At 40.8% G+C, this 72,089-nt stretch overlaps 1 protein-coding gene across 1 annotated transcript; it reads left to right on the forward strand.

Annotated features, from left to right (window-relative positions):
* Nucleotides 1–3,993: 3,993 nt before the first annotated feature.
* Nucleotides 3,994–31,005, forward strand: tbc1d13 (TBC1 domain family, member 13). The gene is made up of 12 exons (XM_080742697.1): nucleotides 3,994–4,089; nucleotides 13,066–13,139; nucleotides 13,840–13,880; nucleotides 14,935–14,996; nucleotides 15,159–15,258; nucleotides 15,946–16,028; nucleotides 16,820–16,979; nucleotides 18,239–18,449; nucleotides 20,906–21,069; nucleotides 25,707–25,867; nucleotides 28,180–28,237; nucleotides 29,071–31,005. The coding sequence occupies exons 1-12, from the start codon at nucleotides 4,067–4,069 to the stop codon at nucleotides 29,134–29,136; spliced, it is 1,203 nt and encodes a 400-aa protein (XP_080598823.1). The 5' UTR covers nucleotides 3,994–4,066; the 3' UTR covers nucleotides 29,137–31,005.
* The last annotated feature ends 41,084 nt before the right edge of the window (nucleotides 31,006–72,089 follow it).

A 72,089-nucleotide genomic window follows, 5' to 3' on the forward strand; every position in this document is an offset into this window, starting at 1 on the left:
CTGTGTCACAATTAACAATAATGCATTGCACCTGTGCAGCTGACTTGCGGAACCTGGCAATATTATACCATTGTGTCAAGATGGGGAGAATAAAAGTGTAGAGAATATATTTATAATTCCTTGTTAAAGTGACCATTTTGTTACATTTTGCATTTGTAGTTATTTTACTGTAATTTAACAACATAATAACCAGCACAGATAGACAAAGAGACATTCATGGATTTATATTTAAAAGTAACTTTTATTCTCCTCCTGGACCCGGGGTATGACAGCTACATACCCCTGCCATACCCAATTGACGCCCCTGACCTGATGGTCAAGATATTTATCCCCTGAACAAGCAGGCAGGCTCTATTAGCTCAAATGTCCTCACTCGCGCAGGTTCAAATCCGGGGTAGAAGAGGAAAGTTGCACACATTGTGAGCTTGTAGATCTGCTATTTTTTATTTTAACAACTTTTGATGTTCTGCATAATGTGTAGTTTTGCTTGTGGTACTTCATACCTGTTAATGCCAATACCTTTGTACCTATACTCGAGTAAAGTTTTAAATATGGCCCTACATTTACTTGTAACAGTAGTACATTGTGGTGTTGCTACTTTTACCCAAGTAAAGAAAAAGGTGGCGTACTTTGTCCGCCACTGGTACCCTGTGTTTCATTTAATGCTGTTCCTGCTACTGTATTTGTTGTGCAATGCTGTACTGTGCTGTGCGGTCCTTCTTGCTCCCTGGAGGATGATCCCTAGTGACTTTGGGATTCTAGCACAGGGGTGGGCAACTTTGATGATGGTGGGGGCCACTATATTTTCACCTTCACTCCAGAGGGCCACATTACATATTGCTACGTCCTACTTTGTCATTCTAGTATCTCATTCAAAAGAAGCAAAAATAGCAGATCAAAACGCATCGTGCTGCGATGCGTTTTGAGCTTGTAGATCGTCTATTTTTGCTTCTTTTGAATTGGAATCCTGAATATTTTTTTGTTATTTCTTAATTGAAATCCTGAAATGTAACATTTTGATTTAATTTCAAACGCATTTAGTTATATACAGTACTCAAAAAAATAAGTCTTAAATGTTTAATACTACTATACTAGTCATTAAGCTACTAATATAGACTGACAGAATTAAAGCAGGTCATGTTTGGAATTCTAACAGCTGAAATCAGTAATATATTCAGTATTCCGGTATTAACCAGTGGGCCGCATTAAGTGAAGGTAAGGGCCGCATGTGGCCCCCGGGCCGCCAGTTGCCCATGTATGGTCTAGCACCACAATGAGCTGATGTAACAATAAAGATCCTTAACCTTAAGATATTGTGGCAGTTCAGGTGCTTCAGGAGTATGGGGGTGAACGCTAACCTGGCTTGGCCAGACTATATACTAATGCAGCTAACTAATTGCCTCCTTGTTTTAACATGGGTGGATTGTCTAGCTGCACTAGAACGCAGCCCTACTGAGGGAAATCCAATCTCTCCTCAGGTCTTCTGCTGTAGTGTAAATCAGACTTGTTCTCTCTCTACACAGTGCACATCGACATTTGTGATGACCATGGATAGGGTCTCGGGTCAGGAGAGGGTACACACTTTGGTGAGCTATAGGAATTGCATCAATGCTTATCGCAGACAATGTGGTCCTGATGGAATCATTGGTCTGTGAAATCCAGCACTCACTGGCTCCGTTCTCAGCTGAGTGAAACGGGTGGGATGAGGATATGTATCTTTGAATCTAAGGCCATGGTTCTCAACAGGAAACTGGCGGAATGCCCACTCCGGGTAGGGAATCAGACCTTAGTGAAGGATCTCTGGGTCTTGTTCACGAGGTAGGGCAGGATGGAGCTAGTCTGGGATCACTTCACTTGTCGGGGTTGTATTCGGTCGGGGGCGGAAATCACAATATGTCATGTTGTAGAACTCAAAGACTACAATTTGGCCGGAACTATCCAACTGGAAACAGTTTTAACCCAAAATAATTCCCCTGCGCTCAAGGACATACTTTTAGGGCCTATAAACTCCTTGATGCGGAGTAGTTTTGCTTTCTAGGGATTGGGGAAACAAACGGGGGGGAACCGAATCAAAGCAACGCTGCTTCTTCTAGTGGTTTCCGCGCTGGGCGGAAACCAAGCGGCCTCTTGTGAACGAACACTGGTGACTCTTGTGAACGAACACTGGTGACGCGATGTTAGGACGGAGCTGGTTAAGAGAAGAATCAGAGCTGCAGGAGTGGTACTACATTCCCTGTACCACACTGGCCGAAGCTCTCAACATAACAGTCAATATGTATGCTATTCCTTCCTAGTCTCACCTACGGTCATGACTGAAAGTATACGATGACGGGTGGCTAGCATCTCCTTTAGTATGGCAGGGGTATGCAGCTGCCATACCCTGGGTCCAGGGGGGAACATAAAAGTTACTTTTAAATATAAATCCATGAATGTCTATCTGTGCTGGTTATTATGTTGTTAAATTACAGTAAAATAACTACAAATGCCAAATGTAACAAAATGGTCACTTTAACACGGTGTTATAATTGGATTCTCCACACTTGTATTCTCCCCATCTTGACAGAATGGTATATTCCCAGGTTCCGCAGGTCAGCTGCACAGGTGCAATGCATTATTGTTAATTGTGGCATGTTTACTAACATGCCAAGTTTAGCTGCACTTGAACAACCGTTCCAGGCTGCCATATCCAGCCCAAGAAACCGTAGAAACGGAGGAAAAAATAAAATGTACTTTTAAAATAAATGTATCATGCCTGTCGCGCGAAGGCGCGTGTGCAAGACACCAGCCACGTTGCGGCCATACCTTAGCTTTTTCTGAGCTGACACCACTGCTCGTCTAGCTGGGAGGAGGCCACAACAAGGCAGACCGAGGACCAGGTGGGGGGATTGGTATGAGTCAGGAGGCCACAGCAGTGGCTCAGGAGGTAGAGTGGCGGCTTGGGATGTTCGATCCAGAGCTTTGTGCAAGCCCCTTAACCCCTAATTCCTCCCGATGAACCATCCTCTGCCATCGGTGTATGAATAGGTGAATGTAATGTGCAATCATTGTAAAGCATCTTGGATAAAGGTGCTAATAAATGCACCATTTACCATTGTACCATTCAATCATTTAGTTTTTTGACAATGTAGGCCTACTTGTATATGAAAGGGTAGTAAATGAAACATTACATTGCCGCCTGTGACCCGACTAGATAAGTGGATGAAGATGATGGATGGATGGATCATATAAATTGGTTAAAATAACATTTTTATAAATGTTTTGATTGAAGTTATTCCTGGATCGAAGCAAGCTTTCACATTATTATCACCCATAGTATCAACACATGTCTAAATGTATTGCATATTATTTCAAAAATCTTTTTAAAAAGTTAATTATCAAAAAGAAAACAATTCTGGACATTTTCTGTGTGGGACCATATTGGCACATAGGGTATTTTATTTGTCCTCAACTGTATCTTATTGAAGATGTGCCTTAATTTGGGTCCCTAGCAACCATTCCACATTCCATGCAGGTAATATGTTGTTTGTCAGGAAGTAATTCATTAGAAACTTTAGTAGGGCCTATGCATTGGTATTCATGGTATTTTTTCTGTTGGAGTGCAGAGGCAAAACCAGTAGGGGACAAAATACTCCCCAACCGTGCAATACTTCCACGCACATAGGGTAGTTATTTTTGCCTTTAGAATAGAATCAGATTTCCAGGTCAGGTGGAAAGCCGCATTTGGGGCTCAGCCAATCAAAACACTGTGGTACAATTTAATCCTTAATCAATATTTATTTCTATTTCATCGATACGAAATGCTTAGCTTCCTTGACAGACAAATTGACGTCCCCTCACGTTCCCAGCTAAAGGCAAAACAAGAACCCCATGTACACAGCAAGGCGATTTCCGGACCGGCCTACTAAAATGACGTCATCCCAGCGCTTGGACCAATCAGATGTCTCCGAACAGAGCGTGGGCGGGTGCTGGCGGGGCTCCAATGGAATCACGCAGTGAAGACGGAAGAACTGAAGCCACATTATTATTATTGTGCGCACAATAAACGTTAAAAAGAAGACGAGCAACAATGTCGACGTCCTACAGAAACAGGTGAGGCATAAAGGTGTTCCCGAACGCAATCGGCCGCTCGCATTGGAAATCGATTAATCGAATCGTACACGATGATCGATGCAGGCGGTTCGCATTTAGCAGCAGCAGCAGCAGCCGTTGAGATGCGTGTAAATAAATAAACAAACAACGATGGTTTGCAGGATCGTGCGCGTGAACGCAACCGATGGTGATTATGGGCATATTCCGACAGACGCAACATTGCGTGCACGACAATAACCTGTTCTTTGTGATAGAAAATCTAGCAATCACGAGTTGTGTGGTTAACTATTAACCGGTTAAAAGCTCGTAAAGCCTGCACACCCACCCAGTCCATGATGGATTCTGAAATGAAATGCCAGTCAAATCTTATCTTATTAATACGCAGTGATGCAAACAAAGGCATGAGCACAAAACAAAAAGAGGAAGACCAGCTTTATGTATAAGATAAGATGTTACCACGTGACACTTTGTTACTGTAGGCTCACTTGAATAGGAAGTCTCTCAACCATGTGACTACCTGGCTTTTATGCTACTCTGTCAAAGTAGCTGACAGAGTACAGCATCTTGCAATGGGCCTGGTGTACAAGATACACTACACCTCCAAGATTCCCATGTACCTGACAAACTACTTCTTAAAGGTCAAGGATGTTCACGATCATAACACCAGAGGCAGCTCCACTAATCATCATCAGCGTAGATTTAACACTAAACAAGGCGCTAACTCGTTCTCCTGCTATACCATCAACATGTGGAACGCCCTTCCACAAGCCCTAAAGGAGAGCAAAACCCTAGCCTCCTTCAAAATTGGTATGAAAAATCACCTTCAGACAGCAGCTACCCGTGACTTGTAAATAGACTAAGCCCCCATGCTCCCCCCCCCCCTTTTCTTTGTATTCTGCCTTTTGTATTTGATGTTATGCTTTTGAAACTGATATTATCCTAGATAAAGTACTATGTTCTATCCGTCTGTCTTTCAATGTTATATGAGATACTTAAAGTGTGGTTCCTGTGGAAATAAGCCTCGTCTTTCTAGGATCTCCTTTTAGTTGACCTTGTACCAGTGATTTGTACTGTCATGAAACTGTACTTTTTTCTATTGCAAACTTCTAATAAATTCTTCAATCAATCAATCAATTACATCTGTGTGTGTGTGTGTGTGTGTGTGTGTGTGTGTGAGAGAGAGAGAGAGATTTCACGTACCCCAGTTTGATATACATTAGGCCACGGACCCCCCATTTTCTTTTTGAATCCCCGGTCTGGGACCACTATCTAGTCTACACTTCCTACATTGTAAAATTCTCAAGTGTTCATTTACCTCTGAGAGTGTAGGGTCCATTTGGTTCCATTTGTACACTCTCAGAGTTAACTCACTGAACGCCATAAACGTCTTATACGTCTTTGGACCTCGGTGCCATAAACGTCTTTTACGTCTTTTTAATTAATCAAAAGTTTTATCATTTTTTCATAATTGTAATTTCAAAAAAATCGCTCTAGAAGTTGGCCATATGCCTCCGTGACCTGAGCGATACGGCCGATTTGACTGTAGCACCAGTGTAACACAGTCCGGCGGAAAATCGGTATAGCCGAAGATTGGTTCCGGCCGTTTAAATGTTATCTAAAACGTTCGTTTATACACTTTCCCGTGCATCCCTGACGAACTATAAGTACTCAAAAAACGCAGAAAATTCTCAGGATTCCAGCGGTGCCATCCATTCTTCTCTACCTATCCTTGATCGCGATCGCCAGGGTTCCGAAGTGTGTTAGCATGCTAGCTAAAAGGCCTGGCCAAAATGTAAACAACAGGCCCAAACCAAAAAAAAGATGGACGTCTTCTTCCTTCTTCTGTTAGTTGATCAGATAGTAGGAGACCACCCTCTGGTGGTTTTCAAATGGTATTGCACTCCAGATTGCACACAGGGCCCATCACAGCACACACATATGATGATGATCAAGACATCTTACACATGTTCTATTGAAGCCCAAATCTAATGATAGGATATATATATATAAATATACATGTTTTCCTTTGTAAGAGGGGTAGTGTGGCTTTCGATAGAAGCATAGATTTATATATGTAATTTAAGTACAAAATATGATTTTGGCCCCCATAAAAAGGCAAAATTAAGCAAAATGGCTGGCACCAGTTTTGTAGATTTTGAATAAAGGGTGGCATTCACTGAGTTAAGGGTCCATTTGGTTCCTATTAACTATCAATCATTTAGCAGGGGACCCATTTGGAACCCTCTCGAGGACCCCTGGGGGTCCCCAACTCCCCATAACCAACTTTGAGAACCACCGTAGGCCTATGTCTTCTTCAACATCGGAAAACTGTCAAATAGGGCAGGCAAATCAGTGTAAATTAAGTTAGTCCAGGATGAGTAACTAACTGTTGCACAAGAAGTGCAGCGTGACTTTAGTTATTTGCAGCTGTACGCAGACTAGGGCTGCACGATACTAGGAAAACATGCAATGTGTGATAACATTGTTGAATATCGAGATGACGACGCGACTCGTGATAAGTCAACAGAGTTTTAATGTTTTTTTCTGCCTTAGGTCAGTGGTTCTCAAAGTGGATTCCAGGGACTCTGTGGTTCCTTTTAGAGGGGTCTAAAATTGACCCATACAAGTCTGTAACTCTGACAGGGTACAAATGGAACCAAATGAACCCTAACGGGTTCATTTGGTTCCATTTGTACACTGTCAGAGTTAAGGGGAGACGCTGAAATTTGAAAGTTTGAGAAACACTGCCTTAGGTTGCTGCTATTATAGAACCCAGACAGTGAATGGCCTACTGTATGTGTACACACACTGGGGGGAGGGAATAACAAAATAAATGCATTATATTTCCATTCTGACAGCATGGTTTTAGGGAAAACGTTGCTCCTGGCTACAGCTCCTGGCTACAGCTGCTTTTGACAATGTCAACAACTTAGCAATGCTGTTTCTCACCGCTCCCCTTCAAAAGATTTCCTTCCAATCCAAACAAAAACACCCTTTAGTTTATAACTGGATAGTTGAAATGAATATAACCCTGAAAACAAGTTAAATAACTGTCAGGGCTCTGTGTGAAGGCCAAACTTATCATATATTGCAGTTCAAGCAGCCTTTTGCGATATGTAAGGACATTTTCTATATTGTTCAGCCCTTTTACATAATTTAAAGCAACAAAATAGAATGTGTGTATATATGCTGTATATTATAGTATAATAAATAAGTGGACAGAATTTACTGGGGGGGATATTGCACTGAAATATGGGTTGGCAACTCTTTACCTATCTTCAGTTCACATTGAGTTTTAGATGAGCACATCTGCTCGTCTAAATTCCCATAAACTAATCTGTTACATTTTTTTCATAATCTTTAAAAAATAGTGCCTAGATTAGTGCCTATATTGCAGCTTTTAGAGTATAGCATTAAGGCCTGTTTTGTCCATCGTACTTCATTCATTTTGATTATTGCTACTGGTCATTGTCAATCATTTATCTGTTGTTTGTCATATCTGCCTTGCTCGGGTTTAGTTTGCAAAAAGCCTAAAAGACAAACAGAAATATAATTTTGTTCCAATTTGATTTAAATGCAACCATTCATCATAATTATTTGTATGACAATTCATTTACCCTCATTTAACTAAAGTCTGTAACTCATTTGACCAACACTTTGAGCCCCTGTACAGGCCCATAACTCCTGAGTCTTAACCCATTTAGGCCTAGAATTATTGAATGCTTTAACCAGTGAAAAATAGCAGATATAAAAACTCACAGCGCGCGCTGCGAGCTTGTAGATCTGCTATTTTTTGAAAAAAGTCGTTAAAATGTGTGCAAATCTTTGAGTTTGAATATATGTACTTTCAAAGCGAATGTTTGTAATTCAAATTTTGCTTCTGGGGGGTCCCTGGAACTAAGTATTTTGAGATGGGGTCCATGGCCAAATAAATATCATTTTGGGGGTCCTTCACATGAAAACGTTTGAGAACCACTGACATAGTAGTCTCTCAAGAACAGATTAACTGAGCTCCAGTTAAGTGAAAAGGACCTTTTCTACAAGAAAAGGACCTTTTCTACAAGCAGAAAAGGACCTTTTCTACAAGCAGAAAAGGACCTTTTCTACAAGCAGAAAGGGACCTTTTCTACAAGCAGCCGCGCTGTGAGCTTGTATATCTACTATTTTTCAACAGTTAAATCATAAAATAATGATTCACAAAATGTGTACCCATTCTAAATGGGATCTCTCTCTGAAGTGTGCAGCCTTGCAACTCTGATTGATACGTGTAAATGCAGACGCAGCACAAATGTCACATCCGCTACAAGTTTTAATTAAACCTTAACTGCTAGCCTGGAAACCAGACAAATCTGCCATTGCAAAAATCTAAAGTATCAAGGGACTAATCAGGGCCCAGTATGCAAATATAGGGTGGGTTTATCACTATGAGGCATTTATTTTATTTTATTATTCAGACCATGCAGGTTCCACACAGAGATTCCAGACTAGTATCCAAGCAGTGATATTTGTCTGGACATGCCAGGCTAGTTAACTGCAAGTGCCATCAACAAAAGTGCTCACTTATAAATAGTAGCCTATACAGAGTCCCAAGTGCCCTAATCAACTCACAGGTCCCTCTGGGGTCAACTTGCTTAGCAACCTCTAATTGGTACACTGTGATTGATCTATTTTTGAGGCGACATACAAAAACAACAACTTTGCTGACAGACAGAAATCCATAACATATTGGCTTATTTCAAAACGGGGTTGTCACTAGGGCTGTCACAATTACGACATTTTACATGACGATTAATTGTCACTCATATAATTGTTAATTTTATTGTATTTTTTAATAACATTTCTGTTTGGCTTTTAGGCTTTGAAGTTGCACATGGCAGATATGGCACATAACCTAAATATACAAAGAAATGACTGACATATTTGACAACTTTATACTTTAAAAAGAACATTGATAGTGGAAATAGCTAATCTACAAGCTCACAACACGTCGCATCGTGGTGCGTTGTGAGCTTGTAGATTTGCTATTTACAATATTTAAAAAAATATTTGAACATTTTTCAACATGGAAACGATCAATAACAACATGATTGTGATTATGTCAAATAATTGCGATTAGACGATTATGTAATAATTGTGACAGGCCTAGGTGTCACCTGTACAATGACAGGTGACAGCGATTGTGCAATTGCAAGCAACATCATTCCCCCTAACCCAAAGGGACAGTCGCATGTTTACAAGTGACTTTGTTTCCATAACCTGGAGGGGCAGCCGTATTGTAATTGGCTGGTTTGTTGTCTGGGGAGGGTCTCTTCAGGCAACAATGTCACACTCACATGCCTGTCACGATTATTACACAGTTATTCTGCATAATCTTCAGTATCGTCTCCATTCATCCGTATAAGTTGAATTTGAACTGTTGAACAATTGAGTACCTGAGACGAATAACAGTCTAAATCCATATTTGATTTTTTTTTTAATATAGATATTTTTGAATTTACCAGACTGTATGAACCAGTAATTTTTTTATCTGTTAAATTGTTAATGCACTCCCCCCTCAATTTGTTCAATTGTCTGTTTTAATGTTATCTGCTCCCTTTGTCCGCTGAATATTGCTTGTACGGACTGATACTGTTGTTCCACAAACTGTTGGAGATATACTGGTTTTCCACTTTACACAAGTATTATGTCTTATAATTCCTAATATATATATATGAGTTAAGTAAAAAAATCTAATTCAACAAAATGAGGGGGGAGTGCATTAAGAATTGAACAGATTAAAAACTTCTAGTTTGTGGTTTATAGTCTGGTAAATCAAAAAAATATCTATAGATCTATTCTATTCTAATATCTATTTTTAAAATATGGACTTCAAAATGTTTTTCAATGTGATGCATTGAGACTTGAGAGCTTGCAGATTCAGCTATTTTAGCAATTATGAAATGCATGGCCAGTTATTTGTCATATCTGCCCTGTGCAATTTTGCTTTACAAAGCCTTTTTCCTCACCCCTCTCGTTTGTATGCAATTATTGCAATTATTTTTTACAACAATTAATCGTTAAATCATTTAAATAAAATGTTATGATCATGACAGCCCAAGGGGAGCTGCTCCGATCGATCAGACGGACAACATTTGAAATGGACCCATTGTCATTCTAAATGACTGATGCTAGGATACAGCATAGTGCTGTTTCCATGGTATGGTATGGTATGGTATGTGTTTATTGCTTAGTCCCCAAAGGGAAACACGTTTTGCCACCAGAGCGAATACAAATACACAAAATCAAAGACAACATATAACAAACATACAAATACACAACAAATAACAATAACAGACTTTACAAATTACATGACACCCTCCCAAAACCAAGCTAGCGATGTACGTTAACGTTAAGGAATCTAACAGCAGCAGGAACAAAGGATTTCTTCATTCACTCAGTAGATATTGTAGGCATCAAAAACCTGTTGCTAAACTTGCTACGCAGGTCATTAAATACCTAATAGAGAGGATGGCCTTCGAAGGAAAGAATAGTGTTCAATTTGGTCCTCATTCGCTTGGCTATTAGTGATATCCAAAGTATCCTGAGGGAGGCCAATCACTGAGCCAGCCTTTTTAATCAATTTATTCCATGTCGTGCTAACCGCCATGCTAAGCTAACGCATCCATTACAATGGATGCATAGCAGTGCCTTGATACTGTGACCTTTTTTATGTGACACGTGTCATTAACAAACACTACAGTGTGAAAACTAAACAGGCCAGTCAACAATTGGCACACTTTACCAAATAAAAGTTAGGTCACTTGCCTTTTTGTAAAGTAAAATGGAACAACATGGGAATGTTTAGTTGTTGAAAATAACTATTACTGTACAGTGTACACATGCTTTTGCGTTGTCGTCTAGCAGATGGATGAATATTATTAATGAGAATGAGAATATTTACCGAAGAACACAATAGAAATAAATGAATGCATTACCTGTTCAATGAAGAATGTCTCTCAGTTGTGCCGGTCTGCAAAGTGGCTTGCCAAAAAGATAATTTCCTTATTTTGCGCCGGTCTGCAAAGTGCCTCGCCAAAAAGATAAATTCCCTTTTCTTTTCTTTTCTTCCTCTTTTTAATCATGATAAAAATATGGTGATGTCATTTGAAGTCCCTACGTTCTAGGGAGCATTCTGTTGTCATTGCACAGTAGGTGACAATGACATTTCATGAGTTCAACTCCTGAAGTTAGGAAGTCATGATGAGCAGATAGCCTATACGTTTTGTTTGCTGCTCATACACATCAACATATCTGATAGTTTGATGCAGTGTTGCCATGTTTGCTTATTATAAGCGACTTTGGGCTTGTTTGTTGCCTGTTGTTAAATATTGGTAGTTAAGGGCTATTTTAAAATAGTGGCCTAGTCCAGGGTTTCCCAAGGTGGGTGCTGTGATGCCGCAGAATAATCTGATAATATTTGGAATTCATCAATATCACTAGTTCACTACATCTCACTACAACTCTTCACTATGCTTAGTAAAACAGACCAGATTTGAACTGTACTTGATGAGTTCTTTTTCCATCTATGACCAACTCTCTTCACCATAAATAACAGATCTACAAGCTCACAACGCGTCATTTTTGGTTAACTTTTCCCCCCCAGAATAGGGATGCTGGGGTTCAAGTGTTAAAACGTCAAGTATATAAAGTTATTTTCAGTCAGTTCTGATGGAAACTGATAGTTCACAGAGACATAGCCTGCCGTATCACACTGGAAAGATGTGCATATTTACTTCGCGTGACAAGTAAGATGTAAGATTCTATAAATTCTGGGGTGCCATGGATGAAAACGTTATTTTCAAGGGGTGCCCTGAGTTAAAAAATCAAACCTCGGTTCGAAGTGGAGCTGTGTGTGTGTGTGTGTGTGTGTGTGTGTGTGTGTGTGTGTGTGTGTGTGTGTGTGTGTGTGTGTGTGTGTGTGTGTGTGTGTGTGTGTGTGTGTGTGTGTGTGTGTGTGTGTGTGTGTGTGTGTGTGTGTGTGTGTGTGTGTGTGTGTGTGTGTGTGTGTGTGTGTGTGTGTGTGTGTGCCTGCCTGCACAACAGCGCCCCTCCTTTAACTTGTGTGGCCACTCAAGGTATTGCCAGGCTACAGACATACCCAGCCAGCCACATAGCCAGCCACGGACATACCTGTCTATTGGGAGCGATTTCACCGCTCCAAAAAAAAAGTTTGAAAACCCCTGGCCTAGTGGCTTATTTTGAGCTTGTTTTCATAGACCTGGTTTGCGCATTGCTCGCCAAGTCTGGCAACATTGGTTTGAAGCACTTGGTTCGGTGGTTGTTTGTCTATGGGGTCATATACGAGTCTTGAGTGTCTCTCATCTCTCAGGCTTGACTGTCATGTGACAACAAGTGACAGTGGCTGTTTACTGTACATCGTGAGAGAGCATGTGTGCTGTGTGACAAACAGCCTGTCCAATAAAACTGATCTAATTTATTGTCTGTGTCGGGTAGAAACCTTGCATCTCCACATTCCAACTTTTTTTCCCTGTCTTTTGACAAACGATAGTAATGTGAATTAGCGCAACAAACATACAACATACAGGTAGAGATGGGATGATAATAGTTTATCGTGATAAAAAACACAACAATCGTATCGTGGAGATTTGATTTATTGTGAAATTGAGTCATTAATGCACTGGGATCAATTCACCTTTTATTTTCCAAGCTATATCTGGTACCACTTAAACCACAATAATTGCTAAAACGGACCTGTAAATAATGTACTTGATACAGTATTTTCTTACTCTCTACCAAATCTCTTTGCCAAGAAATAGCCGATCTACAAGCTCAGAACGTGTCCCATTGCGGCACGTTGTGAGCTTGTAGATCGTCTATTTTTTTGGCAAACGTTCTGCCCCAGGATAATGGATGTTGGGGATGTAACACCGCAATTTACTGTATTTGGTCACAATAATCATGATATTTATTTTTCAGGATACAAGAATTCAAAGTAGCCTTGAGTGAAGAACACATCAACCTGGAGACACTCCGTGAGCTGTGTTTCAGCGGTAACGATCACAATTTACATTTATATTATTGCATGATAATCACAATGAGCTGAAGACATACTAGTAATATGTTAAGAATATAAAGGCGACATTAAGAAAGTATGGGATCAAATCACTTCAGAATCATCTTTATTGTCACATCGCAGGTTTGCAGGTGTAAAAACAGTGTGTGAGATTTGTTTTTGTGCAATAATCTCATATCAATTAGAAACAAACGCATTAATTACACATACAGTAGTACCTGATGTAAGACGAGTGCATGAGCACAGCAGCAGATCTGTGTTGTACATCATGGGATCAGATCATTGATTGATTGAACCTTAAGACGGTTGTGAATGCTCTGGTGTATTCTCATCTAGACTATTGTAATTCCCTGTACTCTGGTCTCAACCAAAGCCTAATACACCGCCTGTACTACAATTGGTACAAAATGCGGCAGCTAGACTCGTCACTGGTACCAGGAGATATGAGCACATAACACTAACAGCTTTGTTAGCTGCACTTCACTGGTTGCCAGTCTCCTTTAGGATGGATTTTTAAGAACCCTTACCCTATATGTGCCAACGAGTACCCTTAGATCATCTGGTCGGGGTTTACTCAAGGAGAGACATAAGGTTACGTTGGTGACCAGAGAAACTCAGGTTAACCAAATCTTGAACAAGTTTTAAATCCGCATTGTCCTTTCCATCCGTCTTCTCAGGAATCCCATTTGAAGGAGGCATCCGTGCACTTTGTTGGAAAGTAAGTGAAACCTCACGGTGTTCTGCAGATGACATAATAATCTTGATTGTCCACGACGGGAAATTTGTCTTCACAAGTCTGTTCAAACAAAAAACAACACATAGCCATACAACACAACACAAACATATCACAATGACATCAGGTCCCCACTATACACAGAAATAGTGGGGACAAAACCCCTGCTAAACTGAACTTTGTGCCACTTCAAGGTTCTGTATCTTTGCCCCCGATGGCGTGATGTTTTCATGTTTTGGCAAACAAGTCTATTTCGAGTAAAAAGAGCAGTAAGCTGTCATGAAGCCGCACCACTGTATTAGGGATGGGACGATATGAAAATGTCATATCATGATTATTGTGACAAAAGAAATCGCGATTTATGATATTATCGCGATAATCAAAATCCATTATCCTGGGGCGGAACATTTGCCAAGATCTACAAGCTTAATGTGAGCTTGTAGATCGGCTATTTTTTTGGCAATTTGACATTTGATAGAGAGTGAAAAAAAGGCTGTATCAAGTAAGTACCAATTATATTCAGCTCGGCAAATAAAAGGTGAATTGAAGTGAACCCATTGCATGACGGAGGACGATATCACGATAAATGAAATCTCCACAATATGATTATCGTGAGTGTTTTTTTATCACGATAAACGATAATATCGCGTATCATCCCATCCCTACACTGTATGGTGCCAACCCCGAGTTTCCCGAGTTTGTATAGGTACCCCCCCCCTGTGCCAACCCGAGTTTCCCGAGTTTGGGCGACCCAAACTGAGTAGAAAAAAATTGTGATATTTTATCATGAACATTAGTGAGGACCTATTATATGAAGATAGGTTGAAAAGTGGTGGAGTGCCCCTTTAAGTGTTAAAACAACAAATTCAAATCAATGTAAAAGGCTTGAAAAACGCACCCTGTATGTCTGAAGGCATAGAGTTGAGGTAGAGGTAATAGTGGTCAATGCTGGTCATAAACCTTGCTGAAATGTACGTTGAAATGACAGAGCTGTGAATAGTGCACGTGATCCTAAACTGATTTATTTGTTGTCTTTCAGATTCTACTTAATTATCTACCTGTTGATCAGAAGACCTGGGAGTCTTTCCTTACAAAGCAGAGGTACACACACACACACACACACACACACACATACACACTCATGAAGCAGAGGTAATGAGGAGGAGTAACAGTATCAGTGAAAATTTTGGACTCTGTAAGGATAAGAAGAATCTCACCACTTGTTTTGATTTATTGGTGTTTTGCTCTGGCACTGTGTTGCAGGGAGGTGTATTCCCAGTTCCTCAAAGAGATGATCATTCAGCCTGGCATTGCTAAGGCCAACCTGGGCCTTTCCAGAGAAGATGTCACCATGGAGGACCATGTAAGTCACACACTTGAGAACCTAGACGCTTTGCCACTGAATCAATTTAAATAGCTTGTTACTTTATTGTTATGTATTGTTGGTGTTGTGGAGGCTAAAGCCCTTATCAGAGTCTGCGGTGAAGAGCCTATCACTGCAAATTTTAGGTGTAAAGCTATCCACCTAAAGTGAGAAAACAGGTGGAGGCCATCATAGTCAGTCACGGTGAAGTACTATCACTGTGACTGACTGGTCTAGATCGACCAATCAGTGAACGGGGTGATGGGTCGATCTTTCTGAAAGTAAAAACAGAGAGATGTGCCGGGGTTCGTGGTGGATAGCTCTTCACCGCGAGTAATGATGCAATGTTGTAGTTTTATGACTTAAAAAGACTACGCCGCGGTGGATAGCATATCACCGCTGTGCCTACTATGATAGGGGCTTTAGTGTCAAAGTTTAACCCACCTAGAGCTGGAAAGCCTATACAGTAGGGCATTCACGGAATATTCGAATATCAAATCACGAATACTTTACATCAAAGCCGAATATGCACTGTTTTTTTTACGTGGCAATATATCTACAGCAGACATGCAGCTTTGAGCTCTGGTGTTTGTATTTCTCGGAAACCATCGCTGCTCACGTGTGACCTGGGTTTGACCTTGTTTGATCACAAACTCAGTAATTCAACCTGGTTTTCTTCTGTTTCAGCCTTTAAATCCCAACCCAGATAGCCGGTGGAATAACTACTTTAAAGATAACGAAGTTTTGCTTCAAATCGACAAAGACGTCAGGTAAGGTTTTTCCCTGCCAAGAGCAATTAAATACATCATTATGTTTCTGTTTAAATAAATATAGATATCGTTGCCATCCATATTTCGACTTTTTGTTTTCTTTTTTTCGTCATTTAATGCCTTACTTCGTTATAGCAGTGTCATACAAAAGCAACAAAAATGGCAGATCTACTCGCTCGTGACAATAATACAACACGTTGTGAGCTTGTAGATCTGCTACTTTCACTATTTTTACACTTTATTTGAGTCAAGCTGAAGGTTTCGGTTTTACAAATATTGAACACAATGAAAAGTATCAACAAGAACGTGGCTAAATTATTAACTACATTGGATCCAGTGACTATAAGATAATGATGCACACACACACGTGAGGGTGTGCGTGCGTACCGTGCCTGTCACAATTATTACATTAGACAATCGTCTAATCCTAATTATTTGACATAATCGTCATCGTAATTGTTTCCATGTTGAAAAATCTTAACATATTTTCAAAAATCTCTACAAGCTCACAACTTGTCGTGGTACGACGCGTTGTGACCTTGTAGATCGGCTTTTTCCACTATCAATGTTCTTTTTCAAGTATAAAGTTGTCAGATGTGTCAGTCATTTCTTTGTATATTTAGGTGTGTCATATCTGCCATGGTGTGCAGCCTCAAAGCCTAAAAGCCAAACAGAAATGTAATTGTCAACGACAAAAACACAATTAAATCGTTAATCGCAATTATTTGAGTGATCGTCATGTAAAATGTCATAATCGTGACAGCCCTACGTGCATGTGTGTGTGTTTTCAGGAGGTTGTACCCTGACATGGACTTCTTCCAGAGACCTACAGAGTATCCCTGTAAGCTCATCCTGGACCCCGGGAACGACTATGAGACGTTACGACGACGGGTCGAACAGACCACCCTCAAAGCACAGACTGTAAATAAGAACCGCAGTGGAGTCACCAATGTGAGTGCATGGGTGTTTGTATACATTTTTTATACATTTAAATCAGTGGCTCTTGATGTGTATTTGGCCATGTTTTAGCCACATTTGACAAGAATATGTGCCAGGGACCAGTGGCGTCAGTTCAGAAAAAGCTAAGGTATGGCAACATGACTGGTGTCTTGCACGCGCGCGACACCAGTCATGTTGCCATACCTTAGCAACAGGCATGATACATTTATTTTAAGAAGTACGTTCTATTTTTTCCCCCCCTTTCTACGGTTTCTTGGGCTGGATATGGCAGCCTGGAATGGTTATATATGGTAGAATATAATACCTTGTTAAAGTGACCATTTTGTTACATTTAGCATTTGTAGTTATTTTACTGTAATTTAACAACATAATAACCAGCACAGATAGACAAAGAGACATTCATGGATTTATATTTAAAAGTAACTTTTATTTCCCCCCCTGGACCCAGGGTATGGCAGCTGCATACCCCTGCCATACCCAATTGACGCCCCTGCCAGGGACCCCCATAAGAGAACATTTGATTGTGTTGTTATTTGTAAAAAATAAAAAAGATAATAATTGGTCAAGATCAGTTCTGCAACCTCACGATGCATTGCATCACGACTTTGTTGTGAGCGTGTAGATTTGGCTGGGGACCACCTGGAATGGAAGGATTTTCAAGGATTTCCGGACCCCACTTGGACCACTGCTTTAGATCATCCAACGTTTTTTTCTCAAGTAGTGCTTCATTGTGATTGTCGTCAATAGGGATGGGACAATAATCGTTTATCGTGATAAAAAACACTCAATAATCGTATTTTGGAAATAAAAATGTATCGTGAAATTATCCTCCGTCATAAACTGGCATCAATTCACCTTTTATTTGCCGAGGTGCATAGCTGGTACCATTTAAACCCTCCATAATGGGTGAAACGGACCTGGAAATGACGTACTTGATAGTCTTTTCTTTTCACATTCTACCAAATATCTTTGCCAAAGAATAGCGAGCAAGAATAGCAAGCTCACAACGCGACACATTGTGAGCTTGTAGATCTGCTATTTTTTGGCAAATGTTCTGCCCAGGATAATTGGGGATATTGTGATTATTGCGATAATATCGTATATCACCATTTTTTTGGTCACAATAATCGTGACTTGACATTTTCAAATCGTACGACTCCCTAGTCGGGTTATGTGTGAGACAAACTGACCACACACACACACTCTTACTACGTTTTTTGACCTAGTCTTGTTTCCATCTTGCCTCCCAGGTCAGTTCTCCCGGTAAGTCTCTGAACTTGTATCCGTCCAATGAGTACGAGGTCCTGCCCAACGGCTTCGAGGCCCACTGGGAGGTGGTGGAGCGCATCCTGTTCATCTACGCCAAGCTCAACCCGGGCATCGCCTACGTCCAGGGCATGAACGAGATCGTGGGGCCCATCTACTACACCTTCGCCACGGACCCCAACGACCAGTGGAAAGGTTGGCAGGGTTCCCACGGTCATGAAATTCCTGGAAATATTTTGAAATTAGAATATTAGGGAAAATAGCTGAAAATAATTAATAATAATAAAATATAATTGTGAAAATAGCCGATCTACATGCTCACAACGCCTCGCAACGCGAGGCGTTGTGAGCATGTAGATCTGCTATTTTCACAATAGAACCGTTTTATACAAAATTCCTCAACTCTTAGTGCTCGTCAGGGTGGGGGGTCCCCAGTTAAAACATGATTATTTCGGGGGTCACAGCCTGAAAAGGTTGAGAACCACTGCCATACACTCCCTGTCATTTGGGCATTGCGCATAGGAGTAAGCGACTCATTATTGAGCTGAATTATTGTTATATAGTCCTGGAAATTGGGTTAAATATTCTGGAAAAGTTTTGGAAATGAATTGGTAAAAATGTGTTGGGTTGGTCAATGAGATGTCGACCACATGCTCACAACGCGAGGCGTTGTGAGCATGTAGATCTGTTATTTTCACAATAGAACCATGTTATACAAGATATAATGCCTCAACTCTTAGTTGAGAACCACTGACATGCGATCTCACATACACCACAAGTTCACCGGGGTGGCAGTGGCTCAGTGGGTAGGGCGGCCGCTTGGGAAACGGAAGGTTCCCAGTTCAATCCCGGATTTAATGCCGAAGTGCATTGCTCCCCATGAACAGATTAGTGTATTGCATGGTTTCCTCTGCTGTCCGTGTGTGAATGTAATGCACATTGTAAAGCCCCTTGGATAGAGGACCTGCTATATAAATGCACCATTCGACATTCTACTTGTGTGTCGTGACACTTTACGAACTTGTCGATCAGCTATGTTTGAAAAACTTTGAATAATCTTTTTACACAAACTACACAAATATTCTCTTATGGGGGTCCCTGGCAGATTGGTGTCCGCACCCACATACATACATTAGGGCTGGGACTCGATTAAATAAAAATCTAATTAATCAGAGGCTTTGTAATTAATTGAAATTAATCACATTTAATCGCATATAAATATTTGACCTGATAAGCCTTTTTTATTGCGACCGTAGGTCGCACTTACTACAGAAAGCTCCACCAGGTGTCCGTCTGTCCGTCCGTCACACACGTCACACGTCACACTTTTGCCCTGCTCATATCTCCGCAACCGTTGCCCCGATCCATGCCAGATTTTGCACACACACTCCTTACCTGCCAAACTACAACCTCCAAGGACCCCCGGAGCTCCAGGGACCCCCAGCTCCCTGGGGGACCCCCAAGTGTAAAAAATGAGCACATGTGCAAAAATTACCAAATGACCACCCCAACGGGGCTGCTCACGGGGAATTCCTGGGGACCACCCACTCCTGGTGCTCCAGAACGGATGCAAAAGTGGTGACGCCCCCAGTGGAGGACCCCCTGCCACTGCAGCTCACATAAAATGCCGTAACTCGGGCTAGGAGCGTCCGGGAGAGCCGGGGCCGGTACCTATTCGTATGCCAAGGCAACGCGAACACCCCACCCCTCATTTCTCACATGGCCCTCTTCTAGCGCCACCTACAGGCCGATTTTTAAAACACATTTATGGCCACTGCTCCTACAGTTTTGGCCCTCAAATCACGAAAATCACTACACAGTATGTCTACACTCATGTCATCAACATGGATCAGGAAGTTTTTGGAAAAACAATTTTTTGCCCTATTTGTGGAGATAAGTGACCTACGGTCGCTTATCTCCCGATTAGGGAGTCTTACTGGTTATCATGGCGCGTTAGTTACTTCATATAGCATCTTGTCATATGCTTGTGAAATTCTGCAGGGGAAACTAAAGACTAAAGCTTTGGTGATTTGTGACATTTTGAATAATGTAACATGGCCGGCTGGTATCAATGGGCTAGTGGGGCTTAGCCCTCCTTATATTATGGAGGAAAAATGGAAAATTATTATTAAAATGTTTTAGAAGAGATACTTTTATCTGCTGGTGGAAACTAAAGCAGCAACATTATCAAAAAGTGACAAGAAAATCACTAAATATGTCAAAATGGTCTGATTTCTTTTAGCCCAAATCAGCTTCCATTGGGGCAAATATTTCCAGCCGCAGACCATGCCCAGGCCTGCGACGTCACTGGCTTTTAACCAATTGTTATACGAGCGAATCAATGAGTGAGTTTTTTTTTAATCTAAATGCCCCATCCACTGGGCCAAGCAAAGCGCTCTCATAGGCTTCTTCTCCCATTGCGTGCACTGGGGTTTGTTGTCTCTTCTTGGTTGGTACACCGGTATGATCGGTTTTTAATCACGTTCTTTTTCTGTAATGAAATAATTGAAATGAATGCGTCTCAGCCCTAACATACATACATACAGTACATACATGCATACATTAATGTGGGGGCCCTTGACATGAAAATGAGAGCTACAGCTCTAAGAGGATATGACTGTGATCGTGTGTGTGTGTGTGGTGACTTTCAGAGCACGCTGAAGTGGACACGTTCTTCTGTTTCACCAACCTGATGTCAGAGAACCGGGACAACTTCATCAAGAGCCTGGACGACTCCCAGTGTGGCATCACGTACAAGATGGAGAGTGTTTACTCCATGCTCAAAGACAAGGACATGGAGCTCTATCTGAGACTGGTAACCAACCACACTGCTTCACTCAAACCTTGTGTTTCCAAAGCTGTTACTTTTTTAGGGAATATAAAAAAAGAACCTGTGTTCCAATGGGTCCACTCTAGTTATTATTTAGCCACAAGCGCTTGTTAACAAATATTTCAAAAATGTTTAACCACTTTTACTGATAAGTGATAGAAAATATGTTATACAAGCTCACAACCCGGCCCATTGCGACAAGTTATCTTGGTACCCCAAGGAGCTACCAAACCCTTGGTTAATCCTGCAAGGCCCAAATTAATTTCTACTGGCCAAAAACAAAAAGTAAGGTTTTATAGCCATAATTCATAAATCATAAGGTGCCCTCCACACTACAGGCGGTTTCCATCGGGGCTGCCGCTAGGATCAGCGGTGGCCGCACCGCGGTGAGACACAAACACACTCGCTCAGCGAGTAAACGCCACGTGGTATTTCACAAAGATGAACACAATCCATCTCTCACCGCCCGCGTACGCATGCACAAACGAGCAGGCTCGCGGGGATTTCGCGGGACCGCGCCCGCTCTCCTCGCCGCCCCAAAACTTCGCTGCGGGGCTGAAAAAGCCGCCCGCCTCCCATTGAAAATGAATTGCTAGGAGGCGGTGACCGCGGCTAGTGTGGAAACCCCTTAAATCATGCTCTAATTTACATTTTGGGGATATTTTTCACAATAATAAAATATGTACATGTTCCAGACTTTCTATTGATCACCAAAAAGATTATTACAGGCATTTTACTTATGTTTTTGTGAGGAATAGCTTCAGTGAAAAAGTGAGATGTTGTTCATCCAGACTCTGGACTCCAGAGATCTTGAAGTGGTGTGAATGTCAGCCTCTGTGGGGGGTATTTGTATGCAAACATCGTGGCCAATGGCATTGTAATACTAAAACAATAGGATCCAATGGTGATGTTAACAGTTTGACTGCCACGGGAGGGATATACCGCCCGCCACTTCCTGCGCAATCTTGCCAATTAAAAAGTAGGGAGGGATATACCGCCCGACCCTTTTTTTTCATATTACAGTAGTACAGTGTTGGATCTATGCGGTAACCAAGATACAGCCCTTTTGGACGATGGGACGGTCGTCATGCATGACAATTCAGTGGCGTCAGTTCAGAACAAGCTAAGGTATGGCAACATGACTGGTGTCTGGTGAAGACACCAGTCATGTTGCCATACCTTAGCAACAGGCACGATGAAAAGTACATTTTTATTATTTCCCCCTGTCAAGGTATGGCAGCTGCATACCCCTGCCATACCTAATTGACGCCCCTGCATGACATCACACGCTCATTTGACCAAATTCAAGCATGCTGGTTGGCCGGTTCCCCCCAGAAACAAGGGTCTCAAAGAGTTCAGTGACTTTTACCATAACCGGACACACAGCAATCAGAGGGAGAGAGAGATATATTGAGAGAATGAGCTAGAATTAGTTATAAAATCACTAGATGTCGTATTATTTAGAGAGATAGAGATAGAGAGAGAGATCGGAAGGTAGAGGTTTTACCTAGGAGGAGTGGGGGAAGGGAAGGGCTAGTTTCTTTGTAGGTTGGGGGCGTCCATTTTGTAAAAAAGTTACCGGACCGTTGCTCCGCTGATCAGAGAGCAAGTCATGGCCGCACATGGAGACCAAGCAGGCAGCCGAACCATGCCCCGTGGCCGTGGACACTCAGCCCCCAGCCTCCGCCGATGGCGCGGCATGCATGCTGCCCGTGGCAGACCACCGATCGCGGCGGTTTCTCCCCGCGCCATGCCCCGTGGACAGTCTAACTCTGGACAACAAGCCCGCAGTCTCCGGCGGTGACATGCATGCTGCCCGAGGCAGACCACCGATCGGTGCGGTCTCTCCCCGCGCCCTGTAGGGAGCACTGCTGAGCTGTGATCAGCGAACCCGGTAAGCGTTACAAAGTTTATGTTCACTTTGTTCTTTACGTCTGTCTTTCAATGTTATATGAGATCAGTGGTGTGTTCTACCTATAACGCACGTATACGGCGTCTGCTGTCGGAAAATAAAAGGCAGGGGCAGGTAGGATTAGCCCAGGGGGTCGCACCGGGGACTACCCTCCACACCTCGCCCGACTTGGGACACCCTCGCAGGCACGGCGCCGCCAGGCGCCGGCCTCTATACCTCCGTGATGGAGGAACAATAAAATATGAACGGCGTCTGCCCTCGTGAACCTTTCAAAGTAGCGTATTTGATAGGGATTATGTACTATAGCGTCTGCCCTGGCCAAACGAATAGTAGCTGATCGTATGCCCTCAAAAAAAGTCTAGAACACACCACTGTATGATATGCATAAAGTGTGTTCCTGTGGAAATGAGCCATGAATCTGTAGGTCTACTCTAATGCAAGCTTGTAATACATTCTTCAATCAATCAATAACCGATGTCAATAAGCCTGACCTGCTATTGTTTTTTTTCCACGTAGGGTGCATTTGGTAATATACAATTCAATTCAAAGGAGCGTTATTGGCATGAGAAAACATACGTTTACATTGCCAAAGCAATGTAAACGTATGTTTACATTGCTTTGGCAAATACAATAAAAAAAACAGTTGAAAATATACAGTTGGAGGGGGTACAGCATTGTTCAAACAGAGCTATGTCGCATTGTCATTTTATATATATACAGGGTACAAATAGCAGCATTATTTTCCTCATAGTACATAAAGGTATCAGCTCTGTTTCATACTGTATGTGCAGTAGGTCTAGATGTCAATCCATGGTTTGTAGTAGGTGTATGAAGTTCCTCCAACTTCTTCCAGTAAGAATACATTTCTTTATAGTTTAGTTTTTTATTGTGTGTGTATACCTAGATAGATAGTTTAGTAATACAATCTGTGTGTGTGTGTGTGTGTGTGTGTGTGTGTGTGTGTGTGTGTGTGTGTGTGTGTGTGTGTGTGTGTGTGTGTGTGTGTGTGTGTGTGTGTGACATAATAATCTATCAAATCGATCTCAAATCTGTATCAAATTTGTATCAAAGCAGAGCCTATAGAATTCAGTGGCCACGTATATATACATATATACATTTGAAATTATTTAGACTAGTGAAAACAGCCGATCTACAAGCACACAACGCCTTGCTTGTAGATCTGCTGTTTTCACTACTTTTGTGCGACAGCCTTTGCTAAAGAACATACAAATTATACAGAAGCACGTTCATTTAGTATTTTGTATTTATTTCTATCATATACAGGGCCCGTGGAGTCTGACTGGATGGAGGAAGGATGGGAGCCCGATCTGCAACCAGACCAATGACAACGCAGAGGACAGTATGATGGCGGAGATAGCGAGAGCGGAGGAGTCAGGCATAGGTCATACACACTGTAGGTTCGCTGCCTGGACCAATGTCACTCTAGGGGAGCTGAAGAACTTTCTGGGACTTCTCTTCCTCACAGCTATCGTTCACAAGCCGGAGATTGCCATGCAGTGGTCAAAAAAACATTGCCATGCCGTACTTTCCCAGAACAATGGCAAGGAACAGGTACCAGGCCATTTTGAGGCACCTGAGGTACACACACACACACACACACACACACACACACACACACACACACACACACACACACACAGTGAACAGTACCATCTTTGACCTTGATTTGTGGTGCCTTTGACTCCTGAATGTTGGCTTGTTGAATGCCTTTTTTTGACTTTTATATTATTTTATTTATTCTTTACTTGCTGCACATTTATTTTATTTTACTTTTATCCAGTTATATTTTATTTTTGTGAAGTCATATTTGTGATTTTTTTTTGGAAATATTTGTAAATATTGTTGAACATAAATATGTTCATGCTGGATGTGTGAGGTACTCACCAGGGTTAGGGTTCGATGTTGCCATAAAATAAAAGGTTGACATCGCTTTTCTGACTTTTTGTCTTCCTGACCTTCTAGACCAGGTAAAAACACAGTGAATTCACAGTGCATAGTTCTATCAAAATGTAAGGCAATTTCCACCTTCTGAGTCATTTCATACTTTTTCACTTTGCCCCCTTGAAACTAGACGATGGTACAATATTTTTTTCACTTTTTTTGCAGAAAATGAAAGTAGGCATGCTATTGTTTCTGTCAAGGGTACTTGTGTTCCGTTACCATTTACCAATTTGTCGCTATGGCTTCCTAAAGTTTTTTTTCTTTGAACTCAAATATCTCAGAATCTAGATTTCTGAGGTTATTGACTGGTTTGCGCAGTGCGCACTCTCGAGCACCTATCTCCAAAACCGCTCACCGAAATCACTCCAAAATTTTTTTGGTAAAAAAAAAAATCCTCTTTTACCAAACCTCCCATTTTTGTTCCGATGTGAATATCGGATCATTTTCAATATATTCCCTGGAATCGGGGCAGAATGAATGGGACCTAATGGTGGCATTGGTCAGGGTGGGGGGCCGGGGGGGTCTGGCAGTCAAAGTGTTAATGTGAAAAAAGAACTGGAAAACAAATTATTTAAACTTTTTTTTTTTTTTTAATAAAATAAAAACGTGTCCAAAAAGCGACAGTGGGCCTTGCAGGGTTAAAGGAACATCTGGCTGTTGATTGATTAGCCGTTAGAAACAGCACAGTAAAAGTGCTTGTAAAGGCCTCCAGCTCACAGCTCTTGGTGGTGTGTTGTGTTTCTCGCAGCAGGAGCAGAACATCAAGCCTCAGTACTTCACGTTCCGCTGGCTGACCCTGCTGCTGTCCCAGGAGTTCCTGCTGCCCGAGGTCATCCGTATCTGGGACTCTCTGTTCAGCGACCAGGACCGCTTCCACTTCCTCATCCTGGTCTGCTGTGCCATGCTCATGTGAGTAGGAGGTCTTCTATCTAACCATGCTCATGTGAGTAGAGGGTCTTCTATCTAACCATGCTCATGTGAGTAGGAGGTCTTCTATATAACCATGCTCATGTGAGTAGGAGGTCTTCTACTATATAACCATGTTCATGTGAGTAGGCTTTCAGGCCGCGACCCCCACAATAATCATATTTGATCCCCCAACCCTGACATGCACTAAGAGTTGAGGCATTACATTTTGTGTAACACGGTTCTATTGTGAAAATACTGTACCGCTGTACTGACCACTAGTTGAGCAACTTACACAGTATAGCTTTAAGGGTCCATTTGGTTTCATTTGTACACTTGCTTGAGTTACAAACCTGTAAGGGTAGTTTGGTTCTTAACTATCATTTAGCCGGGGACCCCCTGGAACTCCCTCAAGGACCCAAGGGGGTCCCCTGACCCCACTTTAAGAACCAGTGTTCTATGTAACCATGCATGTGAGCAGTAGTTTATTGTTAAAGCTACACTATGTAACCATGCCCCCGTGAGTACCATGGTTCAACAAAAATGCATAGCTCACCAATATCTGTGACACAAGGCATTTAAGGTTCTACCAAAGTCCGACGTGGATTTAATGTCCGCTCTCATATCGTTCCTGTCAGACAGAAGCCTTGTATCTCCATATTTGTACTTATTATGAAGATTTAATTGATTATTGTTTGGTGGAGTTTTCTTTTAAGTCTAAAGCAGGGGTCAGCAACATTTTTGAAATGAAGTGCCTTGTTTTTATTTTCTAGATAATCAGTGTGCCATGTCAACATAGATTTTAATGACACGCCTTCAAACATTCTGACATATTTTGATTGTCAGGACACGTTATAACGATCATTAGACCCCAAACATGCTTACTCAGTTATTTGTTGTTCTGTGAAAGTCCTATGACATCTGTTGACTTCATCATATACAATCCCTTTTATGCCCATACATAGAGATCCCAGTCTGTAGAACCAGCAACACAGATATGGGATGTCTTGGCCATATATGGATTCTGTTAGTGTGGTATGTGGCCGATGTGGCCTCCATATATGGGCATTCCCATATGAAGTCCTGTTAGATATGGGCATAATATTGTTGACCTCAGGGAACTCCATATATGGGCATAAAAGGGATTCCGTTAGTGTGGTTCCCCTAACATCACAGTGAAGTCAGAGCGGCAAACCCATAGACGGTATAAAAGTGTACACGTCCAGACGGAGTCGGAATGTGCCGTCTCACATAAATAAGCTGCGACCTTCGGTCGCAATAATCCACTTATCTCCTCGACTCCCTCCCCAGTCAGAGTTCAGAGTTTTAATTGTAGAATCATGTGCAGGATGTAAATATGATGTAAATTAGGTGACTTCATTTAACTCATTTGTAGTTTACGGCCGAGGAGCCCGAAGATTTTTCAATGTCTTTCACTGCTGGCTTCTCCTACCTGTTAACGCGGGCACTCATCCAGTTCCCATCGTGCGTGATCGGACACTACTATGCATCGCGTGTTCGCGTATTTCCATCAGCTTCTCAAATCCTTTTACATTTTTCCAATTGATCAATAAGTTCTCCGTCTGTAAGCCGCGGAGTTTACACAGAAAGCTAACAGGCCAAAATAGACGACGGACCATCCGCTTCCGGTTCACGGCCTCAATGTTAACTGGTCCGCTCAATAATGTGTCCGTGTAGAAACCGATCACGGAGCATTAGTTCCGGCCTATTTTGGTTCCGCTTCGATAAATTATTTCTTTTTAATTAAAGCTTATTAAATCTTCGGGTTCCTCGGGCATGGCAGGGAAGGGGTACAAAGGGGTATTTTTTTGGCAGAGGTTGAGTTAATTGACCATTAAAAAAGAAAAATTTAAAGTAAATATCCTCTCTCTGACACTTCTGCCAGTGTGCCAGGGATCACCCTCTCCGGTGCCAATGTTTGCACCCTTGCCTAAAGTTGCCTACCCCTGCTCTAAACAGAAACATTCAATATACTTATATCTCTGCTGCCCTCTACAGGCTGTTTACCTGTTATTTTCCATCTTTCTAAAGTATGATTTAGCATAACCACCTCATAGTTACACAATTAAGGGCTTGTAGATTGTCTATTTCTGGTTGTAGATCGGCTATTTTTGCTATTTCAGATTTCATAGTGGTTTGTTAAGTGTGTGTGTGTGTGGAGTCTATAAATATTAAAGGAGCAAGATGATTAAAAGACCTTTCAGAGATATTTTATAAAGATTGTAAATAAATCTACAGTATCTGGTGGATGAATGTGTTGACATGAATACAATGATTTCTCCCCTTTCCTGCAGACTTATTCGTGATCTTTTGTTGGCGGGTGACTTCACAGTCAATATGAGATTACTGCAGGTAAGATGTGTGCTTTCTTATCTGTAACTGTCCACTGTTCACACTATTGTCTAAAGTAGGCACCACCTTTTATACATGAAACCCTATGAGAAATGACAATGTGACCCATCTGAGAGCCATGTTTGGCCAAACTGAGCACTTCAAAATAAATGTTCAATGCCCCAAAACACAATGAAATTATTTGACACAATTATTTATGTGACAACTGGTCGTGACTAGGGATGGGACGATAATCGTTATTATCGTTTATCGCGATAAAACACTCTCAATAATCGTGGAGATTTAAATTTATAATGAAATTGTCCTCCGTCATGCACTGGGATCAATTCACCTTTTATTTGCGGAGCTGCATATCCAGTACCATTTAAACCCTCTAAACTGTAACAGGCCTACAAGTGTGGTTGCCTATTTATAGGCTATACTGTACGTGATGTCACATGAAGCTTGACCACTCCTCAAATCCATATTATCCAATCAGAAAGGGGACATGGTTTCAATGGAGAGCACCACTCCTCCATTGGAACTCAATGGAACTTTGGGACTTAAGGTTTACTCTAGATCAGTGGTTCTCAAAGTGGATTTCAGGGACTCTCTAGGTTCCTTTATGGGGGGATAAATTGACCCTTACAAGTCTGTAACTTTGACAGTGTACAAATGGAACCAAATGGACCCAAACGGGTCCATTTGGTTCCATTTGTACACTGTCAAAGTTAAGTGGAGACCCTCAAATGTAAAAGTTTGAGAACCACTGCTGTAGATGAAATAATAAACAGGACAAGAACCATAGTCTGCTTGGTAACCACACTAATTATGACTATATTTCTTTCCCCCAGGATTACCCCATCTCAGACGTTCACACGATCTTAACCAAGGCCAAGGAACTTCAGGCGGAGTCCTAACCATTTCACCCTGGCCTGCAGCGGACGGACTGCATTCACAAACTATATCGGGACAGAATTGTTGGCGAAAGCCCTGCGTACCTTTTTTTTTCTTCTTTTTTCGTCGTCGTCGTTCGTCATCATTTGTTTGAATTGTGGAGTGTCGTCACCATGGAAACTGCGTTCTTCAAGAGATAAGATGTCCTCTCACGGCTCTCAAAGCATTATGGGTAGCGTGATGCATTATGGGTAACGTGATTCGTGGACGTTCCTTGTCTCACGGCCATCATCTCTCCCATGGAGACTTGTTTTTTTATACTCAACGCTAGCGGTGTTCATCCTAAAAGTCTGAGGTTCTAGCGTCTCTGCTCTAATATCCAGAATGTAGCTAAGACTTCTATTAATCAGTGTTTCCCAACCTGGCGTCCGGGCCTCCTTGGGGAGGGCGGCTAAAGATCACAGAGGCCTTTTCTGTTTGAAGGTAGTCCAAAACTTTAAACTTTTGCACAAAATCATAACTTGCTTTGAGACACTTTGAACCTGACAACCCTTATTTTGGGCGTGTCAAACAAGGATGTGTGCTTTCTTAACTGTAACTGTCCACTGTTCACACTGTTGTCTAAAGCAGTGATGATGGAGAGAGCCACTGTATTTCCACACTGTCATACAAAAGAACCGATCTACAAGCTTACATATTCACAAAATATTCAATGTATTTGTCTTTTCTTCTTTATTCAGAAAACTGGAAAAACTATGAAAAATAGCCAAGGCTCCAAGGAAAAGGTTTGGGAACCACTGAATTAAATAGTATAAATTCCAATCATGGACTCAGACTCTGTAAACATTGATTAGGTTGAGCAATATTGCATGTTTGTTTGTTTGCTTTCTGTGTTTTTAAGATTTTCTTTTTTTATATATTGGGGTGTACCTGAATATTTTTATGTCTGGATTTTTTTAATGCCTTATCTTGTTCATATTGTGTAACAGGAGACTTGTGGGTAATTTTCCTTCACTGTTAAAGGTAGTGTAAGTGATATGTTTTGGTTAAAACAAAAGTTTTCTGTTGTTTTTTTAATGTTAAAATATATTATGATAGCATGGCTAATCATAGCTATAGAGTGTTTGTCCAGTAACGGGGGTCTCCCTGCATGTCAGCTTTTTAACACATGGGAGTGCCCCGCGGGACCGCTAACACGTCCAGGAAGGTGTTAGCTGGTTACCATGGTAACCAATAGCCTCTATCGAGGGCGGGATTGAGGGGAAAGACTCAGTTTCCAATGATGCCTCGTGAAATAATGTAGGCCTAGTCAGGATATTCTATCGTCCTTTCACTTGTATTCCTCACGACTGCAGCAAAATGGACATATTGCGCGTTTGGCCTATTTTCGATGAACTATAACTGGCACACAGATCATCACGGTTGTATTTTCTCTTCTCGGCGGGAAAGATAAGACGTTCGGCCATGACCTGGACCTCCCATGTACATAATGGACACATGCTGTGTACACAGAGCCCTTGAAAATGTGGTAAAAACAATAGGAAAAAGTTATTGGCAGTAATGTACATTATGGCAAAACTATGGCAGTCAAACTATTATAAATGGAAAATACACTTTCAGGTGGGTTGCTAATGGCATCCAATCAGGAGTGAGTGTCCTCTTATCAGCTTCAATTGTGTAGTGCTCCAGTTCCAGTGTTGACTGATCAGTACTTTGATTCATTACTTAAAATTTAACTCAACCCTGTTCTCTCTCCTGACTGGATAAAATTGGTATCCCGACCAGGAAATGCGTTTTCTGTTTGACAAAGAGCTGTGGAGACATGGAGACCCATGTTACTGAACAAACACTCTAGTCTAATGATTACTATCACGATATCGTCGTTGTCGTGTGGAAACCTTGTATGTCCAAAACCTTCCTTTCGTTTTTATTTTAAAGAACTATTTAAAATAGTGAAAATAGCCAATCTACAAGCACACAACGCCTCACATAGCGAGGCGTTGTGTGCTTGTAGATCTGCTATTTTCACTACTTTAGTGTGACACTTTTGTATGATGTAGGGCTTTAATTTACGACGGAAAACAAATTTGAAACTTGGAGATACAAGGTTTCTGCCGGACAGCGACGATATAGAGCTATTTGACACTTAATTTAACAAAATAAAATCACTTACTGCGCCTTTAAATCAGACACAATGTATTACACCATGGGCCTTTTTTTATATAATATTGTGATTAATCAACTAACTATTTACACTAAATGAAAGTGAACTGTGTATGTTTGAACAGTGTTATTGCATTTCAAGGCCTTGAACGCTCCTGGGCCCATTTTACAATGTTGTTGGAAGTTAAATGAACCTATTGAAGGAGGGAGAACAAAGCTGAGAGAATGTGATAGGAAACACACACTACATCGTCAACAAAAGGTTTTATCTGTAAAGGAGACATTTACCATAGGCCAGACTTGTCATACTGTATGAACAACTGTGGTGGAACAAGTCATCGGGTTTTCTTTTTGTACTTGAATAAAAGTAGAAAAAAACACAATATAAAAATACTCTTGGTACGTGTTAAGGTCTGTATCATTATTTCAGTTTTATTCAAAGGTTTTCAAAATTGTAAAAGGTACATTTATGTAGCGTGTTTTGCATGTGAATTAGCATTACATTCACCCATTGTCACACTTCGAATGAGGTGCACACACACATTCATAAACCTATGGCAGAGGAAACCATGCAAGTAGACACTGGCATCACCAGGAATGCTGGCCCCTCATTGGCTGTGAATGATGACGTTGCCAGAAATGCTGGTCCCTGATTGGGAAACGTGCTTAAACAAACAAGGACACTGACATACAGTACATATCCAGACGATTTCTTTTACTATTTACTGCAGGCCTACTAGCTCCACTTAGTCACAATATCCCATGAAAGTCCGTGGGCATCTTGGGAATGTGGGAGGTGACCGCTCTACATAGGGTAACCGGTAAAGTCGCTGGAAAACATACTCGCCAAGATTTTTTTTGTATTTGTTTCCAGAGGACCACATTGCATATATATTTCAGGCATAACCCTCTTTTTTATGCAGTAGGCTTAGAGACACACGCCCGCCTACAAATTCACGCCCGCAAGTGAGACAGCGGCCCCTCTTCAGACAATGTTTCAAAGCCTGCTGTTTATTCAGATTCAGAGGATTATGATTCTATCTCAATTACAGATTGATTGGTTGACAAAATTGCAACCAAGTGTCTCTCATTCAGGAAGGGGGTCCTGTCCACGAAGCAGTTGTTGAAGAGTCTGGAAAGACATCAAATGATGGCACATTTTATTCAACAAGTATGATGTGTGTAGTACAGGGGTTTTCAAAGTGGGTGACGGGGCACCCTGGGGTGCCGCGACGGCAGTCCAGGGGTGCCGCGAGATCATTTGATAATATTTTGAATTTATTTGGACACTTGAAACAATACTTAGTATTTTAAACTTGAAGTACAAAGTTATTTTCAGTCAGTTCTAACCAAAATGGCTATTATCTCAACGTTTTCCTCGCAACATAATCACTAAAATATCGTCACTGTCAGGCAGAAACCTCTGTCACCCAAAATTAGTTTTCACTAGTTTAGTACATTTTATAGATGATAAATACAAAATGAACAGTTTTGGACATACAAGGTACGACGATATGCTATAAATATATGGTGCTGGGAGTGAAAATTATAATATAGGGGTGCCTCAGATTAAAAAAATATGTATGGGGTGCCCTGAGACAAAAAAGTTTAGGAACCCCTGGTGTAGTAAACCATGTTGATGAATGAGTTCCTATACACACACCTGACAACCACTAGTTATTCTATTAACAATGCACGCATTCATTCCATTCTACTCACCGCATAGTTTGGATGGAGGGATTGATGGAGAGCAGCTGGAGTAATCTTTCAGTTAGAGCATCAGTGAGCTGATTGTGACTCAGACTACAACAACACAAGGAAGAGAAAGGACAAAGGAACATATTAGTACATCATGGTCACACACATACACATGCAAACCGTCCATTCTATAAAACTACTCACTCCAGGACTTGTGCTTTGTGCAGGTGGGGGATCAGAGTCTCTAGCAGCTGGTCAGTGAGTTGACAGTGACTGAAGTCAAGTTCTGTCAGTCCCTCAGAGTGTTCCAGAAACAGGGCCAAACATCTGCAGGTCTTCTGATATAGTGTGGTCTCACTGAGGTCCAGCTCTCCAACCAGGGCTCCAGCCAGGGAACCTGCTCGCATCACCATGTCCCTTTCACTGCCCACAGAGACCAGAGATAGCAGCTGGAGAAGGAGGGATTTGCTGCATCTGAAGAAGAAATACAGAATTAGAAGGTCACAACTCTGAGAGAGAATGCTTTAGTGGTTCTCACAGTAAGGTCCGTGGACCACCAGTGGTGCTTGAGGGGGTTCCAGGGGTCTCCAGAAAAATAAACAGCTGAATCACTTTTATCCTATATTATACTTTGGATATTCAAAAATAGCTGATTTACAAGCTCACAAAGTGCTGTATTGTGACACATTGTGAGCTTGTAGATTGTCTATTTTCGGGAATAAATCTGAAACTTCTTGAAGAGAGATAACACCACAAATATGCCCTGGGGGGGGGGGGGGGGGGGTCCCTGGAACAAAATATTTTAAGACAGGGGTCTGCACTCTGCAGCCAAATACATTTCAATGTGGGGGTCCCTGGAACAAAATATCTTAAGACAGGGGTCTTCAGCCAAATACATGTGAAAATATTTGAGAACAACTGCTTTAGCTTTGGCTTCTCTCCTGGCAAAGACACTTTCATTTCTGCATTGGTTAAGATAAGATAATACCTGTATTGAACCCAAAAGGAGTTGTGTATATAAATTGTGTTGCTATATAGCAACAACTACTGAGACACAGAGGTGGCCCCCGGATTGAAATGTATAACAACATATAGGTTACAACAGAACATCTAAATGAGTTAATAGTCCACACCAATGTAACTCCTTGCAACACGTAGTTCCATGTTTCAAGGAGTTGAATTGTTGTGGAATGGCCTTTAGATGAAAACTATTTTGTGAACATTATGGCAAATCAACACATGATGAAAAAGCAACATCAGGTAGCATAGTGTTGTCCTTCTCACCTCAGATGGACTCTGTTGAGGACAGGGAACAACAGGTCCAGCCCACTGTCCTTTACCTCACAGTCTGATAGGATGAGCTGTGTGTCCTGACTGCTGCTGTGTCCCAGGACAGTAGAGATGTCCCTGCAGTGTCCCAGGACAGTAGAGATGTCCCTGCAGTGAGTGACAGTCAGAGACAGAGCCTCCGACTGCTCTGACAGGTCCACAGAGGAGGAGCAGGACAGGTCCAGTTTGTACTGCAGAGCTCTGAGCAGACCTTCTGCTGCCCCCTGCTGTGTCTGGCAGGTAGTGCAGCAGTGGAGGAACTTCAGCAGCAGTCTCCTGTCAACACTGGTATGAGGATGTACAACACAACACATTTAATCATCACTTCATTGAACAACTATTAATAACATGCAAATACACAACCATGCAAAGCAAATACATAATGTATTAAAAATCATATTAAAACAAAGACAATTGGCTACATCCAACTTACCTGAGATGAGAGACTTTATCCATAGAGAGCATGATGCTCTCAATAGCTTGTGGTGGTATGAATGTCCACAACAGGCTGAGTTCTGTCACTTTGTCACAGTGTTTGAGGGTGAAGAGCAGAGCATCACAGTCCTCTGTGTCCATCTCTGTGTTGTTCAGGTTGATTACATGGTCTAATAACCTCAATAAACTTGGCACACTGTCACTGGAACGACACTGATATGTCTCTCTGATGGCACTCAATGTAAAGCTGGGATTGGGTCTGAGAACATGGATTAACATAAAAATAGTTTAACTAGACGATCTACATCGACAGGTTGTGAGCTTTACTTTATTTTAAAATGGTTTTCAAAATAGCAAAAAAAAGGGGGGGGGGGTGTAAGGCATGGATGAAAATAGGGTCCTAACTGTAGAAGATGTATAGAGCCATTATTTTTCACAATTAAAAAATAATTTAACTCACCTTTTAAATGAAACTTTGTCCAGAAAGGGTAAAAGACCTGTGATGCTTCTCTCCCAGATCCTTTTCTTCCTCAAGTCCACAGTGATCATCTGGGCTGATGACTGCTGTAGCAGATAGAGAAGAACCTCCCACTCCCAGTCTAGAGAGCAGGGGTTCAGATCCCCACCAACCTTCTCCAGGAAAGACTTTGTCAAGTCCTCATCCTGAGCTCTATACACAACACCAGCTAGCTCCTGCAGAACCTCTGGACACAGTCTGAAGAAAGTATTAATCAGAGAATGTATGTAATAACATGTAATTATTGAACATGTTTAGGATGAAGGTTGCTGAAGGTTTTTATTTTATATTTTCTTACATCTTTTTATGACTCAACAAACCAAACAGACTCACTTGATTGTCAGTTGATCATGGTGACTCAACAGTGGAAGGAGGAGGTATGACTGGATGCTGGACTTGGTCATGTCCAAACATCTGACTGACCAGTGTCTCAGCAGGGATGCTACATTACTAACAACCCTGGACAATAGTCTCTCTGATTGTGGTGTCGACGTCTCTAAAATGGAAAGCTCTTCAATAGCCACTGGACAGGGCAAGCGCTCTGTTCTTACTGATCGGAACAGCCACAATACCATGCTTTCAGACAATCTGAAAATTAAGGAAAAATAAAAGCTTTTAGTTAATATGAACACTCCTGGTATTAACAACACAAATATCAAATGACTGAGATCCAAGACAATATGCTGCTTTTAGGAATAGTAGCCAAGATGTTAATATAATCATAGCCTACGTTAGCCTTTGGATTTTTGAAACTTTCCCCACAGTCTCGCAGGTGTCTTTCCTTAACTCTCCTGTCAGGTTATAATCAAGGAGACGGAGGAGAGAGACCAGCTGTTCCACCTCCTCTCTGGATCTAACAGTGATGGATTTACTGTGCTGGAAGAATCCTGGATCACATCTGAAATAGACAGTACATATGAGTTATGGAAGAAACTGTTACATCAGCAAGATACGATGCCATTAGATGTATTGTCATTGTATTCAGAAAAGATACTTTTGCGGTGGCAACCCATTCCAAATAGTAGCATATTATTGTAACAGAGAAATAATTTATGTTGTAATGCATGTTGACTTTAAATCATGTAATAAAGTATTAATAAAAGCACTGTATATTGCTGAAAAATTTCTAAAATGCAATATGTTAATCATAAATGACTACAGGTTAGACAAGACTTTAATGTGTATGAGAGATTTTGGGCCCTATTTAAGTCCATCCTAAACCCAAAACCCCTAAACTTCTTTGCCTTTTTTACAATTAAAAATAAAAATAAAAATAAACCATTTTAAAATACTTCAAATACCCGATCTACATTGACATGTTGTGATTTTGTAGATGAGCTATTTGAACTATTTTTCAAAATAGTAAAAAAGAAAAAAAGACAAATAGAAAATAAATTGCCTCATGTACCTAAAACACTCTGTTTACAAGTCAACAAAGCTATTAATGCTTTATTGAACCCAACAGAACCAAACGATGATGGACACTGTATTTATCCGATTTAACAGTCAATGTAAAATGTAAGAATCAGAAACATATAGTTGATGTCAGGTGGAAACCTTATGTACGAAACTGTTATTTAAAAAATACAAATGAATGTCTTCTGATTAATTTAAAGTAGTTATTATACAGTAACCACCCAGCGTAGCGGTTAAATCACTTTAACTTAAACAACAGAAGCAGATCTACAAGCTCACAATGTGTTGCATCTGTAACATGGCTAAGTGGGGGATTCACTTCTAAATACATCTGAATTTAAAAATCTTAATGTTTAAACTTTATTTGTCTGTACTCTCTACACTCTGTCGATTTCTGATTATATTTCCACTAATGATTGGTTGTATCGTGCATACCATACTTAAAGCAGATACTTTCTCTTGTTCTCCCTGCACTTTGCTTCTATCCTGGATATGCTGCACAGTAGCCCTTGCATTAAGAAAGAAAGCTGTTCCTCTTTTAATTATAATTCTGTTCTAGTCCACACACAGAAGTGCACACATGTAGACTTGGGAGTGTGACCGCCACTACACAGCAACATCCTGAGGGTAAATGTAACCCTGAGAGTGTACACATACAGTATAGCCACATTGATACATTATTATTATTGATACATACAACTGTACATTCTCATAGTTAAATCAAAATTAAACTGTGCCAATAATGTTCATTGATAAATTGCTTAAATTTGGGAAACATGAAAAATCTGCTTTGTTGATTCCTGCATATGCCATTGGTCAATGTCCATGTAAAAAATCTGATCAATTGGTCAACCCACTGAGGAGATAAATGGACTGAGGGAATGACTGACACTGTGTTTTCTCCTTTTCTCCAGGATTTATAGTGGGATAAATATACTGATTGATATTTGCAGGAAAGTTACATAGCACTGCTAACTCCTCAATATATTTAGAAAAGGTATCAGCTTTTGTGACAAATATTAATGATAGAAAATTAAAAATTTACCTGAGTTGTGAGATGTAGGGTAGACACCGAAGGAAGATCCTCACTTCACTCTCTTCACTCTCTTCATCTGACCAGAATCTCAGCTGTACTGGTTTCTTCTTCTCTGGATGGAGTTCCAGCACCTCTAGGAGGAGGGAGACGTTTCCCTTTGAGAGGTCTATGGACCAGACTGCAGGAGCTGACTGGAAAACTGGTTTTAATGCTGGAAGAACACTTCTGCCTTTTTTAGTCTTATAGTTCTTCACATGGGAGTATAGGCCCAGTAGCACATCACATTGATAACAGTTGTCGTCGTCGTCGTAGGGTTCCCAAGAAAGGGGGAATGTTTTGTAATTACACACAGAAGACAACAATTCTAGAATCTTCTCTCCTGTTTCTTCTTCCTGTTCTGCTGCTTGACAGAAGAGCTTCCCCAGGAGTCTGGATGCTTCTGGACCGTAAGCGGCAACACTGAAACAGTTTAAAATGAAAACCACGTGAAATATGAATCTCTGATCATAAACAGAACCAAACAATGATGGACACTGTATTTACCCGATTTTACAGTCAATGTAAAATGTAAGAATCAGAAAACATATAGTTGATGTCAGGTGGAAACCTTATGTACAAAACTGTTATTTAAAAAAAAAAGGAACCTGTTTTCGAATGAATTTAAAGTAGTTATTATACTGTAACCACCCACAGTAACAGTAAAGTCACTTAAACAACAGAAGCAGATCTATAAGTTCACAATGCGTTGCGTCTGTAACATGGCCAAGTTGGGGATTCTCTTCTGAATAATAGTTGAAATATGGATGTACAATCTTTCTAAATGTTTAAAATGTTTCAACTTTATGTGTCTGTACTCTCTGCACTCTTGAAAAAGAGAGGAGAGATCTGAGCACTCAAAAAGTTAAAAGAGGAGGAGAACGGGCGTAAAAACAGGGTACTTTATTTCATTACAAAATAATAAAAGCGAAAATGTTTCGACAAACAAAAGTCCTTATATAAAGAGAGCTGCAGAGTTGCAGACACCTAGTCAATCAGTACTTAGGACACACACCCAAAATTAGACGTGTGTGTGTGTGTGTGTGTGTGTGTGTGTGTGTGTGTGTGTGTGTGTGTGCGTGCGTGCGTGCGTGCGTGCGTGCGTGCGTGCGTGTGTGTGAAAACACATAAAGTCTACATGTATATCCTCATTCAGACCTGGAGGACACAGTGCATCCAGGGAGTGGATCCAAAACGTTTCTCTCTGGTTTAATTTTTTGAGACGATTCCCGCCTCTGGTTAGCGGTTTTATATGCTCAAGGCCAATAATGCGCAACAATGTATAATTACTATTGTGAATTTCTTTAAAATGTCTGGCTATTGGATATACCATATTGTTAGTGCGGAACTGCGGATAGCATACTTGTGCTCCGCTAGACGGTCCCTAAGGCGACGTTTGGTTCTTCCCACATAGAACACACCAGGGCAGGTGCATGTTACGCTGTAGATGACATGAGTAGTGCTACAGTTAATTGAGTCATTAATCCTGTACGTTTTATTAGTCTTAAAGTCCATAAATGTTTTTGCATACATTTCTAACAGCCTATTGGTCTCTTAAGCCAAGATTCACTTTTTGGGGGAGGTAAAAAAGTGATGACTAATTTGTTTCTTAGTGTAGGAACCCTTTTGAAGGAAACCACTGGAGGTTCAGGGAAGACGCGTCTAAGTGTATGGTCACTATCAATAATACCCCAGTTGTTTTTGATGATGCGACTGATGTGGCTGGCTGCTGTGCTGTACTGTGTAACAAAATAAGGTCGGGATTGGGAGGAATTTTTGCGTTTCTTTTTTATTAATACATCTTTACGATTAATGTCATGTGCCTTGTTGCGGGCACGTGCGACAACCTCTGCCTTATATCCTCTACTTAGAAAGCGACCAGCCATATCAGTAGCCTGTGTGTTAAAGTCATCATCCTCATCACATAAGCAGCGTAGCCGCTGGAATTGACCAAAAGGAATATTATTAATTAGATACGATGGGTGAAATGAGTCGGCTCTGAGCAGTGTGTTGAAAGAAGTTTTTTTTCTTCCTAAAGATGGTTGTAGGGAGATTTCCCTGTGAATCTTTGGATAGAGTGAGGTCTAGAAAGTTAATGGCAGTTTGAGAATATTCAATAGTGAGTTTGATATTCCGGTTCAAGGAATTTAGATATTTATGAAATTCAAGTACCTGCGTCTCAGAGCCGTTGACAATAAGCAATAGATCATCAATGTAGCAACCATACCAGGTTATGCAGGAGAAAAAGGGGTTAACAGTGTTTAAAACAAAACGTTTCTCCCAATAGCCAAGATACAAACATGCATAGTTGGAGAGAAACATGACCCCATAGGAACGCCAATACACTGTTTATAAATAGCGTCAGTGAACATGAATACATTGTTGTGAATGATCCAATCAGTAAGTTCAACAATAAAATCAGTGGGTGGCAGAGCACCCCCCAAAAAGTGAATCTTGGCTTAAGAGACCAATAGGCTGTAAGAAATGTATGCACTGCCCACACTGTTTTAATGTTGAGCAAACAAAAACATTTATGGACTTTAAGACTAATACAACGTATAAGATTGATGACTTAATTAACTGTAGCACTTCTCATGTCATCTACAGGTTAACATGCACCTGCCCTGGTGTGTTCTATGTGGGAAGAACCAAACGTCGTCTTAAGCCCGTACCGCGGTGTAGTGCCGTGTAGTCTTTTTGAGTCATAAAACTACAACGTTAACGCTCAAAAAGACTACACGGCACTACACCCGACTCTGATACAGGCTTTAGGGACCGTCTAGCGGAGCACAAGTATGCTATCCGCACTAACAATAACGTATATCCAATAGCCAGACATTTTAAAGAAATACACAATAGTAATGATACTTTGTTTTGCATTATTCGCCTTCAGCATATAAAACCGCTAACCAGAGGCGGGGATCGTCTCAAAAAATTAAACCAAAGAGAAACGTTTTGGATCAGTGTCTGTTGTTCCTATGTAATTACCTTTTGTTTTGCTCACACACACACACGTGTGTAATTTTGGGTGTGTGTCCTAAGTGCTGATAGGTGTATGCAACTCTGCAGCTCTCTGTATATAAGGACTTCTGTTTGTCGAAAACATGTTCGCTTTTATTATTTTGTAATGAAATAAAGTACCCCATTTTTACGTCCGTTCTCCTCCTCTTTTAACTTTTTGAGTGCTCGGATCTCTCCTCTCTTTTTCAAGTTTTATCCAATTGATCCTAGAAGCACCCACCACACGTTTTTAACTTTGCTGCTACCTCCTGTGAGCACCTAGTTTTTCTTGTTCTTTACTCATTGCACTCTGTTGACTAGTGGTAGTGTAACTGTCCCAGGATAAGCACTCTGCTGTTCTGATAATAACTCAGCAGTGACTCATGTTTACAGTACACTACTGTAGTATCATCCAGAGATCAAATATTCTCTGAGAGATTCATGTATTCTCTGATTGTATTTCCACTAATGGTTGGTTGTATCATGCATAGTTGCATACCATACTTAAAGCAGATACTTTCTCTTGTTCTCCCTGCACTTTGCTTCTATCCTGGATATGCTGCACAGTAGCATAGAAGGATTCGCTTCTAAATACTTCTGAATTTTATATCTTAATGTTTCAACATTATTTGTCTGTACTCTCTGCACTCTGTCGATTTCTGATTGTATTTCCGCTAATGATTGGTTGTATCGTGCATACCATACTTAAAGCAGATACTCTCTCTTGTTCTCCCTGCACTTTGCTTCTATCCTGGTTAATATGCTGCACAGTAGCCCTTGCATTAAGAAAGAAAACTGTCTCTCTTTTAATTATAATTCTGTACTAGTCCACACACAGAAGTGCACACATGTAGACTTGGGAGTGTGACCACCACTACACAGCAACATCCTGAGGGTAAATGTAACGCTGAGAGTGTACACATACAGTATAGCCACATTGATACATTATTATTATTGATACATACAACTGTACATTCTCATAGTTAAATCAAAATTAAACTGTGCCAATAATGTTCATTGATAAATTGCTTAAATTTGGGAAACATGAAAAATCTGCTTTGTTGATTCCTGCATATGCCATTGGTCAATGTCCATGTAAAACATCTGATCAATTGGTCAACCCACTGAGGAGATAAATGGACTGAGGGAATGACTGAAACTGTGTTTTCACCTTTTCTCCAGGATTTATAGTGGGATAAATATACTGATTGACATTTGCAGGAAAGTTACATAGCACTGCTAACTCATCAATATATTTAGAAAAGGTAGACAGCTTTTGTGACAAATATTAATCATAGAAAATAAAAAATAGAATTAACCTGAGTTGTGAGATGTAGGGTAGACACTGAAGGAAGATCCTCACTTCACTCCCTTCATCTGACCAGCCTGTCAGATGTACTGGTTTCTTCTTCTCTGGTTGTTGGAGTTTCATCACGTCTAGGAGGAGGGAGGCGTTTCTCTTTGAGAGATCTATGATCCAGACTGCAATACGTGCTGCCAGAACTGGTTGTAATACTGGAAGAACTCTCTTGTGTGTTCTGTGAGTATCATCATAGTCTTTGAAATGGGAGTACAGGTCTAGAAGGAAGTCCTGGAACTGGTGTTTCAAATATTCAGACAGTGAAAACACTTCCTCCATGGTTTGTGTGTTTAAACTCTTGTAGAGAGCTGCTTGCAAACACAGATTCAACAGAAATCTGTCTCCTGTTTGATTCTGAGAAGTAAACCTATAGCTAATGAAAAATAAGAGGAATAATCATAATAAATAAAAGACATTGCCTCATGAACCTAAAACACTCTGTTTACAAGTCAATAAAACTAATAATATATAATTCAAAACTTATAATCACAGTTACCTGAGCTTTGAGATGTAGGGCAGACACTGAAGGAAACTCTTCACTTCATTCTCTTGATCTGACCAGCCTGTTAGCTCTATTGGTTGCTTCTCTGATTGAAGTTTCAAGCATTCTAGGAGCACAGACGCCTTTCTCTCTGAGAGGTCAATGGACCAGACTGTAGGTGGATGAAGTGGCTTCAGTATGGGAAGAACATGTTCTCCTTTACTGCTGACATGCAGGCAAAGATCGAGCAGGATGTTGTATCTCTGTGGAGTGTCTTCAAGTTTTAGCTCTATTTTTTGGGGGGACTGACTGATTACATAAGACACAGCACCATAATGGTGAGGATCAAGACTATCTTCACTCAAATCAAGGCAGTAGTTTAGTGTGTCCAGAAAGTGAAGACAGTCCTCAGTCGACTGAGCTTCATACAAGCATTGGCATAAAAACAGTATGTTGCTGCAATCAGTGGCATCTTCGGGTGGAGACGAGAGAAATGTGGCATCTTCTGGTGGAGACGAGATAAATGTGGCATCTTTTGGTGGAGACGAGAGAAATGTGGATACTACATCCTTGATGAAAGAATTAGAAATGTCCTTTGTCAGCTGATCTAGAGTCAGACATTTCATTAATTCAAGATTTTTCTTGCTACAGAAACCACACAAGAAAGGGATCAAATATCTCATGTGTTTCGTCTCTTCAGTGCAGCATTGTTGCAAAAGATCTGTTATTTTGTCAGGATTCTTCAAAAAATACAACGCTGCAAAAAACTCCTGTATGGTGTAGTGGAGAAATGCAGAGCTAGGTTTCGGTACAGAAGATGAAGCGTTAAAATTAAACGTGTTCAGAAAAACTGAATGAACACAGCTTTCTTTACAAGACAGTGGTGTAAGGTTCACAGTTTTCCTTTGAGTTGCCTGAGCAGCATCCTTTGCCAAAGAAAATATTGCGTCAATGTTGTCTCTGATATAGTTGTTTAGACTACTTTTTGTTATTGCCTTGTCACTGTGCTTTTGAATGCAACCGCAAAGAATGTCGATGTATATTTCGGATACTGTGCATGGTTTTTGTGGAGCCATAGGGTTCGTAAAAGAAAAGCAAGCAACCACCATCAATGCATATACCGGGACGTGGCAAAGACTGAACAAATCCAGGTTTTTCTCAACATTGTTAAACTGCTCAGGGTTCAACATCCTAGCCAAGTATACTTTGATGGACTTTGTGCTGAAGCCTTTCACCTCCACTCTGAGAGAAGCCCAGTCTGATAGGAAGTCTTCTGATTCAACCTCTGGTCTGCATGTGATCACAATCTTTGCGTCAGGAAGCAGGTCCTTCTCCACAATTCTCTGTATCACTGAGGAGGAGAGATCTGTGAGTCCATCAAAAATGATGGTAACATTTTCAGAATTTTTCGTTATGTCCTCCAAGACCTCTTCTTTTCCTTCATATAGTTCACTATACATATTGAAGAGAAGCTCCTCCAAGCTCCTGGGATTTGTGTTTTTTCTCATATCAAAATAGAACATGTAATCTAGGTCATTGCTGTCACTTCCTCCCCAGAATTTCAGCATTTCACATGCAGCTGTTGTCTTTCCAATTCCAGTCTTACCAACCAGGAGAATTTCTTTCTCTTGTGTTTTGAGTAAGAGATCTACAGCTATTTCCTGCTCATCCACAGGAAGGTAGGTCTTCATTTTTTCAGGACGGGATTTCTTGCTTTTTCTTTTTTTGCTCTTTAATGTCATGCTTTCAGATGGAGCATTTCCATGTGGGTCTAATACCAGAGGAGTGTAAGACAGATTTGAATTCTTGTATTTTGGTAGAAAAGTGTTGGTGTGTTTCCACACTTCAGATAGCTTCCAAGCTTTTTTCTTCAATTGTTCCTGGTATCTGTGGCATGGCGTTGAACCTAAAAATCAAAAATAATAGCAATTGGATACATCCTCTCTAAACTGACTGAAATGCCTACAGACATTGGTCGCGTTTCTCAAAGCGCAGGTCGTACGAGGCCCTTCGCAGGACACTACGAAGGCTGCGGTCCTTACGATGACAGTATTTCCCAAACGCGCTTGTAAGCGCCCCTCTCAAAACAGGCTATGCATTGTATTAGAGAGTTCTGCCAACTCTGGCCACATGTGAACGGAAATGATGCAACTCTCCCTGAAACTCTCCTTGAATGGCTCTGGGCTTTGATTGTTAGGACGTCAGCCAGCTGCACTCCCAAATGAATTTCAGCTGTTGGTAGTGCACTGTGATTGTACTCGGCCCATCAATAAAACAACACTGAAAATTAACAAACTTTTAGCGCTGTTGGTAGGCTAAACTGACTGCACAAAACTCTTGTTTATTTTTAACTATATATGTGACCTAACTGCTCATCTTAAATATGTATTATTTTTATTTTATAGGCTACTATGACACTATATTGTAGACTAGAGCATTGGTTCTCAAAATGAGACACGGCACAGGGACTCCCTGGGGTCCTTGATATCGATATGCTGAAGCGGGGGTCGAACACGAGGCTCTCAATCGTCAGTCTAACACACAACCCGTTATGCTGATAAGGCTGCGCTCAATCTTCAAGGCTGTTGTGTGTTCCGTCTTGGCTGTAATATCTATAGGGCTACAATTAGTGGGAATCTTGCGGGAAAGGGGTTTGCTTCATCCTCCTGCAGGAGACCTTATTACGATGGGTTTCCTGAAGCCATTCGTAAGGTGTGCTCTCAAGGTGTACACCGTGATGGTTAAGGCTCTAACTCTTTTCTGTGGTCAGGGACCTCCTGTCTGAAATGTATACTCTCCGCTTTCAGGGGAGCCCACCTGTTACGGTCTACAATGCGTGAGCTTACGAAGGCATAAAATCGCTTTTAGTCTAGGACCTGGGTAAGATATGTATGCACTTAACTTAGGAGAGAATTTCTCAACTGTTTCAGACTAATACGACCCCTGGGAACAACTTAAGAACTGTGCGAAATTCTCTAACCGGGGTGAAATACCCGAAAATGACCACACCCTTTAAAAAATGACCACACCATGTGTACTTAACATACACAGCTATATTTTCAAAGCCGTTTGTGCTACAGATTTCATGAGGTTCTCAAAATGTACATAATACCCATGTCTAGAGGTACATAAAAATGTGTAAAATATCCCATTTGATATTTTTTGAGAAATGGCCACAAATAGCTGAAACTGTCCACTTATTACATAAAACTACCTACATACAGCAACTGCCATAATAGTTATTAACTTAAACTTTACAGACTTAAATGTATTCATTTGTGTCATACAAGTGTTTTTTTTTTAAATAAAGAAAGCAACCATTTGATTAATAAATGTTTTATTAATTATCAATTGAATGTTTTTTACCTTGAAATAAAAAATCAAAGCAAAGGTTCTGGCTGTACATACAATTTACAATTTATGCATTTAGTGGACGCTCCTAATCCACAGAGACCGTACCGTACTGTACCATACAGTACTGTACCGCACCGTACCATACAGTACCGTACCGTAGAGTACAGTACAGTACTGTACCATACCGTACAGTACCATACTGTACTTAATGTATGGTACTGTACTGCAGTGTTTCTCAAATGGGTGTATTGCAGGGGGTACTCAGAAAATGCCCCCCAAAAAGAAAAATATAAGTATAAATCATGATAATATTTTACATAGTTAAATAATTAACAACAATTGAATTAGATGGAGAAAAAAAAAAACATTTACTTTTATGTTTAATAATGACCCTTGGAGAAACCTATTGTGAGTCTGACAGTTATTAACCCAAAATACATGGTGCCAGGCAACTGGGATGTGTTTGAATGTTGTTTAAATGTTATTGACATGAAAACTGGACTGAAATGTCACAGTGTTGAAAATGGCCACAGTGTTGAAAATAAATCTGTTCAGTAGGCACTGTTTGAAACTCACTCCCCACCTTTTGTGATGTTATACTCTCGAAAGGGGGGGGGGGTTATCATAGCATCATATACCACTAATTACAGTTTTGTATGGAAAATGATGTTGTCGGCCAATGTCGGGTAAAGGGGGTACTTGGATTCAAAAATCAGGGAAAGGGGGTACTCAAGCCAAAAACAATAGAGAAACACTGCTGTACTGTACCATACAGTACCGTACTGTACGGTACTGTATTTTATGGTATGGTACCGTATACAGTATGGTATGGTACTGTACTGTACTATACAGTACGATATGGTACGCTACAGTACCATACTGTACCATATAGTACAGTAACATACAGTATGACTATGGTATGGTACGGTACCATTATAGGGGCGGCATAGCTGAATGGTTAGGGAGCACCTGGGAAACCAGAGCCCCTAGTTGTTCCTGGTTTGATTCCAGACCAGGGTAGCAAAGTCGCTATGTGACCCTGAGCAAGACTCTTAATTTCCCCCTCGGGAGGAAGTAGGTAACTATTATTATTATTAGCCTATTACCGTAACGTACCATATAGTACAGTATGGTATGGTACCATATAGTACAATACCATACTGTATGGTATTGTACTATATGGTACTGTACGGTACGGTACCATACTGTATTGTACAGTACCATGCCGTACCATACAGTACTGTACGGTACCGTACCATACCATATAGTACAATACCATACAGTATCGTACGGGAGTTTAGAAACTCTATGCTTGCTAAGGGAAAACCACACCCCACACTCATTTTTGAAGCTTGTGATTGGCTGAACCGGAGGTAGGGAGCGCTTCATTGTAGTCACTTGGACCGCAGCAGAGGTGCACCAAAACCTAAACATATCCTTAACTCTAACCCTAACCCCAACTCTAACCCTAACCCTAACCCTAACCTTAACCTCAGTAAAACTAACACTGGTGAATGCTAACCTGGTGAAATACTAACCTGCCGACGCTGGTGAGTAGCTAATCTGCCGACGCTGTTGAAAACGAGCGCTCCTTCCCTTAGCAAGCCTAGAGTTTCTAAACTTGCGTACCGTACAGGGTAGCTGCTCAACTTCACCACTCCACTTCGAAACGATGGTTTAATTTTTTATGTTATAATTTGTTATGAAGTTTTTACTGAATAGGTGCTTGGTCCACCTGTTTTCTGAGATTGCCTATTTCTTTCCATTTGATGTATTGATGTTGATGTACTGATGTATTGATGACCTTGCTTATTGTAAATCACTGTGGAATAAGAGCGTCTGCTAAATGCTTGAATTGTATGTAGCCTACACTGTCCAGAACCGTTGCTTTGTATTTTTCATTTCAAGTAAAAAAAAATAAAAAAAACATTCAATTGATAATTAATACAATGTTTATTAATCAAATGATTGCTTACTTTATTAGAAAAACGCCCTTTTATGACACAAATGAAAGTTTAAGCAAATAGCTATAATGGCAGTTGCTGTACGTAGGTATGTAATAAGTGGACCGTTTCTAGCTATTTTTGGCCATTTCTCATAAAATATTAAATTAAGATATTTTACACATTTTCTATGTACCTCTAGACATGGGTATTATGTACTTTGAGCACCTCATGAAATCTGTAGCACAAACGGTTTTGAAAATGTAGCTATGTGTATGTTAGTACATATGGTGTGGTCATTTTTTAAAGGGTGTGGTCATTTTCGGGTATTTCGCCCCGGATAGAGACTTTCGCACAGTTCTTAAGTTGTTCCCAGGGGTCATATTAGGGGTCATATCAGGGGTCATAACAGTTGAGAAATTCTCTCCTAAGTTAAGTGCATACATATCTTACCCAGGTCCTCTACTATTTGGGAAACGCGGCCATTATTCTTGACAATGAACAGATGAGTTCAAGATTTAACTCTCACAACTCTATATTCAAAAGGCAAAATGTAATCACAATATCAGTGTTACAAATGTTTTCCTTTATCCTGTAAACCGTACCTTTAAAATGTTTGATTTCCCCATCATCTTTGAAAGGAAAGCAGCTGATCCATCGGTGTAGCTCTCTCGCTTGGTTGTCCTCAGACGGGAAGGTCCTCTTCTTATGTTTGTCAATGCTCTTTAGTAATTCATAGCAGGCTAGCTCTCCCATTTTTGTGACCCTATCCACTATTTCTCTTGTTTTATCATAGTTATTATTCTTTGACTCTATTTCACTGCACGCCTCCTTAGTGAACACTTCTTGCTGAAACAGATCATCCACAATAAATTTAAGATTCTGTAATCCCTCCACCAGGAGGATTCTGGCATTGCTGATGTATTCCTCCGCTGACTGTCCTGTACACGCCATGTCGCTTTTTTCCTAATATATATTTTTTAGCCTATACCCTGAGTCAATAAGCTAGAAAATGTTAAAATAGTGTTAGTTATTAAAATGTTTTGTCTGTTCATATTTCATTATGTGTGTGTCTGGTTCTATCAATCTTGTTGTGTTCTATGTGCTGCTGATTGAAGTTCAGATCCAGACCACAAACTGATAGGAGCACCTGGGGCTCCCCCCGGAGGAAGTGGATGAAGTTGCTCAGGAGAGGGAACACTGGAAATCTCATTTGGAACTGTTACCCCTGCGACCCGATTCCGGATAAGCAGTTGAAGATGGATGGATGGATGGATGGATGGATGGTGGTCTCTGAACAAATCAATACAAAAAGAACAGAAATGATCAGTGATTTGCAGTCTCTTTCACACACACACACACACACACACACACACACACACACACACACACACACACACACACACACACACACACACACACACACACACACACACACACACACACACACACACACACACACACACACACACACACACACGCACACACCTCTCAGTTGACACAGTGTGGACTCACATGGCAGAATGTTTAGACCTTCAATCTTCTGATTGGCATTTATACATGGACGTGCTGTGAAAGCTCACAATGCATCACATTGCGATGTTGTGAGCTTGTAGATTTTAGCTATAAAAATAAAATGTGCATTACATTCAGCCATTCACACACACCAATGAGGAAAGTAAACCAAGCAAGACAACCATCTGCTCATTGGGAGCAGTTCAGTGTCTTCCTCAAGGACACTTCAAGAGTAAAACAGGGGGAGCCCTGGGTGGAACCAGGAACCTACAGATTGTATACTTTATATTTTCTTTTGTTACGCCGTCCCAATCTGTGATTTGTGAAACAGTGTGAAAGAAAGGAGTCCTCCACACTAGCGCTGTGTTTCTAAACAATTAGCACAATGTGTAGAATTATGTTTTAGTGTTCTCAACCAGTGGAAGAAATTATATTTTCAGGCTTTTATCAAATATCCGTGACCATTAGGGTTTTATGGAAGAGCAATAGAACATTTATTGCTAGTTCGACCCATTCTAATACTCTTTAAGCTCGAAATGACTGAAATCAGTCTCATATCAACAACAAGCATTGATGGGACTAGTAAGACGCCCTAAGTGAGAGAAGTGGCGGTCGTGCTGAAACAACAGTGTAAATATAACTATCTTTACAGAATAGATGCGTCGTTTATTTTACAAATGACCCTGAGTATTGTATTTATGTCACAATAAACATTGTAGGCACATGGGAAACAAAGGCCAGAGGGCCGGACATGGCCCTTGCCTATCTCAATCTGGCGACTGGCCCACCAAGTCCTCAAAGAACACAATTAAAAAGTTAAAATTTTAATTAAAGTCAATGGAGAAAATTAAGGACTTTTGATATGTTATTACTAACTTATGACTATCCATGTAAAAATATATTTAAGCATGTTTCTTGTCTAATTTCCACACATTCCACAATTAACCAGAAACTGTGTTGGATGTAGTACAGTGCTTGTGTAAAAAACATCTTCTTAACCCTTTGTTTATTATGCATGTTTGTGTTTATACAAAACATCTAGAGAATACAGTTACATAGATGATGAAGCATTAAGCAATCACCAACAGGGTGGCTGTAGCTGAATGGGTAGAGCTCGCCTCAGGAGCAGAAGGTCACAGATTCAATACCCAGTCTGGCTAATTAGTGAAGTGTGTCTATGCAATTCACTGAACACCTAACTGAAAACTGAATTTCTCCCATGAGATCTAACAGGCCTAATAATTATTGGAAGACGGTCTCAACCAAGTCATGGTCACCTTGGTAGCCTACCTCCGGAGGTGGCATCTGTAGTTCAGTATTGGCAAAATCAAGCATGTTTGTTGACAACAAGTGTCTGGAATTTGAGCAAGCGCCACCTCAGTGCACATCTAGATAGGACACTGTCCTTTGAAGTTAAAACCAGGTGTCATCAAGCGTCTCACTGCCTGGCATGACCTGGCGAGTCACCTTTAGGCCCTACAAATATCCACGCAAGCCCTGGGTCTTCTCTGCAGCCAAATGCAGCGTCGTCCCCATCCAGGTGCAAAGTCTACTTGTCAAAAAGATTGACGTTGCCAACAACAGCACCAGACCAGATCAAGGGCGTGGCTATGTGATGTAGCTGGACATTGACAATACATCACATCTGCTTGAGTGATGGTGCCACTATTGGACATATTGGATGTGGTCCACAGTACACTATATTACACAGTTATAGTAAAGAGTCAAAGGTTACTATTTGGGGGTTAGTAATGCAAAAAAGTAAATAGTCTGATATCAAAAAGTTAACCCTACTTAGTACATATGTAACTAGAAGCAGTGCTCTTCCGAGCACAGGTCTCCACCAGGCCGCACAAATCGGCCTGTTAAAGCGCCACCATGAGGCTGATTTAAAAAATGTGGGGCAGAGGTTCTGAAGTAGCATCCAGGGAGTGTGTGTGCTCAGTTTGGCAGCGATCGGGCCAACGGCGCCGGAGATTAGCTGGTAACAACCAGGCCACACAAATCGGCCTGTTATAGCGCCACCATGAGGCTGATTTGAAAAATGTGGGGCAGAGGTTCTAGATTGGCATCCAGGGAGTGTGTGTGCTCAGTTTGGCAGCGATCGGGCCAACGGTGACTGAGATTAGCTGCTCACAAACTGCGAGGACGGACGCACGCACGCACGCACGGACGCACGCACGCACGCACGGACGGACGGACGGACGGACGGACGGACGGACGGACGGACGGAGGGGAAAACATACTCTCCCTCAGCCTTCGGCTGGTGGAGACAATAAGGGTAATAATCATAATAATCATAATAATCATAATTGTTATTATTATCTTTATCCTACTTGATCCTGGACAGTAGTGAACACATCCATAAATATAGCCTATAGGCCTAGCATATCTTTTTAACATGGGCGTCAATGGGAAATTATGACATTAGCTATTTCAGCATTTTTCAGTATAATCCAGCACTGGGATTTCTTACGACTTTTGATATGTTATTATTAAAATATTTATGAAACAAAAACAGTTGAAGAGTTTCTGTTGCAATTTGTCCTAGTCCTAAGAAGAAGCCTAACTTCGGGAAATATAGACTGGTATCATCAACATTCACTTTGAATGTTGATGATCCACTCAATATGCAAAGAGTCCAATTTCTTTTTTCTTTTTTTCTTTTTTTAACACAGTGGTTCTCAACCTGTGGGTCGGGACCCCCAGGGGGGTCTCCAAATGATTTTGGGGGGTCCCCAGATGATTAACTTAATGTGCAACATTGTTTTCTCACTCAACAGTGAACAAACCAACATAATGTTTAAGTGTATAGACTAAAGGGTATCTGCACATTTCTAAAGTGACAATTTAAGGACTTTTTAATACAGTATCTCTAAAATGACAAATTAAACAATGGCCCAATTGTCAAATATTAGAGGCAGAAATTGTGAAAATAGCAGATCTACATGCTCACAACGCCTCGCAATATTATAGAACCGTGTTATACGAAATGTAATGCCTCAACTCTTAGTGCTCATCAGGGTGTGTGTGTGTGGGGGGTGTCCCCTGTTAGAATATGATTATTTTGGGGGTTGCGGCCTGAAAAGGTTGAAAACCACTGTTTTAACATAGAATGCCTGCAGTAGGCTAGCATGCAGACAGTATGTCCCTCAGGAAATACATCTCTGGTAGGCTATATACCTAGACAATCCTCTTACACAAGTTTAATGATGTTGATCTATTTATGTATTGTGTTGTCTTAACACATAATAATAACACACACCAAGACAACTATTAGGGGGAAAAAAGAAACTTGGGGTTGACAAATGTCAACTGGAACAGAAAGTCATGAATGAAACTAGTAGGCCTACGGCCTACTGCATATATTATTCGCGCTACTCTATAATAACATTATCAAAATTATTTGATTCCATTTGTAGCGATGTGAACTCTGCCTGCGTGGTTGTGTTGTGATAGAAGTCACTCAGGTCTCTGACAAAGCTTGGCAGCAGCCATTTACACTGGCAATACGAAAATATACTGTAGGCACAGTCAGGACCAGCGCAGCTTCACAACTTCAGAAAACAAAGCATGTGTCTTCACAATAACAGACTGGGCAGGGATTCTGATACAAGGTAGTAACTAGGGGTGTAACAATATAGTAACTGCATCAAAATATCGTTTTTAATTAAAAAGTATTTTGAAATGAAAACAGCTAAAATCAAATCGTATCGCTTGACTTTGTATCGTATCGGCAGTGCAAATAAACAATGTTATCGATACTACCTACTTGTGCATTGTATTTATCATTTTTAAGAAGAAAAAATGAAAAGGATGGGTTTAATTACTTTTCCTTTCCATATAGCTATACACTGGTCTATCAATAGATGTGTGTAATCTCTGGGTTCATGTCAAGGTGCAGGTTTGCCCATATGTGTTCAAATACAATGTCCACTAGATAAAAGATACTTATTTATATCCATAATAATACAAGTTTCCCTTAAAAACCTGCAATATCCACATTTTTCACACAGATTACATTTCTTTGCTAAATAGTTACTATATCGATTTTAAATCATTATATCGAATCGTATTGTATTGCCATGAATGAACCAATATCGTCCATGTATCGTATTGTATCGTTAACCATGTATCGTGATTTGTATCGAATCACCATTAAAATGTATTGTTACACCCCCAATAGTAACACCTTTACATGTACCTGGCAATACGGAAATATAGACACAGTCAGGACCAGCGCAGCTTCACAACTTCAGAAAACAAAGCTAAACAAGAAAAATTAAATACAAATCAGCTGGTGTGCCGTGACATAAACATATCAATGTACAATTGCATTATAAGGCACAACCTTTACAGACATTGAAAATAGCTTTTATCACGCTAAATAACAGGGGCTCAGATTTATCAACCTACCATGTGTCTTCACAATAACAGACTGGGAAAAGGGAACGGGGTTTGCTTCCCAAGTCTGCAGGGACACATGGGGGGCGGTCTCAGGTAAAATACCAGTAATACAGGTATAGACCTTATTCACACCACGGCCATCTTTGATCACATGACCACGTTGGGTGGCAAGCAGCCAATCAGAAGCTTCTGCGGGTGGGTCTACAACTTTAAGCAATATAATGACATTTACCTTCAACTGAGGGGTTTTCTGGAAATGGAAAACTTAGCACACCAATTAAAAAGAAAATCATCATGAAAGAAGTCAGAGGTTTTGACGAAAGATCGCAGCAGCCAAAATCATAACTAATAGGAGTAGGCTGACGGGAAGTAGACTGGTATCAATTCACTTTTAATGTTGATGATCCGCTCAACGGATGCTGAAACGATGTGTCGATGTATGTGTGAGTGCTAAGCAGTGAAAGCAGCTTTACACACACGCTGCTGAAATCCTCCAGCAGCACTAGATGGAGCCCTTACTATATAAACGGAGCATCCAGGCCAGGGTATGAATATAACAGCCCCAGTGTGGCAAATGGTAGCCTACTGTGAGGGAAAATCTAGTTGTAGTAGGCTAGTAAGTAGTGGTCAATGGTAATAATATTTCAATTTATATGATTATTTTGGCAGTTTAATGCCATTTATGATCTGTCCAAGAAATTAGGTTACATAACACAAACTACAAATACTGCTTTGACTAAGAAAGAAAGAAAGAAAGAAAGAAAGAAAGAAAGAAAGAAAGAAAGAAAGAAAGTGAAATCAGACACACTGCATGAATTCTTTCATGACCTTGGCCTATTCTTAATTAGGCCTACAGTAGTAGCCTACTTGTCTTTAAAGATTATAAAATGTGATGTATAGTTACAAAGATTCACTATTTCGTATAGGTTTTGTCATCTTAAAGCCATGCACTTACAGACCCATTTCTCAGAGCAGTAACCATAACTGTGGTGTCAACTGTCAAGCGGCACCACGGTGTGTGCGGCTACTGTATTGTAACGTTTAGCAGACTGAGTGAGGCAGCTCGCCTCCTACGGGAGGCGAACCCCAGTCCCCCCACTCAGCAGACAAGGAAGCAACCCGCAACGTCAAGAAGGCTAGCCCACTTGGCATGGCGAGTTACGGCCCGATCTCTTGCAGGGTTGTTACAGTGTACACCGACACCGCAGCTACACAGCAGTGCTCTGTCGCTGAAACACACAACTGCATCATATCAGAGTATTGGCATAAAAAACTGTCCATAGGATATTCGTAACGTGTGAACATATATGGAGCATGATTTCAACTGAACTACTGTAGTTCATGTAAAGTGGGGTCTGGGGACCTCCAGGGGTCCACGAGGGGGTTCCAGAGGGTCCCCATGCAGAGAATTAGTATAAAAATCTGCTTAACCACTGATTATGATGATGATGATAACCATCATCATCACCAGTAACTACTGACTAGTGGTGGATATAGCTATATGGAGGGTATGCGTGTGACTAGGCTTGTCACCAGAACCGATACTTCGGTACCTAGTCGATGCCAAGATGTGACGGTACTGTACGGTACTGACTTTTCTACAAGTACGGTAGTACCAAGGTACCGTTGGTACCGAGATGCCAGATCTGGCCGCTTCTTTTGTGTTGTTTTTGGGCTGTAAATGAGCGGTTATCTGGCAACCCTCACCCTCTGACGCTGTGTACGTGACGACGTGGAGTCGTGGAGTACCACGCTTTAAGGAGAAAAACAACAACATGCAACATGGCGGCGCCACACGCATCTGTGTCGTCTTTTACCAGCAGCGACAGCTGTCCCTCCATTAGTTGAGAAGAAAAACTAACCAAAAGTCGCGTATAGTAGACTACTTTGCATTCGAGGATGAGCGGGGATTAATAGTTGGTCGTCAAAAAACCTGTATGCCGTAACCGTTTCCAGACGAAAGGGAGGAACACATCCAAGATCCAACTAGCGAAACATCTAAAAAGACCGACATCCAGACTTGTACAAAGAATTCAAGGTGAGTGCATTTGAATTCTCGTGTAATCATTGTTGCCCATATCTAATAACGTTACTATGGTGAGCCCACACAGTAAATGAGCTGCCTGGCAAAGTAACGTTATGTCCAGCTCCAGCCTCGTCACGGAGAGCAGCCCCCGTGACCCCGTCTGTCCCCCATAATAAAGTTATATAAAGTTGCCAGGCAGCTCATTTACTGAACCGCCTAACGTAACATTAAACAACCCTGGAATAATACATACGTTATTCTTTGTTTGAGAAGGCTGGCATTGCTGTTTAGCCAGTGTTCTTTTGAGTTTCCTTTTTTTTTACGCTAGGATTGTGTGTGTGTGTGTGTGTGTGTGTGTGTGTGTGTGTGTGTGTGTGTGTGTGTGTGTGTGTGTGTGTGCGTGCGGTCGTAATAGACTGTGTGTGTGTGTGCGCGCGCGGTTGTATAGGCTATGATTTGTAATAAATAAATATAACTAAAAAGGGTTTCACCACGTCATTAAATTACTGCTTGCACTCTCTCTCTCTCTCTCTCTCTCTGTGTGTGTGTGTGTGTGTGTGTGTGTGTGTGTGTGTGTGTGTGTGTGTGTGTGTGTGTGTGTGTGTGTGTGTGTGTGTGTGTGTTGCTGTAGTCTAAGCTACTAACTGAAATCTCAATGTTCTTTTCACAGTATCAGCCAGAGGAGGACTTTGACAGGGAGGACAGGCCAGAGCAAAGCCAGCAGCAGCAACACACACAGCCAACACTTTTATTTTATTAATGATACATTTTTTAAGGCTACATGCACAGTATTTTTATTTTAATCATTTAAAGCTACATGCAACTTCTGTTTAATCATGTTTGTTGTTCACTTCTAATAAAGGAGTGTATGTTGAACTACTTGGGATTTGTTTATTTTTTATTTTTACCGTGGTATCGAAATGGTATAGAGAATCGTGGAATTTCAATGGTATTGGCATCGACTACTAAATTTCTGGTATCGTGACATCCCTACGTGTGACATCATCATCATCATCGACTTTCTGGCCTTGACAGCCCATACATCTGTCTTATCTGATTAAACAACGTTAAACTCACTTTGCAACTCACTATGCCACTCGATTTGCCACTCGATTTTCCATTCACTTTATGCGCATACCCTCTATAGGAGACTTTCAGCAGCAGTGTACGACTCTGGTCTAGAGCCCACCCACTGCATTCAGTAACTAATGAATGAATGAATGAATGAATGAATGAATGAATTGTCATTGTTGCATAAAACAAGTTTAACAACAAAATTGGACCAAACTCCTCAAATGTATTTAGACAAGACAAGATAATACTGTATGAATGTATAATAGAATACAAAATAATAAAATGGAAAAGAGTATTGTCCTGTATCACATAAAAGTGTCCAGCATCTCGTGTAGCCTACACAATCTACTACTAATATTATTAGTGCATGGCTCTGGGATAAAAAAAACTGTCTTTGAGCCTGTTGGTTTGTGCCTTCATTGTTTTAAAACGTCTGCCCGAGGGCAGCAGTTCAAAGTGACAATGCTGCTGTACAGGTCGGCCAGGGAGGGGAGGGGCCAGCCCATAATCCTCTGGGCGGTCCTGACCACTCTCTGAGTCTGGAGCGCCTTCCTCTCTGCAGCTGTGCAGCTGCCGAACCACACACAGATATATGTGAGGATGCTCTCAATGGAGCTTCGGTAGAAGGACACCAGCAGTTCCTGTGCAAGGTTCTTGTTTCTGAGTATTGTCAGGAAGTACAGTCTCTGGTGTGCATTCTTGGTGGTGGCAGTAGTGTTGGTGCTCCAGGTCAGTTCGTCATCTACCTGACAACAAAATTGTTGTAAAATTGTTGTCTGTTCACTCTCTACACATCTGATTTCCGATTCAACGCGGAAACAGAAATTCTCTAGATGACACTGTGGTGGTCAATCAGATCTCTGACGATAACACGGCTGAGCATGATGGTGTGGTGAGGGACTTGTTCAGTGGAGCGAGGCTAACCAGGCTAACTCTTTGTCATACCTAGGGAGAGGTTCCTGTTTATTTTTTGCAGGGAGCACTTGTCACTTCGGCTTTTTGCACTGACCAATGGATACTTTTGTTCGGATCTGCACTTTTAGGTAGTATTTAAGCAGTGATCGAGTTATTCCCACAGAGCTTTCGCCGCCGCCGAAGGCGGCGGCGAAAAAAAATCGGGTAATTGCGGATATAAAGTCGCCTAAAACGGGTACTTTCCTATATTAAATCATATTAAATCGGGTATTTCGCGGATATAAAGTCGGCTAAAACGGGTATTTCCTATATTAAATCATATTTTTCCTTTCACAATATTAATTCGGGCTTCACATTGGCTATGTTGACAACTCCAGGCAGTCTTTTCTGTTCATATTAACTCACCATTATTGCTCAGCCTCCAGTTCCCAATTCCTCCATCTGATGATCTGAGCTCTGAGCCATCCAGCCAAAAGTTCCCGTTCTGGTAGCATAAAGTCGGCTAAAATGGGTATTTTTCTTTCTCAAAACAAGGCGGGTCGGGTTCATATTTATTTACTAAAAAAAACATTGTCACGGGCACAGGCACACTAAGGCTACAGTCTTGCTCAGAAGACAGCGTTGTTTTGTTTGGTTGTTTGTTGCTGTCCGGCGTGTCCGCCTTCCTTTGCCGTCCGGGCCGTGGCTAGAACAAACACTCGATGCAGTGGTTCCTAGCTTACCCCATGCCCAGGCCATGGCGAGACCACGCAGCTGGGTAGGTCTGCATCCAGGGCCTCCTCGGCCCTGGGGGAAAGGTAGGAACCATTGCAGCGAGTGTGTTATAACCCGGACGGTAAAGGAAGACTCACACCCCACATTAAATGCGCCTGATTTATAATAATAAAATGAATAGTAGGATTAAACGGTGTGATGTCATTGTTCAGTCTTACTGTCTAACATGTTTATTTAGTATATCTAGTTAACATAAATAATATAAATTCTTCCAATGGAACATAAAAAAAAAAAAAAACGAGAAAAAAAAAAAAAAAAAACACACTTAGAAAAAAAGAGACCCCAAAGGGGGTTGTTGACTATGGGGTCCCAGACTTTAACTATGGGAGCTAAGACCCCACTGGCACCCACGTAACTCGAACTCTGTATTTAAGTATTATTGCAAGTTTTTTACTTAATGGTGAGACACTTATGTAGCAGTGACTGTTATGGACACTTTATTTGATAAGGGTCACTTTTTCTTGTTTGTCACTGCATTGATAATTAGTACTATTTGTGTTATGTTGTGACACTTGTGTAGCTTTGACTGTTCTCAACACTTTATATATGTTTTGGTTTTTATTACTTACGCTTACGTTTGCTCTGTATAGTTGATTCTTCTTCCTTGTTTGTTTTTTTTGCTGTACACAACAGTACTTTTTTCTTTTTCATACTTTCCTTTAACTTAAAGCTATACTGTGTAAGATGCCCAACTAGTGGTCATTAGCCCTATAGCAAACCGCGGTCGCGTCCGCGTCTTTCGGACGTTTTTCGTACCTTCAGACCCCCGCGTCTGCCTCCACCTCGCTGAGATCTATCTTTTAAGGGGTCCCTTGTTCCTGTGCGTTCAGTAATTCCAGAGATACGGACTCCTTCACCCTGCCTGGTAGGCGAAATTACCTAGAGAAGGGATGGTACAAACGGGCGACAACAAATATGGCTGCCATAGCGACCCCACTTCAAGATGCGCTGTGATTGGCCGGCAGTTGTATAACCCTCGCTGTGATTGGCCGGTAGTATGATGACGCAATTTTCGCGCGAAAGACCGCCCTGGTCACTGCCAGTAGAAAACATATAAAGAAAAGCCTTTCAGAGCTGAAATTCACGGAGTGGGGGTTCTAAAACTTTAGCGATTTAACAGTTAGGACAATTTTAAGATTTGTTTTATAAAAAAAGTTACATAGTATAGGTTTAACCTAGGTGGACGCCCAGGAAGTGGAAATCGGAAGCTCTCTCTCCACACAGTCCCCACTGTGTCCCCAAAACAATGTCTGTTTTCTTCCTCCTGTAGTCGATGATTATTTCTTTGGTCTTGGAGGTGTTACGGGCCAGGTTGTTCTCTGCGCACCACCCCGACAGCTTCCCCACCTCGGCCCGGTACGCGGACTCCTCTCTCCCCGGGATGAGCCCCACCACAGTAGTGTCATCTGCACATTTAATGATGGAGTTACTGGAGTGTGCAGGGGTGCAGTCATAGGTGTAGAGGGAACTAGCTAGCACTCACTAATAGATTGACGCATCATTTCTGCATCCGTCCTAGAGACAGAGCGGATCATCAACATGCAAAGTGAATTGATACCAGTCTACTTCCCAAATGGTAGACAGTGACTGTGCAAGATTATATGAAATTTGCAGGGCCCTCTTGATTTCACATTCCCTGCATCGCCTCACCCGCCCATTCACATTCACACACAGACAAGCAAAACAAACAGCTCCTGTGTGTGTGTGTGTGTGTGTGTGTGTGTGTGTGTGTGTGTATTTGCGCGTGATTTTATTGTCACATGTGCTTACAATACAGCTGTCACAACGTTGGGGGATATGAAACCCCTGTAGGCTACTTAGAGCCTCCTTAAGCCCCAGCTCAGTGGCTTTTTAGAGAGTCCACTCTGAGACTGGGAGGTCGGGTTTCGAACCCTGGTCAGATCATATGTAACAGTATTAACTAAGTGTGTATAATTACACAAAATGTTACATAAATAAGTGCATATACCTGACAATTCTCCATTGTATAGTGTATATAGTGTTTTCGTGGTCACAGCTCCTTTAAGTCCCCTCCTACCTTCTCCTGTATACTCCTGCCACACCTCCACCTCTTCCCTTCTGTATTTACGCATTGAATGAGGTGGGTGGCTTTTGTTATCATTCTGTGCAAAACATATTAATACAAAGTTATAAATTACTGATAGCCTACAGTGTTTGTTTGACTTTGTAGAGAAAGGAGCTCTTGTGCACTAAAAAAAAGACTCACTTGGAGACGTGTGTGTTTCTGTCTTTTGTCAGAATTCCACACAACACAGAGAGATAAAGATACATCGGTTACACATACCAAAGACTCAGAGTGTGTGTGTGTGTGTGTGTGTGTGTGTGTGTGTGTGTGTGTGTGTGTGTGTGTGTGTGTGTGTGTGTGCGCTTGCGTGCGTGTGCGTGCATGCCCCTGAGTGTGGCTACTGCTGCTCCCATCCCCCGGGCTACAATGCCTGTACAGACAAGAAACGGTCCGACCACAATCAGGAACATAAAAGCGAGGACACAGTGGAAACCACAGTAAAATCCTGCCCTATCAGGCTCTGCAAGACTTTACTTACTTAAGCCCCATTCATTCAAAATACAATAAGATACAAGATACAAAATACAATTATCGGCCAAAATAATGTTTGCGTGTGGCTAAAAGTTAAATTAGCTCCAAGCATTGAAAACGTCTTCATGAAATACAATGTTGGTTAAAATTAGAAGTAAGTGAAAGCCTCTATCTGTCAACCTCTCTCTGATAAGGGGATGCGGCGGACGCCCCTTATGGAGGTTGTAAACATTCAATAATAAGTATCCACATATTAATTTGTGAAATTTGATGGGTGTTTATTATCTTCATGTAAAACTATTGTCTAAATGCATTTCACAAAGTTTGTGCCGTGGCTTCATTGTTCTCTGGAAGAGATTTTGCATTCTGGTTCATTTCCATGCAAATTTTGACAAAGTATGCATTTCTCACTCATGTAATCTTGAAACCGTTGTGTTTCATTTTATTCTTTATTTAATGTGTTTGTGTGTTGTTGAACATGTATCGTTATGTGATTTTTGTTATTCTGTGATCATTTATTTTATCTATGTATTTTCAGACTTATATTTAAGCTGAGACGGGTCTATTTCCAGTTGGGTCATGACTCATGAGTCACCCTTCCTCCCGAGCACACAGCGAGTTGATTGGCTGGCGAACGCAGTAAAGTTGGGACTTTAACTCATTTGCTGCCAAAAACGAGGAACCCGAGAATTTCGCGATGTACCACCCTGCCACGCCCAAGGAACCCGAGAATTTTTGAAAAAAAAAAAAAAAAAAAAATCAAAAAAAGTTTTTTGACCCCAAAACATTTAGTAGGCATGATAGCGATCGCGAAATTGCATGTTTAACCCCCATAGCAACCCCATCTTTCAAACATGGCAGCCATCTTTGTTTACATTTTAGGAAAACATAATGGCTGCTATCTCATGAATGCCTGAACGGATTTCCATTCGGATTTTTTTGTTTGAAAGCTGTGAGCAATGTGGACACACGTGGTGCATTATCTAGGCATGGGTGTGCATGATCCGTGCACTATGAATTACATGGAAGTCTATGGAGACAGTTTGGCATTATTAGAGTACGAAGGTATTGTTAAATGGCAGCAGATAAGGGCCGCCTGTGCATGAACGGATCTGCCTCTTGTCTTTTTTGGGGGTGTAGGGAATTAGAATGCTCCACCTTCCTCAAGTGTTGTCAGCGAGTGTACTGTACATGCGTAGCATATTTGCTCTGTAATTACCTTCCTGTGAGAACATGCACAAAAGCACACTTTACCTACTATAGACCTGAGAGGCTATAGCTCAGACAAGATAATTCCGAGATGATAAAGGCAAACCAATGATAAAATAAGGCTTTCATTTGGAGGGACAGCGAATGCACTTTGCGGCACCGACACCCTTCCGCGGCAGGTGCCGGTTACCTAACCCTAACCTAACCTCAGTAAAACTAAACCTAAACCTAACCTTAACCCTAACCCTAACCTCAGTAAAACTATCCCTAAACCTAACCTTAACCCTAACCTCAGTAAAACTATGCCTAAATCTAACCCAGCTAACCCTAACCACCGTTGTACCGCTCTAAACTGCCGGTGGTGGCTGCCGCGGCAGCTGCCGTTCTGTGCCGGTCTGTGCGGCGGCCGCTGGTCCTATTGCCGGCGATGCATCGTGACGTGCCGCGGCAGTTACGCGGCAGGTGCCGGTGCCGGTGCCAGTGCCGGTGCCGGAGTTTGCATTCGCTCCTTCTGTTCATTTGTCATGAAATAAAACAAAGATGAAGCGGAATTTGCAACAAATTCACAGGCATTGTAGTTCTGCATAATACCGTGCAGAACAACCACAGACACAGAACATGGGTTAAAATGTTCACTTTGATGTATTTTATTGTTTTGTGTACCATGGTCCAAAGTGGTCCATCCTTTTCATAAGAGACATTGCAGTTTTGCACTTCAGTTGGTGTTTCCTGGTTTGGGATACAGACGTACATGTTGCAGGCCCGGCCCTGACATGTTGTGTATTTGAGCAAATGTGTTTAATTTGTTTACTTTGAAGTTGATGTAAAGTGAAGGGAAAATAATAAACAAGCTCACGTATTATCTTGTGTAGACGAGACAGAGACAGAAGAGACGGACGGACAGTGAGCAACAGAGAGGGACAGAAGACAAACATTTTGTTGAGTGACTGAGTGAGTAAAAATACATTATCTTTCAAAACTAAAGCATGGGAATCTAAGAGTAATATTACTAATAATAATAATAACCCACAATGGCTCGTAAAAAAACACATAATACTGCCCACGTCTGTGGAATGCCACTGATGCTTTTAAAAACTAACCCTAACCCTAAAAACCTTTAAAGTGATCCCTGACTAATACGACAAATATGCCTTAATACATTATAATTGTCCTCTATAACTACAATGTAAAATTAAAAACACCTCAATTATTTTATTTCTTCTAGAAATAGCTAATCTTTCACTCAATAGGGGAAATGCCCGTCGCAAGTTGATGATGTCATAAATGTCAAGTGTGATCTATCCCTATGGAATTAATGGCATGCATGTGAAAATAAAAACAAACTTAATACTTCCTATGGTTAATATGAGCATCAAATCAATATTTCAAATGTGTTTGTGTTTTTTTTTTTTTTGCACATGCATGCCATAAAAATGACACATGACATTTATGACATCATCAACTTGCGACAGGCATTTCCCCTACTGAGTGAAAGATTAGCTATTTCTAGAAGAAATAAAATATTTAAGGTGTTTTTAATTTTACATTGTAGTTATAGAGGACAATTATAATGTTTTAAGACATATTTGTCGTATTAGTCAGGGATCACTTTAAGCGTTTTCTTAATTATTCTTTGGCCTTTTCTTTTTTCTGTGTGTGTGTGTGTGTGTGTGTGTGTGTGTGTGTGTGTGTGTGTGTGTGTGTGTGTGTGTGTGTGTGTGTGTGCATGCGTGTGGCGCATATAATTATGCCAGATGTGGACAGTATGTGTTGAACAGTTAAAGATTAAAGAAGGAGGACAGTAGGTTTAGTTTAACTTTAAGATGTCTTTTATACACAGCCTATGCGTCAACTTTAGATTCTATCACAAATCATGGCTCAGTTTTATATTATCAAACTCTTAAAGCATGGAGGAATATGCATGTGTAGAGAAGCTACAATAGGGTATAGAACAATTTGCTTGGCACACTGGCACACCCAAAAGGAGACATGCAGTCCAAGGGGTTGGCGAGAAGGGGCGGAGAGGCTGTGTGGAGCAAAACTAGCTGGTGAGGAAGAGATTAATCTGTGTTGTTTATAGAAGAGTGTGTTATATAGATACGCACACTGAAATGTGTAGTATTAGGTATACCTGTTCATATCTGCAGTGTGTTTATTTGAGTATTTTTGCAATTTGCAATTAAGGACACCAAATTAGAATAACAGCTATGAGAATTAATTACAGTTTCTCTTTATTTCTCTATAGCTGTATTACATACCATATCACAAAATGTAACATACAATAACATAAGAGACATACAACATGGGGGAAAAAAGATAAAGTACACAATAAAAGTACTATAGTGCAATCCTACTGAATCAGCAGGCTGCTGAACAAGTCAGTGCTTGCACAGCCTGGAGGTAACAGCTCTTTGTAGGGTTTGTTATTCCCACTATAATGCTGTTATTTGACACCTCCAAGCGCTGCATATAATAACATGAGATGCCTTAACAGTGCTTCACAAAAATAACTGGCACTATGCCACCTAGTAACACAAAGAAGTAACCTCATGGCATATGCCACTTTAAGGCTTTGCATGCTTTTCACTCTTTTAGAGACGGGTTTCTGGTCCACGTTACACTGATAAGAACTAGGTGCGTGCGCAGGGTCGGTACCAAAATTAGCCAATGAAACCAGCGCTCCCCAAAACAACAGGTTTGGGGATTGGACGGAATTGATTACATGATACAGTCACCTGTGCATTTAGTCTCAATGTTTGTAAACAAGAAACCCGTCTATAGGACCATAGATGAGCCATATATATATGATTGATTGATTGATTCTCCAATAGGCCTAAATGTTTTTTTTTTCTTTTCTTTTTTTCATATTGTGTCTTTATTTATCTCACTGTATATTCCTCAATCTCTTTCTTATGTTCTCTCAGGTGGTTTAGGTGCGCTCTCTAGTGGACACTTAGTGGTTCATCTCCTCCAACCTAAAGCATTAAGAGAATGAAGATGTGATTTTAACCTCCTGTTTTTGTACCAGGAATCAGCTATGACTGATCTCATATATCATATATGTATACTCAACATTGAAAGACAGACGGATAGAACATAGTACTTTATCTAGGATAATATCAGTTTCAAGAACATAACATCAAATACAAAGGCAGAAAGAAAAAGAAAAAAAGGGGGGGGGAGCATGGGGGCTTAGTCTATTTACAAGTCACGGGTATAGCAGCTGTCTGAAGGTGACTTTTCATACCAATTTTGAAGGAGGCTAGGGATTTGCTCTCCTTTAGGGCTTGTGGAAGGGCGTTCCACATGTTGATGGTATAGCAGGAGAAAGAGTTAGAGCCTTGTTTAGTGTTAAATCTGCGTTGATGATGATTAGTGGAGCTGCCTCTGGTGTTGTGATCGTGAACATCCTTGACCTTTAAGAAGTAGTTTGCCCGGTACATGGGTATCTTGGAGGTGTAGTGTATCTTGTACACCAGGCCCATTGCAAGATGCTGTACTCTGTCAGCTTGAAAGACAGACGGATAGAACATAGTACTTTATCTAGGATAATATCAGTTTCAAGAGCATAACATCAAATACAAAGGCAGAAAAAAAAAGAAAAAAAAAAGGGGGGGGGGGGGGGGAGCATGGGGGCTTAGTCTATTTACAAGTCACGGGTAGCAGCTGTCTGAAGGTGACTTTTCATACAAATTTTGAAGGAGGCTAGGGATTTGCTCTCCTTTAGGGCTAGTGGAAGGGCGGTCACTTCCCACATTCCCAAGATGCCCCACAGACTTTCATGGGATATTGTGACTTATTGGGAGGTAGTAGGCCTGCAGTAAATAGTAATTAAGAAATCGTGGTCTTATTACTTGTGCCAGCAGAGCGTGCAAGTACTGCGATTGGCTGGGTATGTACGTCGGTGTCCTCATTTGTTTAAGCCCGTTTCCCAATCAGGGACCAACATTTCTTACGTCTTCATTCACAGCCAATGAGGGGCCAGCACATGGTGCATGGTGATGCCAGTGGTGATGTCAGTGTCTACTTGCATGGTTTCCTCTGCCATCGGTGTATGAGTGTGTGTGCGACAATGTGTTGAATGTAATGCTAATGCACATGTAAAACACTTTTAAAAACATTGAATAAAACTGAAATAATCATAATAATAATGATACAGGCCTTTTACACATACCAAGATAATTTTTATATTGTGTTTGTTCTACTTTTATTCAAGTACAAAAAGAAAACCCGATGACTTGTTCCACCACAGTTGTTCATATGACAAGTCTGGCCTATGGTAAATGTCTCCTTTACAGATAAAACCTTTTGTCGACGATGTAGTGTGTGTTTCCTATCACATTCTCTCAGCTTTGTTCTCTCTCCTTCAATAGGTTCATTTAACTTCCAACAACATTGTAAAATGGGCCCAGGAGCTTTCAAGGCCTTGAAATGCAATAACACTGTTCAAACATACACAGTTCACTTTCATTTAGTGTAAATAGTTAGTTGATTAATCACAATATTATAAAAAAAAAAAAACATGGTGTAATACTTTTTGTCTGATTTAAAGGCGCAGTAAGTGATTTTATTTTGTTAAATTAAGTGTCAAATAGCTCTATATCGTCGCTGTCCGGCAGAAACCTTGTATCTCCAAGTTTCAAATTTGTATGTTTTCCGTCGTAAATTAAAGCCCTACATCATACAAAAGTGTCACACTTAAAGGAGCTATAGTCAACTCTTTCATTGTAGGGCCGACACTTTGTTTACATCCTAGTCTATAGACTTCACTAGAATGTAAACAAAGTGTCGGTCTGACAATGGCCTAAATGATTATTTTATCATTACTTTACGCTTTTTGGACACAGGCAAACACATTCATTTTCCCCCTTCCAGGACCTTCCTATACAAACCCATTATAACTTCAAACTCCATTTTAACCATGATAGATTAAATGAAAACAACTGTCCTTTTTTCTGGTGACTCCTGACACCCTCAGAATACGTGAGCAGGCCGTATTTTTTCGATAAAATTTTTCATTGATTTCTATAAATGTTTGGGGGAAATTAAAATGATTAAATACAACAAAAGATTATAAAAAAATTATGAAAAAAGTTATCGAAAAAACACGGCCTGCTCACGTATTCGGAGGGTGTCAGGAGTCATCAGAAAAAAGGACAGGTGTTTTAATTGAATCTATCATGGTTAAAATGGAGTTTGAAGTTATAATGGGTTTGTATAGGAAGGTCCTGGAAGGGGGCAAAATGGGGGAAATGAATATCAAATATCTATAAAAAATACTGAATGAAGAAATTCAAAAACTGTCCTGGGTATTCCCAAAAGCCTAATTAGACGATAAAATGAATAAAAGTTTTTTTGAAAGTGAAATATAATTTTGTACTTTACTTGAGTATTTCCCATTTTCAATAATATTACTGGCTGCTGTTTACACCGCTGTGTGTGTGTGTGTGTGTGTGTGTGTGTGTGTGTGTGTGTGTGTGTGTGTGTGTGTGTGTGTGTGTGTGTGTGTGTGTGTGTGTGTGTGTGTGTGTGTGTGTGCGTCACATTGAAAATACCTGCTTTTGAAAATATAATATTCTCTTATAGGGGTCCCTGGCAGATTGGTGTCCGCACCCACATATACAATATACATTAGGACTGGGACTCGATTAAAAAAGAAAATCTAATTAATCAGAAGCTTTGTAATTAATGTATCGAAATTAATCATGTTTAATCGCATATAAATATTTAATCTGATAAGCTTTCTATGTTTTATTTTAATTGAAAACATTTTATATATGAGTATCAGAGTGAATTAATGAGTTTTCTAAATGTCCCATCCACTGGGCCAAGCAAAGCACTCTGATAGGCTTCTTCTCCCATTGCGTGCACTGGGGTTTGTTTCTCTTCTTGGTTGGTACACCGGTATGATCAGTTTTTAATCATGTTATTTTTATGTAATTAATTAATTGAAATGAATCAGTCTCAACCCTAACATATAGATACTGTACATACTAGACACTCCAGAAAAACGCAGGCAAAAAACCCTGCAGACTAACATCATTGATTATGCAGGGGAAAAAAAACTTGATTTCGCGGTGAAATATGCAGGTTTTTAGGTGATTTTATGCGGTGAAATTGCAGAAAGTTGCGGAATATGCGAACAGTTGCGAATAGGGGTGTAACGATAGAGTAACTGTATCGAAATATCGTTTTTAACTAAAAAAAATCAAAGTATATCGAAATGAAACAGCTAAAATCGAATCGTATAATTTTATTTTGTATCATATCGAATAGGCAGTGCAAAGAATCGATTGTATCGATATTACCTACTTGTGCATTTAGCATTTTTAAGAAGACATTTTTAAAAGGAGGGGTTTAATTAATTTTCCTTTCCATATAGCTACTCTGGTCTATAGATAAATGTGTGTAATCTCTGGGTTCATGTCAAGGTGCAGGTTTGTCAATATACAATGTCCATGTATTTGGCAGATAATCACTGTGTTTACTTATTTATATCCATAATAATACATGCTTCCCTTAAAAACCTGCACTATCCACACCTTTCACACAGATTTAATTTCTTTGCTAAATAGTTACTATATCGATTTTAAACAATTAAATCGAAACGTATCGTATCGGCATGAATGAACCACGTCCATGTATCGTATCGTCAACCATGTATCATGATAATGTATCGAATCGCTATTAAAATGTATCGTTACACCCCTAGTTGTGAAAATGTGAAACATGGGGAAATTTGCGAAATATGCAAAAAGTTGTCAATTATGCGAAATATGTTTATAGGTTTATGTGAAATTTATGTGAAGGTTTATGAGGAAATATGCGATTGTGCTGCCTTTTTGAAAACATGTGACCCCCTGCATAATCTGCGGCATTTGGCTGATTGTGAGATTGCATAATCGCATCTTTCTGGAGGGTCGAACATACAGTACATATATGCATACATTCATTTTGGGGCCCTTGACATGAAAATGCCTGCTTTAAGAGCATATGTGTGTGTGTGTGTGTGTGTGTGTGTGTGTGTGTGTGTGTGTGTGTGTGTGTGTGTGTGTGTGTGTGTGTGTGTGTGTGTGGTGACTTTCAGAGCACGCTGAAGTGGACACGTTCTTCTGTTTCACCAACCTGATGTCAGAGAACCGGGACAACTTCATCAAGAGCCTGGACGACTCCCAGTGTGGCATCACGTACAAGATGGAGAGTGTTTACTCCATGCTCAAAGACAAGGACATGGAGCTCTATCTGAGACTGGTAACACTAACCACACAACTTCAGTCAAACCTTGTGTTTCCAAAGCTGTTACTTTTCAGGAATATATATCGAAAAAACCTGTGTTCCAATTGGTCCACTCTAGTTATTATTTAGCCATTAAGGCACAGAGTGACGTGCTGCGAGCTTGTAGATCTGCTATTTTTGAAAAATCTTTTGAATACGTATATTGCCCTGATTCTATAAATGTTTTTTGAAAGTCATGTTTCTATCATCATTGGTTCTCAAATGTCTTCATGTCAAAGACCCCCAAAATTATGTATGTATGTATTTGGCCACGGACCCCCATCTCAAAATATTTCGTTCCAGGGACCCCCAGTAGCAAAGATTTGAGTTGCACACATTTTCACGATTAAAAAATCAATAAATCTACAAGCTCGCAGCGCGGCACTCGGTGCCTTAATGGCTCAGCTATTTTTCAATAGCTAAAGAATAAAATAATTCCAGGTATTCATGGGCTGGTTATTATTAAGTCACAAGCTCTTATTAACACTTTTCATTGGTTCAATATTCATAAAAACCGACACACTTTCAACATGGCTCCATTTTTATGCTATTTTTGGCGAAGAGCTTTGATGGGGGAAAAAGAGCAAAAAGAAAAAGAAAAGAGCGGACTAAGTAGTGAAAGGTCAAGTTTATTTGAAAACACAAATTGACATGAATCCAAAATATGCTGATTGTGCTGTCAAACAATGAAGCCATATGGTATCTATGAAAAGGTTGGGGTCCCTGTGTCATCTCTCTCTCAACTCAGGGGTCCTTGGCCTGAAAACATTGAAGACCCCTGGATTAGCCGTTAGAAACAGTACAGTAAAAGGATTTATAAAGGCCTCCAGCTCACAGCTCCTTGTGGCGTGTTGTGTTTCTCGCAGCAGGAGCAGAACATCAAGCCTCAGTACTTCACGTTCCGCTGGCTGACCCTGCTGCTGTCCCAGGAGTTCCTGCTGCCCGAGGTCATCCGCATCTGGGACTCTCTGTTCAGTGACCAGGACCGCTTCCACTTCCTCATCCTGGTCTGCGCCATGCTCATGTGAGTATATGGCAGTATATTTTAACTGGGGACCCCCATTTGAAAAGATATGCCAGGGACCCCCCCATAAGAAGATTTTTAAAGCTCTAGCAGTGATTCACAACCATTTTGTTTTCAAGGACCCCCAGTTTGACATGCATTAATTAGGCTACGAACCCCCATGTAATGGCATTTCTATCTCTGAGACCCCAATTTCTATAGTAAAAGTCAATGTACATTTAACATTGAGAGTGTACTAATTGAACCAAATGGACCTGTAATGGTCAGTTATATTTGTACACTCTCAAGAGTTAAATACCCATAAGGGTCCATTTTTACACTCAGCGTTGCATACCCAAAAGGATCCATTTGGTTCCATTTGTACACTCTCTGAGTTTACAGTTTACAGTTTACAGTTTAGGCATTTAGCAGACGCTTTTAATCCAAAGCGACTTACAATAAGCAGATAACATCACAATAATAAACAAGATAATATGTCAGAACATCAACAATATAACAAATGCAAATGGATATTTATCTAGAAAAAACACAGTATAATCAAAGTTCTAAAAACCTAAGGACAAAAAACTAATGCTAACTGAGTTACAAACCTGTAAGGGTCTGTTTGGTTCCTAACTATCATTTAGCCGGGGACTCCGTCAAGGACCCCTGGGGGTCCCCAGACCCCACTTTAAGAACCAGTGTTTTATGGAACCATGCTCATGTGAGCAGTAGTTTATCGTTAAAGCTACACTGTCTATGTAACCATGCTCATGTGAGTACCATGGTTCTGTTGCACAACAAAAATGCATAGGTCACCAATATCTGTGACACAAGGCATTTAAGTTCAGCGTGGATTTAATGTCCGCTCTCATATCGCTCCTGTCAGACAGAAGCCTTGTATCTCCATATTTGTACTTATTATGGAGATTTAATTGATTATTGTTTGGTGGAGTTTTCTTTTAAGTCTAGAGCAGGGGTCAGCAACCTTTTTGAAATGAAGTGCCTTGTTTTTATTTTCTAGATAATCAGTGTGCCATGTCAACATAGATTTTAATGACACGCCTTCAAACATTCTGACATATTTTGATTGTCAGACACGTTATAACGATCATTAGACCACAAACATGCTTACTCATTTATTTGTTATGTGAAAGTCCTATGACGTCTATGACATCTGACATCATATACAATCCCTTTTATACCCATACATGGAGATCCCTGTCTGTAGAACTAGCCACACAGATATGAGCTGTCTTGGCCATCTGTCTTGGCCATATATGGATTCTGTTTGTGTAGTATGTGGCCGATGTGGCCTCCATATATGGGCATTCCCATATGATGTCCTGTTAGATATGGGCTTAATATTGTTGAGGGAACTTCATATATGGGCATAGAATGGATTCTGTTAGTGTGGTTCCCCTGACATCACAGTGAAGTCAGAGCGGCAAAC

The sequence above is a fragment of the Nannobrachium achirus genome, assembly GCF_963921795.1.
Source record: "Nannobrachium achirus genome assembly, chromosome: 15".
Classification (NCBI taxonomy): Eukaryota; Metazoa; Chordata; class Actinopteri; order Myctophiformes; family Myctophidae; genus Nannobrachium; species Nannobrachium achirus.

What these genes read in the sequence shown, in the direction of transcription:
- tbc1d13 (XM_080742697.1), top strand. Translation starts at nt 4,067, where the DNA reads ATGTCGACGTCCTACAGAAACAG. An exon ending in TCGACGTCCTACAGAAACAG is followed by an intron (nt 4,090 to 13,065) that starts GTGAGGCATAAA and finishes TTTATTTTTCAG; the next exon opens with GATACAAGAATTCAAAGTAG. An exon ending in ACCGCAGTGGAGTCACCAAT is followed by an intron (nt 16,980 to 18,238) that starts GTGAGTGCATGG and finishes CTTGCCTCCCAG; the next exon opens with GTCAGTTCTCCCGGTAAGTC.